The sequence below is a fragment of the Brachionichthys hirsutus genome, chromosome 11 (genome assembly GCF_040956055.1).
Source record: "Brachionichthys hirsutus isolate HB-005 chromosome 11, CSIRO-AGI_Bhir_v1, whole genome shotgun sequence".
Classification (NCBI taxonomy): Eukaryota; Metazoa; Chordata; class Actinopteri; order Lophiiformes; family Brachionichthyidae; genus Brachionichthys; species Brachionichthys hirsutus.
The window spans coordinates 7,157,772-7,229,860 of NC_090907.1; the positions used below are offsets into that span (position 1 = coordinate 7,157,772).

At 41.9% G+C, this 72,089-nt stretch overlaps 1 protein-coding gene across 1 annotated transcript; it reads right to left on the reverse strand.

Annotated features, from left to right (window-relative positions):
- Positions 1 to 9,380: 9,380 nt before the first annotated feature.
- dph1 (diphthamide biosynthesis 1) lies at positions 9,381 to 53,076 on the reverse strand. The gene is made up of 12 exons (XM_068745403.1): positions 53,000 to 53,076; positions 51,258 to 51,407; positions 45,150 to 45,213; positions 29,930 to 30,051; positions 24,336 to 24,490; positions 23,259 to 23,380; positions 20,224 to 20,292; positions 19,397 to 19,553; positions 17,802 to 17,902; positions 12,731 to 12,809; positions 10,404 to 10,532; positions 9,381 to 10,121 (listed from the first exon to the last, which is right to left on the reverse strand). The coding sequence occupies exons 1-12, from the start codon at positions 53,049 to 53,051 to the stop codon at positions 10,041 to 10,043; spliced, it is 1,281 nt and encodes a 426-aa protein (XP_068601504.1). The 5' UTR covers positions 53,052 to 53,076; the 3' UTR covers positions 9,381 to 10,040.
- Between the last annotated feature and the right edge of the window lie 19,013 nt (positions 53,077 to 72,089).

A 72,089-nucleotide genomic window follows, 5' to 3' on the forward strand; every position in this document is an offset into this window, starting at 1 on the left:
AGTTTTCATTCTTTCACAAGCAAACCCAGCAGAACTAGAAAAATGCAGGTATCTGGTGAGTCATGCACTTATTAAAGAATCAATGGTTAAAAAAAAAAACTGAGCAGTGAGTCATCATGAAGATTCAAGACACAATTTGCCTCTATGCTGATTACATTTTTGTGAGGATGTAGGGAATTTACGTATTTAGATGGGATTCCACAAAGTAATTACATGCCGACACCACTAGGAACGCACTACACTCAGTTTGTTATTGTAATGACTGATTTCAATTGAACGCATCACAACAGCGACGTCACACAACACAGATAAACATGGGATTAGATTGGCTGGGGCGGGACCCCCACCTGGAGGGGGCCGGACTCATGGACATTGAAAGACGCGGACGCAGAAGGCGGCCCTTTGTTCGGACCTGAGACTCACACACGGAGCAGGATCGAACCTCAGCGCTGATATCTGAACCAACTTGTATTGATCTGCATGTTATATAAATATCTTAATCATGACCCAAATCCTCTTTATTGACCACGCACCCACACGGAGAAGAAGAACCGGGGAGGGTTAAGTAAAACCCTAACAAGGATATATTCGCACGAGTCAAATAAAAGCGTAAAAAGTGGAGAAACTGCAAGTTATTCTGCTCAGTTCTCGTTGAGTTCAAAGTCTTATTTTGAGCCTTTGTAGGATTTGTCACAGACATTGGCTGAAGTTGAGTAAAAGGTTGTTGTCCGTTGCTGAACTGGTCAACCCTCTGCCTAAAGGTGGAACCCAAGCACGACTCAGTGGTTGCTTGCTCTCAGCAGGATTTAGGCCTGAGACTTCAGATCTACAGCCTGAAGAGTGCCTGAGTGAAAGAAGCTGGGGGGGGGGGGGGGAGGTGTGACTCATAATCTGAGCTGGATTGTCAGGTTGCATCTGTTGGTTTGGTGTCTGATTAGTCTCTACAATTGTCTTTCACGTGCACTCGAGATTTAAAAAGTAGGTAGAAACCCGAACAAATGTCTGGTTGATCCTCGTAATTATTTATTCCCTGACGAGGAGAGGAGGACAGATATTCTAAAACAGGTTCACTGAGGTGAGAATTTGATCATCTGTACTTCAGACGGACAGACAAGTTTAATGTGCCAAAAGCAACTTTTTCTGGGTCCTGTATCATCTCGACTCCTTGTCCACCCTCCACCCGCCGTCAGACTGTCCCCATCAGACGGTCCCCATCACCCTCCACCCGCCGTCAGACTGTCCCCATCAGACGGTCCCCATCACCCTCCACCCGCCGTCAGACTGTCCCCATCAGACGGTCCCCATCACCCTCCACACGCCTTCATACTGTCCCCATCAGACTGTCCCCATCAGACTGTCCCCATCGGACTGTCCCCATCGGACTGTCCCCTTCAGACTGTCCCCTTCAGACTGTCCCCATCACCCATCACCCTCCACCCGCCTTCAGACTGTCCCCATCAGACGGTCCCCTTCAGACTGTCCCCATCAGACGGTCCCCTTCAGACGGTCCCCTTCAGACTGGCCCCATCACCCTCCACCTGCCTCCGAGCTCCTTTCTCTTCCCTCTCGCCGGCTTCCTTCCCCTCCTCGCGGAACCCCTCCTGTTGACTAAACGTTCTCGATGACGTAAGAGTCCACGTACGTCGTGTCCATGTAGGTGATGCTTCTGAATGAATGAGTGTCCCCTCCCACCTCCATTGCTAGTACTACGGGATGTCTTATAAGAGCAGATCGCCGGGACAGCCCGCCGAACGTCATGAAGACACGGAGACGCCGGGCGAGAGAGAAAAAGGAAATCAAGTCGATCCACTTGTGCCGAAAATGACGCACCGGGACAGATGATGAGCGTAAACGGGACGAGGACAGCGTGAAATGTGAGCATTTACTGTCATCGAGTTGAAGTTTGAGGCGGAGAAAGATCAAACTGTGCTTTTCTTTGTAGTTTAATGTAAAGTGAGTAAATCTCCGCTGCAGCGAGGACCGGGAGGTACCGGTAAGTTGTTCCGTTCACCGGGACAGTTCTGGCTTCCTAAACGCTGCACGTCTCGCTCCGTGTCTCGATCCACGCGCGATAATAAATGACAACAGACGTGATCTGCGTTAAATCGTTCTGATATCCCACTTTTCGGTCTCTGTGCCCCCCCCGCCCGCCCTCCCCCGCCATGTCGTGAATCGACGGTAGATCACCGGGACTGGAAGTTACTGCAGTGTGAGTCACTTTGGCGCACATGGGCAGTGACAACCGAGAGGATGGAGGCTGCGCTGCCTGCATGTTAACCAGGCAGCCTCCCTGCAGACGGCCAGAGACTCACGACACGCACGCACGCGCCGTGGATGTGTTTGTCTTTCCACGCATGTCAGTCCGAGCTATTGGACTGCTGCCTGGGTTTAATGCCGCGGTGTTCGGGCACCATGGTGTGGCAACACGCACTCATGGATTGCTTTAACAAATTTGACATCGTGCAGAAATAAGCGGGAAATCCACCAATTCAGCCACGTGTTCGACACTTTATTTAAAGACACACTTCATACACTTATTCGACTAATAAAGGTTCTAATCCTACACTTCAACGTGACCGACTATAGCCCCCTGGTCAGTAAACATCCTCTCCGCTCCGTGGTTCTTCCCCACGGCCCCTCCTCCTTTTTTTAAATGTTGAAATGACATCGTGACGCGTTCTGGAGATGAAGTCAATTTTGCGTCATTCCTGCGCACACGCAGACGAGTCCCAATCACATGCCAGCGGGCTTTAAAGACACAGTGCGGGCCGCCATGCGTCCCACAAACGGCACTGCGATGCGTCTCTAGACGAGGGAGGTGAGGGGGTGGACAAACCCGGGGGGGGGGGGGGGGGGGGGGGGGTGTCTGATGAAAACCCCCCACGCTTACTCCTTGAGGTTCAATAGCCTCTCCCGGACTGGGCAGGGAATCATCCACGCGGTTGCGAGACGACCTGGTGACGCGCAGCCGGAGCTGCGCGGCGCTGGCCACGGTGCTGAACACGATCCAGATCCTCTCCGCGCGCGTTTCTCATCAGACGAAGTTTTAGAGCTCGACCTAACATTTTTATGTTGTAAAAATATAGGGAGGCGCGTCTTTGCAGGTATTTACGGCTCAGGCAGGCAGCAGCAGAAACTCGGCCAGCAGCGTTTTGTCGGGCAGGGGAGGATGGACAGGTCCAGAGTTCAAATCCTCTGTCATAGAACTAATAAATCTACTTCTCATCAACAAGGTGGCTTTTCTTTAACATTTTCGTCCACAGGGATTCGACCTTTGCCCATCTGATGTTGATATTAGGACACAGAAACAGACCCAGACGCGAGTCTGATGCCCGGTAACCCCTGGGACACGCAGGCTCTTTGCGTCCTGTCTTTTCAAGATGTTCACGCTAGAAAGAAAAATAGCAAACAACCTGTTGTTGTTGTTTGTGACTTCAGACATCAGATGAGTGCTTTTGATCAATTCCCTGACGTCAGTTCCAGAATCACTCAGTTGAGCTTGCGTAAGCCGCCGGTCCAACCTGCGCTCCCGTCCATCCATATCCTGTGGCTGACTCATGAAAATCAATAATACAAACACAACAAGTGGGCTCTTTAAGTCTGGCGACCCGCAGCCCAAGGGCTGTGATGTAAGCACCGCGTCATACTATAAGATCTGATTTGGCTCGTGGCTGATGGGCAAAAGAGGAAACTGTAAGGAACTTTTATTTCATTTTTCTTTCTTCTTTTTGCACTTCACGCCTAAATTTGTTCATGTAATGCAATAATAAATGAACTTTTTGGTTGAATAAAGGCCAGAACCATTTTGTTGTCATCCACCTGCATAATTTCTCATTCCCTGTGTTCTGATTTGTTCTTCTGCTCTGTCTTCTCAGTCAGTGCATCAATACCTTGGCTCTAGACTGCTTACTGCTAAAACCCCATCCAAAGTACAGTAACAGTCTACAGTCATGGCTACTGATGCCTGGCAAACCTCTGCCCTGTGTGTGATCAAATTCACCTTTGTGACACTAATCGTGCAGCTGAGTGGGAAGACGCCGCCTTACTGTAAGAAGTTTGCTTTTTTTCTTGGAGCCCAGCAAGGACTGAAGGCTGCATCGGCACCATCATCAAACAACAGAGGACGTCAGTGGCTACCACAGCCAATCATATTTCTTCTCTTGTCTCCATGGTGACCGTGGCATTAGATTGTTACTGTAGCAACAGCACCACTGGTAACAGTCTACAGCCATGGTCGCTAGGGGGCAAACACTTGTCTGAAACAGGGCGGTGTAGAAGAGGTGTTCAGAAAGTGAGTAAAGAGACGTTAAAAAAAATGTTTTTGAGAGAGATTCAGTTGATAGATTAAATTTTAAGCTTAAGATGCTGGTATGAAATATTTGATGCTACAGAAATCAAGCTGCTACACAGTACTATGCAAACAAACTCGATTAAACCGACCACAACTCAGTATCCGAAAGCAGAAGCCCTCGTTCTCTCCGGTACTAAATCATTTAGCATTATGTAAAAAGGCTTAACACATCTGCTGTCCATTTGGGAAGAAATAATACAGTAAATTCATATCCTTGAGGAGAGGGGATGCATTCACATGTAAATTAAAGTGTAGGGTTTTGAAGGCTTATCAAAGAAATGGGGTAGGGCTGAGGCGACCTGTCCTCTCCCTGAAAAACGAGCATTCCTGCCAGGAAAGGGGTTTGGGGGGGGGGGGGGGGGGGGCATCACGAAACTGCTGCAAATCCTGCTTTTTGTTCCATTTTAACATTTGGAGCAGCAAGTTAATGAGATGTTAATTTCCTATAAAAGCTGTAATTTGTTCTCCTGTGGTATGGACGGTGGAATATATTCCCTTGTAATGCACCATTTCCTTTCAATAAATTACAAAATGCTGACCACAGGACGCCTTGTACTTTTGTCAGTGATGCGTGAATATTGCTGAGAGAGAATTGTTTCGAAGATGATACATAAATAGGAAACGTTCACAATGGCGAGTGTTCTACTTATTACAAGGCCATCTTTAGATTGCAAACATCCTTAATGTGAGGTTCATATGTAACGGAAAATGTCCTGGAATGACACAGAGGTCCACATTTCAATCTCCAAAGCCTCGAATGTGTGTGTGTGCGTGTGTGTGTACATAAAATAGTCTAATTAAAAATCTTAAAGAATTGATAATAAGGAATCATCAATAGCATCATGATTAATTAATGGCTTCATGATAAACTGTTAATAAGAAAATTATTACAGATTAATCAATCAAAAACAATTATTTACAAATTAAGAAAAGCATTCTGAAACATAATCATCTTTTAAAGCAGATTATATAGTATGAGTTTATGTTCTGTTTTAATACAATATTTTATTCATATCCTACATTAATTATTAATTCATTTTCTTGCATAGGTTGGGGGTGGGGAGCTGGAGCCTATCCCAACTGACTTTGGGTGGGAAGCAGGGGTAGGTTAAATAAAATGCACTAATGAATCTATAAAAATAATAAAGATATAATGCAAATCATTTTGTGGTTGAATTAAGAGCAATAGGAGATTTTTTGGGTCTTTATTATGTGAATGTCTGCAGGACAAGTGTTGACTTACTGGATCGTCACCTACTTGGCTCTAAATAAGGTGGTAATGTCATAAAATCACTCAGGGATCATTACTCGTTGTGTTTAATGGGGAGAATATCATTTTCTCATGAACGGACAGAGGAAATTCATCTTATTCAAAGCACATCCAAATGAATCCCACTGACTGCATTAGCTACCACACAATATGATTATGGTGATAATTAAAATAAGAATAATAATTCCTGTCTAACATTATCTGTGGCTGCATCCAATTGCTACCAGCAGTAAATCGATGTTATTTTAATTCTATGTTCATCTATTACATGTTGTGGGTAAAAGTGTGCCAGCATGTAGAGTCAGATATCAGGAAACAGTCTGAACTGATTTAGAAGCAATAAATGTAAATCACACAATGCTGACTCTGAACATCTAAATATATTTTTTACATATTTTTTTTTGCTGTCTCTAAATTATATTACATATAATGTATCCAGACTCTTTTCTTTGACATACATTTTGAAAACTATTAAATGTTTTGTTCTTAATTTGAACTGTATTAATTAAGATTTATTCTTCTTCTTCCATAGATTTGAATATTTCTCTGGTCACTATTAAATAACAAAAATGGATCTTAAAGTAACGGATATAAGAAAATCAGCAACCCCAGATGTCTACAGGTATCTCACTTCGCCCACTCCCACGAGGCTGTACACGAGGAGGACTGTTTAAGGCGGGTGGATGAGCAGCTGACAATCAAACGCTCGTATAATCCACAGCAGGACAGAGTGGATTGAAGGAGAAGGCGACTTTTTGCTGGGGTGGCGGCTCTTGGCTGGATGGTGATGGACAGGCTGACCTCCCACGCAGGATTAGTCATCTCACAACACAACTTTTGCTTTTTTCAGTTGACTCTTACTCAACCTTCTAGCAACCTTCCTTCACATTGCGCTTTGGCCACCCAGGCTTCTTCTGTCTTACACAAGCATCTGCAGCCTCAGGGCATAGTCATTTATTGTGGAAATTACCACAAGGCTGCAAATCAAGTGTTCGTTAATACACACAGCAGCTGCTAATCTACAACATTACAGCAGTCTACTTTTAATTAGTTTAGTTTTAATTGAATGCAAAAAGTTTTGACACTGGTCTAATCCTTCCCCTGTGGGACTTGTCTTTGTGTAGTTGCAGATGTCGTTGTCAAAACGCAGGTAATAAGGCTCATAGTGTTATCTGTGAGTCAAGTCCACTAGAAAAGATGCTGCTGGGAGGTGTGCACGCTGTAAAAGATGTACGACAGTGTTGCACTCAAAGCAACATTACTAAACGATAAACTGTGCAAACTTGAGAAAAAAACCTGCTTTTGTGTTTTTACTGTGTTGCCACGAGTCCTAAAAAGGTATTCTAAAACGTGTTTTCCTGTCTACCCATCCCTGTCGGACAGAAAAGCTTAGAAACAGATGAATGCTAGATTATTCCAAACATTTGCAATCATGAATTTTGCTCTGTCAAAATGTAAACGTACAAAACGTTGGAGCCGGATGCTGTGACTCAAGCCTTTCCCGGAGGAAGTAGAGAAATACACAAATCAAGGTGGTGACGTATATTATCCGCTTGTAGACACAGAAAAAAGCACAGAGGCAGTCGGTTAATATTCACTGAAAATGTCAGTTCTTTCAGCCGCTCTTGGTGCATTATCTCATGGCCTCTGAGTCATATCCCCTCTCACTGCTGCAGGTTGCTGGGCAGCAGTGGCAACCAAGTGGCCATGCAGTCAGGGTATATCGATATCACTGTGAGCAGGACGTGACCCGTTGTGCTGAGGGCAGGCATAGACCTGGAGCCTCTGCAGACTCACAATAAACATGTCACAAATTCATTTGACATACATACATACGCAAGGCAGGCGTAGGATAGCAGGGAGACAAAGTTCTACCTCACCTGGAAAATGTTGTGGTTCATTTCCATCATATCTGCAGAGTTCAGTCAGTACTTCAAGTCTTCCCGGCACAGCGTCTCCATCCTCTTACAGGACTGCAAAAAAATAAACAGTGTAAACACTGCCACCTAGTGGCCAGTGAGCTGCTGACAAGGCTTGGACTGCACCTGCATCCAGAATTACTTACCTTGGCCTTCTCTCTGGCAAAGCAGACCTGAGGCTCATTAACTTCCTGGTTCGGCTCCACTAAATCCTCTCCCAAGGACATAAAAACAACTGGACAACACGAACCCTGCTGGAGGGGTTGGAATGTGGCGAACAAGTCTCCGTTAACATTTGGAGTTGATGTGGCTAATGATTAGTTGTTGTTTTTTTTAACAAAGATCAAACCCCTGAATTTTTGATGTGGGTCTGGGTAAGGCAGGTTTTTAATTGTTTTTATTTCACTTTCTAGAACACTGCAAGATAGTTTCTGTTTTTATTCAAAGGGAGATTGGGCCTTGGCCTTTTCATTTAGCTGGTGCTACTCAGCATTGGTTTCTTCTCTATGTTACAAAGGCAGAGTTAGCCACATAATAGTTTTAGATAACAAAACCAATACTTTGTAGTCTGGAGGAGCTTGGATAAATTGCGTAATTGTTCACTATCAGAAGGATGAGCTGCAGCAGATTGAAAAGAAAGCAAGGCTAAGCCGAAAAACCTTTTTTCCAGTTGTTTCACGGATAAAATAAAGAAATCCAGACAAAACAGTAAAAACAAAATCTAACTCTTGCACCCGCTCATAGAAAAGAAGAGAATTAGACCTATCATGAATGCAGGAGACAAAACAGTTTAGATCAGATAAATTAATTGTCACCATTTTTTCCTCATCTCAGGAAATATGAGTAACTAACATGTTTTTTGTGTGATTTTTTCACGATTAGCCATAGCCATTTTTTTGAATTCATAAATGGGGTTTTCACTGTTAAAATTTAATATTTCTTCCTGACCTCATTCTGGATCACTTCGAAATTTTCAGTAATTGCGGGCAATGGAGCTTTGAAATTTGATCCTCAATATCTCGGTTGATTATCGACAAATGTTTATGGAATTTGACACATTCATGTAGGGCGGGGATCTCTATCTCACCACCGAACTTCATCTGGATCGGATCCAGAATGATGTCAGAAAAAAAAAAAAGATTAACAGTGAAAACCCCACAAAAATCTGTTAAAAATACACATCAACTCTGATTCACTTTTACTTTTAATGGTTGGTGTATAAATATACGGTACCAAGAAAAATTTAGAACCTTTTGGTGATGATCCAGATCCCCATGTGGAGGGTGTGAATCCAATTACGAGGGGAATGAGCTGCTCGGTGGAGGTCTGTGCTCTCTGAGCGTTTTCTAGTTCATTACTGGTCCAGTCTCAAAATTGTAATTAGGACAAATTAAATCCATCTCAAATTTTAAATATCTCAAAGAAAGTATGTCTCACCAGCGAGGACACTTCTTGAAAGCCGTCCTCTTTCACTGATGTTGAAATAATAATGTAATAACAATAAATATTTAACACAAGTCTGCAGAATGCGAGATTAAAAACGGCACATTTTAGATGGGATAAAAAGAGGACTTATAAGACTTTTCCCTCCTTCCCCTGAGAGAGTGCGCCAGAAAAGATAAAAACATCTTCTGAAGAAGCTTTGCTGCCTGATAATTAATTCTTGACCATACACTTCAAACACTCCAATGTAGGAAATACCGAGATGCTCACTGGTGGGACACGCAATGAGGAGTCGTGACTAACGCTACACACATCTTGAAACTCATACTCAGCGTGCATTAAAAAGGGACTTTTATCCAAAGCACTCGTGAAGAAGCAGGGCCATGATTTATTGTTTCTCTTTATTTACCATTAATTTGCTTGATGGTCTCGACTAGAAAAGCACCACAGAGAAAGAAGTTCATGTTCAGCACATTTTTATTCTCTGCATTTCAGTGAAAAGCCACATAATGAACCTGAAATGAGGTGCTTTGTACAATATGCCTTTGTAAAAACATCATGGAGGGAAACTGAAGTGTCTGACAACATGCGGCGCTTCAACCAAGGGCAAATAAATAGTGATTGACTAAAGCCAAAGTAACAGGAACCTAATTTCCTCAAGGTTATCTTAAGCTTTCTGTGACAATTACAAAAGTCGAGTCTTAATCAAAGAAAGGCGAGCGCATCTCATCTGTGCAGCAATAACTCTGCTGTAACTTATTCCTCTGACAACCCGAATGTTGCAAATGTCCTGATCTCAGAAAAGACGCAGAGGACACGAGGAATAAATTTAGTTTGATCTGCTGTGCTGTAAAATGAAGGATTATTTATGGCTGGTAATCCATTTGAGAGGCGGCCGAGGGCTCCTCTGGATTTAGGTCTGCTCACTGGTGGACTGTCTGACAAAGTCCCAATCTCCCTCCGCTGGTTGCCCTCCCTCCCTCCCTTCCGTCCTTAGCAGAGGCAAAGAAGCACTGGCAGGCAGAAGACTATCAAAAATAGAGCTGGCCGGGACGCATCATTCTCCCTGGCAGCCACAGGGAGCGCACTTGTCCGGTCCGCACTGCTTGGGGGGATGGGCTGAGTCCGAGCCTGGTTTCTGCAGGTGGACAGTGGAATAGCGTTGAAGCGTGTGACTTTAGACTGATCAGGAATCATTTGGTGAAACACCCCTGATGTTCATGCTGTGACAATTAGCTGAATCTGTAATACAATTATTATTATTTAGTTTAATATATATATATATAAACAAACAAACTATGATGTACTTTTATAAAAGTACCACTAGATGTCAGTGTGGAGACATCCGCAAAAACTCATTGAACATGGTGGATTCACCATCCACTAAGCTTTTCACCCCCTCATCCCGCCCCTTGCTCACCTGTCTGCGAGTGGGCCGTGCAGGTTGGTTGTCGGGATGGTTGGGTGTCCATGGGCCCAGGCTCTGATTGGAGTAGAAGTCCATGGGGTAGACCTCCTTCCAGTCCACCTCCTTCAGAGCCACAGCCGCCTGAGCGACAGAGACAGATGCTCGCGAGAAACGCAACACTCAGAGATCAACCAGCTTGATAACTTGAAAGTTCTACGGGGACACGACTGTAGCCAGGAGTTTATTTGTTGCTTACAGCACGATGAGGAGACAACGAACGAGACAAGTGTCGGAATATTGAGTTTGAATAACAGGCGAGGTTGTCATGTGATCCCTCTGCAGCTGCACCGCATGAGATAACAGCTGTTAGCAGGGAGCGACAGCACTGGCATGACAGCGACTTGACATAAGTGCAAGCTTCTCCATATGGAAGCAAAGTGTCTGTGAATGCTAATTCTGAATGACAGGACAGATGAGCAAAGAGCAAACCAATCGCTTTTTCGTTTATTAATTCATCAAACTCTTCGATAATTGTTAGAACTAGTTTGAGGCCAGGGCTTGATTTCAGCTTCCTATATAGTCTGGGATGCTTGACATAATGTCAATAATTAGAATGATCATCACAAAAACATAGAAAATAACAAAGATGAATAAAATAAACTCAAGGATATAATTTGATCCGTTAGATTTCGCTCAAAGAAAACGTGAGAAATGCAGCAGCAAAGTGATGAAATCGCTTTTCTAGCGGGACGTAATTCATCCTTGTTGCACATTCTGCGTGCCGTTTACTTAGCGTGCATGGTGTGCACCGCCGCTGACACACTAAGAAAATATAGCCCTTGCAAGGTGATCTTCATACATTGATAAAGGGTTAAAATCACCAGCAGAGACAGGGATATCATTGTAAACGTACCACAGCCGCTGTGCTAACGCTATGTCTTAATGCTTAAATGTAAGGTAAAATATAACATTTATCTTCATTTGTTTTTTTGTCAAAACAAAATAATAACTAAATTTTCTTTCTTTCTATCCAGCTATCTAAAATAAAACATGTTGATGCGTACTGTTTCCGCCTAAACAAGCAAACAAACTGGACGCTTGGATGAATCTTTATTTGTCCTATCTTTTTCCCCACACACCTTTCACGAGACACTACATTTCCCCCCTCCCTCTCTCTCTCTCTCTCCCTCCCTCTCCCTCTTTCTCTCTGGAAGCTAGCTTCTCCTGCTAATCCATGCTCCGACAGCAGAGCCAAGTGCGTCTTATTGACTATAAATATAACATGAGGCACACTGAAAATAAATGTTGCCCCCCCCCCCCCCCCCCCTCCCTTCTCCTTGCTCACCCCACCCTCCCATCACGCTCCCCTTCATCTTCATTGTAAATGCCACAGTGAGAAGCACGGTGCTCCGAGACATACCGGTATAACGCTCATGAGTATTCGATGGGCTGAATTAAGCCTTATCGCAAACGCACACAAGCACACTTATAGGCACGGCTGCAAATGATTTAAACACACGGCCATCGCACGGAAACAGCTGGCAGGGAGACGCCAGCTCCAACACACTGATCTTACAGCGGGGCAAACGCCAGGCCTCATTCCAGACCTCAGCCAAAAACGTTTTCAAACTCATCATCACTTCTGCCTCTAAGATGCCATTAGCATTCTCTCTGAAGTACATGTGCAACGCAAGCCGTCCACAAAGATGCATGATCAGAAAAAAAACAGCAACCATTTCAAATCGCAATCCAATGCTAAAGACGAGCAATCCCCCTCGCATCCATTTACCAGGGATTCACATCAGTGGCGTATCTTCGGATGGATTCATATCCGACATCAAATGCTAAACAGCAGTCACACAATCACACGGGACCGCCAAACCCATCACAGCAACCGCTACACCAGCTGCAGCGCACGCAAACAAACACTTGCTCTAAATGGAGCTAAATGGGTTTCCGTCCGATCTATCTCCTCCCGGTGCAAAAAACAAGACAGCTGCAAAGGTAGAGGGGTGGGGGCCAGTAGGGGGGGCTAGACTATTTCTGATGTTTCGTGTGCGTGCGTGCGTGCGTGCGTGCGTGTGTGTGTGTGTGTGTGTGTGTTGGTGTGCTATATAGCAGGGATGGAGTGAGAGAAAGATGAAGGAGGAGGAGAAGGGTGAGTTGGCGCTCTACTCCATCAGTAGCACAATCAGGTCTGGACAAGTTCTACACAATTCACACACAGGCCTTCATTTACTTGGTCTGTGTGTGTCTCTGTGTGTGTGACTGTGTGTATATTGTATGTGCATTCTTTGAATATTATGAACATGCTAAGAGACTTTAAGGTGACCACTCACCTCGTATGGGGACAGTAAGGGTTTGGAGAAAGCTGTGCCCCAATCGATAGAGAGACGTGGACAAGCGATCTGGATCCACCTGGGGGGGTGGGAGAGAGAAACCACAAATTAAAGGTGCATCTGTAAGTGTATGCAAATGTGTGTGTAAAACAGAGGCGGTCAGAAAGGGCAAGAGATCAAGATCAATTTAGACAAGCAGGATGCATCTGCAGCTGAACGCTGTGTCTGGATACGTGACGTGACGCAACGGGGTGGGGGGGCATGGAGCCTCCCACCGCCTGATCTGCAGCATCTGTTGGGGAGATGTGTCCTGATTTGCAACAGCTCTAAGGACAGCCAGGCTGCACTGTCTGAATGCACAGGGGGGGGGGGGCAGACTGGTGGCTATAAGCATGAACAAAAATTGGAAAAGAAGTGAACAGAACAGAGGTGAAAAGAGAAGAAACAAAGTGACGGGTGAGGCGAGTGTGAATAAAAAAAAATAAAGACCCCCTCCCCAAATAAAAGAAAAAACCCAGAACCAGCCAGGTCTCCACGGAGGTAGCCTACATAGCTGGCAGACAGGGTGGTGAGGGAAGCTGTGTATGAGAAAGACTGGAGGGGGTGAGGGGGGGGGGGGGGGGGGGGGGCAGAGAGAAGGACAGATCTACAACGATAAGGAGAAAGAGTAGCAAGACTAAAACAAGGAGGGTTAAAGAGGCACACACAAGGAGACGAGAGAGAACACGGAGACTGGCAGGGAGGAAAGTGTTTACTCTGGAAAATGCATGAACGGGGGATGAGGGAGGATTCGGATGTAAACAGCTGGAGTGGGAAAAATGCACAATGGGAGAACAAAGAAGGAAAGAAGTGGCAGGGGTTAGCCTTCACAATATCCATGCAATCCATGGCTCCATCTCCTCTGAGGCAGCAGATGCTTCTCTGGCAGCAGCCTTAATGATGGAGCTCCACCAGGCAAACTGGCAAATTAAAAGGGCTTGAGTTCTCATAAAAGCCCAGGATGTGATATTAGGTCACGGTAAATGCCAATAAGAATACACCCGATTAAGCCTGAACATATAGGTGGGTACGGAAGCACGGACGAATGCTCTTATCCTGATCTCTCTTTTCTCCGTTACTCAACTTTCGCTCAATTCGTTGAACTGCAGGATCGATCGTGTCATTGAATTTCAGTCCACTCATTTTGTTCCGGAAATAATTCACTCCCTCTGGATGTGGCATTCTCATTTTCAAATGACATTTTTTTAATGCCTCCCCCTAAAAGAGGGAATTTTTTATTCATGAGTCAGGAATGTTTGCACTAAGCACCAATCTCCCAAGAGTTAGGTTTGCTGAGTCAAGACGGGGATAGGAAGACTGAAGTATGACCTTCAAGTCATCATCTGTTATTCTCACCCGGAGCCGTTTATGTCGCTAAAGACTGCAAATGTAAGCATTTGTGTGTGCATGTTTGTGAGCGTCGATGTACACGTATTCTGCATGTGTCCATCTATGTGTGCACTGAGCTGAAAACAACACTGGGAGTGGTTAAAAGAAAGGGTGACAAATAAGCAGCGAATCCTCAGGGGAGGGGGGGTAACAGAGGAAAGTAAGACAAAAAGCATGGAAGGCTAGTTAGAGAGGATCGCAGAGCAGTTTGACAGAAGGGGTTTTTCTAATATTAGCACAGAGACTGACTCAATGGTGCACTTCAGTAAAATCCATGGCGCCGAGCAACAACCCAGAATGAGGTCCAAAGTGTATTTTTAGGGCTTATCCAGCCTTCCAGACAGCAAAGTAGAGATCCTACATCACGCAGTGCATTGAAAGTAAGAGAGAGCAGAAGAAAAGACAAAGAAGCACGCAGAGACTCAGGTCTGCGTATCATGAGCTGCATTACCTGCTGTGGCCCCCGTGACATTCTGCCACCGTAGGGAGCCCCGCCTGCATAGCTTCACTTCAATTACACGAACATCACTGACATGCCAAACAGCAAAAAGTTACCTTTCAGCAATTAAAAAATAAATAAAAAGGAATTTGTTTACCCTTAAGGGCAATACACAATGGAATTAAAATAAGAAATTAATTTCAGAGAAGTAAGAAATTAAAATTCAAACACAAAGATAAAAGACTGCAATGCACTGGGTGGCATTTTGCAGTCAAGCAGATATGAGTGTGCAGCGAACAGATAAGTGTACAATAGTCGAGAACCTGCTTGGGGACAGCCTAATTACACACTTAAGAGCATATGCTGATAGGGTCTCTCTCTTTATATGTGCGACTGTGTGTATCTAACGTCGGAGAAAGCCTAGGGGCGGGCTCTTTACAGCGGCTTCTTGGCCAACGCGGCATACTAACGCGTCATCAACCATCCCACTCTCTCTACTTCTTTACGTTCCTCCTTCACCAAAGCTGGATTCACACATCATCAAATGCTGTTACCCACGGCAGCCGAGGTATTAAAATAGAGAGGAATAAATGCTTTTAAAAGCAAAATGTCAAAATATTAGCGTTAGAGAGGCACGGGAAGTTGCGCAACCTCATTCTGAAACCAAGTCATTTCCTTCCAAGGACACAGATTCCCTTGATCTGGGAAAACCCCAATTTGTGCTGATGTGAGCGGATCATGACCTCTATCACAGACGAGCAGGAGAAAAACCGACATGAACATGTTTACATGTGTTTAAAAGTATAAAAGCAACAACATTTTTTAAAAACCAATTACGAGATGCAAACTTTCAGGACCTTTACAAAGCACGAGTGAAGTTTTGACACATTCTATTCAGCGTCTTTACGTTCACCGTTTTGATGAATACATGGAATAAAAAACTGGATCTGGAAAATGACTTTGTAAGTTTTCTGGTAAAGAAAATATATTTTTTCCTTTAACTGGCTTCTTCACCTTCATCAGTTTATTCCCACCTTGTTATCACACGTGGCAGTCGACAATAACAGCTTTAACTTCAAGCAGGTTATGATTGTGAGTTTTTGTTGAAATTGTTGATGAAGTGGTGTCATTAAGTCTGTTATTACATTGTATTGGTTATATTGAGGGATGTTAACGTTGTTTACTACAAAGCAGTGAGAGAGAAGTACCAAATAAACTGGTGTATTCCCATCTGATGATCTTTATGCAGGTCTCATTTTTGCATTTAAATATGTTAATAATTGCCTCATTGAAAGCCTTTGGTCTATAATGAGGATTTGTTTTGGTGGGTGAATCCTGTCTAACATGCATCATTTTGGAGTTTTTAGGCATCAGTTGGAAGAAGAGACAAAATAACAAAGTAATATATATATATATATATCCCTGACTGCCCGTTTTTCAAACAAAGCCCCCTCAACTACCTCTGCATCTCTCTATCTCGCTCTCCAACTCATTCCCAATGTCACTCAGACTTTCTGTCCTTCCATCACCCACTCCTCCCTCACATCACACCTCTCATCACTCCACAGTGAGAGGCCAATGTGGAGGAGTGTGAGTGTGTGCGTCTGTGCCTATGCAAATGTAATTGGTGTTGGCTCACATCAGTGTCTCCTGAGCCAGTAGTCCACATTCACCTCTGTTCTTCTGGTTGGAGGTTAAACACATCAGAGAAACTACATTTTAAGTAGCAGTAGTTTTCTTGTTATTTTAACTTTGTAAATGTTATCTGTGTTTTCATTGATATTTTATTGTATTTGTGGTTTATTGTATCTGTATTTTATTGTTCTTTTGTGAAGCACTTTGTGACACATGCAGGAATGACAGTTAAATGTTGTACTCTAACTTCGCTGTATGTGAGGGAATGAGCAAATGCTCATAATATATGAGTTGTGTTCATACCTGTTTAAGAAAAAAGTCATTACACTAGAAAATACTGGAAATTAAGTATTTTAATAACTTACAATAAACTTTAAAACCCATCTCTCTCCCATGTGTCGAAGCTGAGGAAACTGTATCAAGTATCTGCAGTCATATCATTTGTGTTTTCTACGAAGACCTGAATGCCGGATTAGTCACGGAAGCCACACAGATCCTTGTTAGAATGTGGCCGAGCGATGCTCGCAGAATGCATGATGATTGCAGCTTTAAGGTTAAGTTCATAAATCTGCAGGATAGAGCTACAAAAATAGGAGATTTTGCTAGTCAGATTATTATTTTTACAATAACCATTTAAGAAAATTCAAACCAGCATCAAGGCAATATTATGTCCAGAAATGTCAATGTTCTAAAGGGGTATGTGCATCTCGTGATGCTGCCCCTGTGCCTTTGGGAACAATTTACCCCCATTTTGAGTTTCTCAAGGAAAATCCTACTATGGCAGGGGGTAGACTATGGGTGGATTGAAAACTATGTATGATTTGACTACAAAAGAGATGTAACGCCTCGCCCAGGATATGACTGGGTTCATGTGCTGAGCGTGCGGAGCCTTTGGCCAATCACCTGCAGCATGGCCACTGGGGTCAGGCACGCTGTATGCCAATGGCAGGGGGGGGGGGTCATGAGTTCTGAGCAGTGATGGAGGCCCAGGTGGATAATCGGACAAAAGGATGGGCATGCATGGCAATGCTTTAACTGACATTTCCATGCCACATTATGCCATGATATTACTGCTACAACTCTACTTCAAGGGTTCATGATGTGAAAGATAAATTACCTATTCTTTATGGCAGAGACAAAGTGGTAAAACAAAGAGCCAAAGGAATGTGTGGAAGATAGATGATCCAGAAAAAAAAACTGCAGTGAGTTATGGTGCGTGGACACGAGGAAAGCACCAAATACAGCATGTTATTTATGTTACAGATAAATCTCAGCCCGTACTGAGGTATGACTCAATAGACGTGAGAGCGTCACCAACAGGAAGAGGAAAATATAGATTTTGAAAGTTGAATCAACCTTAAATTAGCCACAGCCAGCACCTACATAAGGCACCTCCTTTGAGTTTTACATTCTTGCATGCAGTAAAAGTGTACATTAGATTGATTTCAGCAAGGAGAATATGGACCTTTGTTCCATCTGCCATCACAAGCAGCTCATCTGATCCAATGAATAGCCTATGTCCTGATTGGAGAGGACATTATGTATGTATAAGTACATCTTAATACTCACGCATCAACGTCTGAAAACAGATCCAACTTGCTGGGGAAAATCTCAGAGAGAAGCACTCGAGTGAAGGACTTGCCTGCTGACTGCAGCCTCGACTCCAGGTCCTAAAAACAGAAAGAAGTAGAATAGAAGGTCAACTGGAGAGGTCTGAAGTCCACACATTAAACAAGATTCTCTCCAGGGTTGTGAGACTCCTCTCTATAAAAGGCAGGCATGATCAGACGCATTTCCAGCAAGTTACCCAGATCCCGATGTCTTTTCCGGTTGGAGCTGAGCGAATGAATGGTCTTCTCAGGCCAGGAGGCATATTTTGGGCGTTATATTGGGTCCTCTTACATTTGGCTCTGTCATCCACAGAACAAATTGGAATGGCGGAGGCATAGCTATGCCAGGGCCAACAATGTCTTTCAATTCAATCACATCTTGTCCAATGTCAATCTCATTTCCCTGCAACTATAATTTACAGGACATCTGAAAACATGCCTAAACCTGGTGGTGGGTCCATATTCTTATATAGATCTGCACCAAATTGCAACAAATCATAGATATGAACATCCTAAACATGTCTGATTATTGTAAATGGGATAAGATATTATTCAAGTCACACTCTGGATCCACACCACAGACATAATGCGGTGTGTTCCAGCCCAAGACCCTTCCTCTCTAAATCAGTTCAGTAATTTAATCCTTCTGACAAACCAACAACCAACCATATCATTGCTTCGGCCAGCCTCTATTGTTTTTACATTCAATTTGTTAAAGTGTTGCTGATATCTACTGCTCTTTTGTGCATAATGATACATTTCACAGAGAATTATTCTCCATTATTTAAGAAATATTCTGACCTGTTCGTACCATAGAACTAATGTATGTTTTCTCTCACGTCCCACTTTGCAATGCATGTCCTCCTGACACCATGAAATTAGGGAGGATGTCAATACATTCCACCATATGGCAATGTACGCTAAATGCATACAACACAGACAGAAAGGGAATTTCATAAAGAAAGATGAAGGAACGGAATGTGAAGCCAAAGAAGATCAACACAACAGAGTGGAACGAGCAGCAGCATGAGCAACCAGGGATGGCTTCACAGTCCTACAATTAATACCAGAGTTGTGCTCATGCTAATGCAGTAATAGCTCACACTTGCGAAGAATGAGTTCCTCACTGATGTGTCTGCACTTAATGGACCAGCATGAGTGTGTACACACAACTCCACGAGTGAGGTTTCCAAGATTACTATAATTAGTCTTTATAATTTAGTTTGGCAATTTGCTGAATGAGCAACATTAGCATCAATAATTCAATTTTAGGAAATTGTGCTCTGCAAAAAAGCCAAAGCCAAACTGCAGAAATGGTTTAAGTGAAGGAAAAGAAAGGCTTTTTGTTTGTTGCAATTTTTAGGGTTTGATCAACTATAATTTTCACTTCGGAATTGATCAAAGAAAATAAAAATAACATTTACATTTCTAGCAGTAATACTCTTGAATAGCCATAATTAAGAACTACAGCAGACCAATGTCCCTGTTCAGACCAACTCTCAACGAGGAACATGGTATTACATTTAGACTGTTTAAATGAGGATACCGACTCACCTCTAGGACCTTTGGGCTGCCCTGTCGGCCAAGAGTGCCCAAAATCAGGCCCCATTTCTTGGCCAATCGAGCCTTGTCAATAGCCTGCAGTCTTAAGGCGCGCATGGCCTTGTGGTCATAGTACTCCCTGCTGAACACCTTGCTGTAGGGGTCGTATCTATGAACAAACACAAGCAGCAGGAAAGACAGACAGATCGGGAATATGTTCATAAACATAATCAAACTCTAAACACTATTTTCAAGGACAGACATGCAAGAAAGGAAAAAAAAAATCCAATCACAAAAAGCCATCAAGTATGAAGGGAGTAAACCAAAGTATTTCTGATGTTTTCTCCAGTACAAGAGGCTCACTTGAGATTAGAATCTTGTTTATGAGCGAGACCTGCAACCTGTGCAACAGTGCATGGCTTTAATGACACAATTTTACTTTGCACACAACCCAGACCTCATTAACACCCAACTCCATCCTCACATAGTCATCATGTCACTGCAAAAAGGTGAGTGCATGGGAGTCCTTGATTTGAATGGCCTTGAACAGCATTCAGAGACACCGTTTGTAGCAACGAAACAATCTTTTGAGTATCTTCATCCGTGTCAACGCATCCACGTAATTATTTAACTGATTAATCAATTCAAAATGTTTTTTTTTCTACTAATTTTGACAAATTTAAAATCACTTTATTCCACATTTAATAATTTGCTATAAAATTGTGTGATTACATTAAAGGTGTAATGTTAATTGGCAAAATTCTAAACTTTATAAATGCCGTCAATCTATAAATTATAGAGAAATGAAAACATTTATATGACGCGTATGGATACAATACCTGTAGGCAGGGATATCTGGGTTTGCTATCATGATCGACTCCAGGTGAAATCTTCCATCTCCCAGATAACTACGGAAAAATAGCAAGCAATATTAGAAGCAAAGGAAGGAACAATGGAAAAAACAGATACACCCTCTAGACCAGGGGAGTCCAAACCTTTTGCAAAGAGGGCCAGATTTGGTGAGGTGACAATGTATGGGGGCTAAATTAACATGTACATATCTAACTATATCAATTTGTACAGTTTGTTGTATACGTATTTATTTGTATTGCTTTTAATTTGCTTTGTTTTACTCCAGCTAGGTCGGCAATGCAAATGAGAATCTGTTGTCAATTGCCTTACCTGGATAAATAAAGGTTAACGTAATAAATCAATAAAATACAAACAAACCATTTGATTAAATTTGACTCATTACAGTAATCCACAGGGAAACGCGACAGCTCTTCGTGAGAAAACAGCCCAATAACAAAAATATATGATCGATTTACCAGGGAACTACAATAAAGGACAAACTCACCCAGATTCAAGAGCTTAACCCCTTAAGGAAAGCACCGCTCCTTTCGCCGCCCCTCGATGCACCCAATCCTCAGCCAAGCCCAACCAGGATAATGCTTACGGTTTTCACAGAAAACCGCTTACGTTTGACTGTTTCGCCTTTTTATTTAGTCAACTTGTACAAGCTTGCTACTTTATTTGACTTTCAGGCCCTAATTTCTGAGGTCCATCTGCTTCATTTTCCCTTTTACTGAGAGGTAACACATCGACATGTAACTTGTAATGTACGCACGCGCTTCTCTTCCTCTCCGTAGCTGGTTTATTGGAAATCATCAACAAATCATCAACAAAACAATGTGCAGCACATAGTCACACATAGACGCTCACGTGCGCACACACACACACACACACACACACACACACACACACAGCCACACATGCATGGCGGCGGCGTTCCGAGGTATAAATGTTCAGAAATCTTTTACTTTCAGATCTCAAAGGCTTCAGAAACCATAATAGACACAAATGTAGGAAAAGTCGTGGGATGAGAGGCTTGTAGTTTTTATTTAAACAGCGTAAGTTGCATTTTAAAAATGTCAGACCGTCCCGGCGGTTCGTGTATAAAATGTCAAGATGCCACAAAGAAAGGGACTGAGCTGAGCTGACGTGACGAAAAACCACTTGTCCTCAGTTGATTTCCCCCCTTTGAAATTAATAGCAAAAAGTCATAGCTGAGACAGTGTATATTTGTGCTGTATTAATCTGCTTAAGGTATTGCTCACTATAATTTTCACTTCGGAATTGATCAAATAAAATAAAAATAACATTTACATTTCTAGCAGTAATACTCTTGAATAGCCATAATTAAGAACTACAGCAGACTCACGAATGGTATTTTATTTTACTGTAGCTATATGACTGCGTCATCATAAATGTTCAACAAGTTCCAATGTCCAATGTCCCTGTTCAGAACAACTCTCAACGAGGAACATGCTATTACATTTAGATGGTTTAAATGGGGATACAGACTCACCTCTAGGACCTTTGGGCTGCCCTGTCGGCCAAGAGCCGCTTGGCCGACAGGGCCAAGCGGCTCTTGGCCCTGTCAAGAACATGGGCAGATAAAAAGAGCTGCTTTTATTTATCGTTTTATCCCAGTTTGATGGCAATCTTAGTTAAATAAAAACCATTAATTAGTAATAAACAATCCTTTGGTTTGCAGGATGTTTAGGGTCATAGAGGGAGGGAAATTCAGCGCAATACTAATGACATCTGAGCTTAGTGCATTGAATGAGTGTTAGAATCAGAGCGAGAGCGAAGGGGAAGAAAGAGGAGAATCGATTCTCTCTCCAGCCTCATCCCTACACAATTTAACTCACACATCAAAGACAAGGCACATTGAATTAGCAGGTGAAGCATACCCTAAACCTTCTGCTTCTTTCACACGCACAAAGCTCTGAGTACCACACACACACACACACACACCTTTCACTCCTGGAGGGACCGGATTATGCATATAGCAAAGCTTGACCTTATGTAGCTATTTAAATCTCATGCGATGAGCGGTTTTAATCTCATGGACTAACACTAGATGTGGGCAGATCAGACATAACCGGGTGATGCACCTAGACATTATTATACTTGGGGAATTGCTTTAATTCACGAGGTACTACAAGGCATGGGATTTACTCAAGTGCAGAACCACATGTAATGCACAGCAGGGCTTTTCTAGAATATATATATATGATGAGGTGAGGAGCTTTAGAACATTTGAAAATGGAGCATTCTGAGGCTACCTGAGGGAGAAATTGTTTCCTCTCGTATTCTTTGCCTGATCGATCCCTGCATGGTCCCGATCTCACTTTCAGTATCGTATTTATCAGCTCTGTGACAGCAGAAAAACTTAATCTTCTTTTACCATGGAGAATCCTTGGCTTTCTTTGTGCCGCAGGTGAAAAGGACCTGAGAAGATGGCACTCTGACTGCAAGTCAGAGGATTCTGTACATAAGCTTTATGGAATCTCATAACTGTCAGAGTTACTGTTTAATTTTCATTGTACATAGTAGAGTCTTTTAAAGATGGTGGACCCATGTGGGACAATAACACAGCGGCAACGGCCGATGAACAGCAGCAGGACAGCGGAGCTATTATATATATATATATATGCATGATTTTATATTTTAGGAGCATATTATGCAAAATGTATTACATAATATATAGAATAAAGCATTAGTTGAAGGAGGATTATTGTTTAAAGTAGTATAATGTACGGTATGTAAGGCTAGGCCAAAGGGAAGAGGGTGAGGCATCTGTGAGTGAGGGCTTGACATGCCTACTTGTCACAGGTATAATATCACACTAATTATTCCTCACGTCACATGGGTGACCTGGCAGGCCTAATTACGACAGCGAGGGCGAGGGGTCTGGACGAGTCAAAGCTGGATGTCTTTGGATGTCTACATATCTCTACTAATGAAGGGAGGACAGGGCTGGGGCTGAAACTGTGAGGAAGGAGACAGGAGGAAGGAGGGTTCTTACATTATGGCATTGACGTGGCGTTCCAAGCGAGGGGAGGTGCAGCCCAAAATTTCCCCTGGTGACAGAGGCCGACATTGTGGGACCAGCACATCGAAATCTGTCTTCAGCGCTGTGCTTATAGCCTGCATCATAGAGGGGGGGGGGGGGGGGGGGGGGTAGATGAGTACCGTAGTCGGACAATCTGATGTTTTGAAGAGCTCACCTTGAACACTTTCTATCGTTCAGGAGCCTTAAGTTGGAAAGGGCTCTTCAAAAAGACACATCAAACAACGTTCATGAATTGTACACGTCAATAGGAAATTACACTTCAAGAGGCCCTGGACTTACCGGTAGATCTACAAAGAGTTGATGGACACATCATTCTTCCGATGTTGTTTAACAGCAGATCAAATTTAGAGCGAGAGAGAGACAGATTTTTGTGGGGTTTTCAATGCTAAAATGTAATATTTGTTTCCTGACCTCATTCTGGATCTGATCCAGACGAAGTTCGGTGGTGAGATAGAGGCCCCCACCCTACATGACTGTGTCAAATTCCATAAATATCGTTCAATAATCAACCGAGATGTTGAGGAACAAATTTTCAAGCTCCATTTACTGCAATGTTACTGAAAATATCAAAATGATCCAGAATCCAGGATCTCTTCTGGATCATCACCAACATTTAATCAACTGTTCCTGGAAACATTTCCAACAGTTCCTGACAAAATCATCAAGATCCATCCAGACCTTTTTGCCGGCGATTACTTAATTACATTACCTCCGCCTCGCCTCGGCGGAGGTAATGACGGAACGGAGAGTAAAAAACTAAAACTTAATTTTATAGCTGCTGTCTATAACCCTAAGAACAGAGATGAGTGTGACGCTTAACGGGAAAGGCCTCCTGAGTTCATTCTCTCTTTCAAATCCAAAATAGCTGCTGCAAGGTTTCTCAAACCCACACTTGAACAGAACCAAAGTGCAGACTGTGAGTTTGTTCACCAAACCAAAGACGTATACTGTACAAAAGCACAGACGAGTTTGAGTATTTCTACACTCTACAGGCAAAAATAGCAACAGTAAAGCAGACTAATCTCTTACCTGCAGAGCGGACACAAACTGAATAGTGCTGACGAGAGCCAGGCATTGTCCAGCAGGGAAGTTGAACTTGACCGTGTCCAGGAAGTGTGCATTGTCCATCTGGATGTCTACAAACACATACAGCATCTTAATGCCTGCAGTGGAGTCCACAGGGACTGCAGAGAGACAAAGACAAAGGACAAGACAGATGAATAATTCAATCTGCCGTGTCAGATACGTCTGTGCTACACTATTGATGGGGGGCTCGCACATTAACACACAGTACATGTTCAGTGGTGCAGCTGTATGGGAGCGCCGTGCATGCACCTATACAGCTCGCAGTGGATGCCCATGCACTATAAGTGAAGCTCGTTCAGTGTGAATCTCCGGCACATGCAAGAACTGATGCCGAGACCTCAATTATTTAGGGAAGGGACACGTGCAATTACAATTAACGCCATTCATTTCACAGGCCATTTACTGTGCAGCCAGCCCTCGGAAACGGAGAGGTAGCCGGAGTTCCAGGTTACACGATGAAAAAGTCTCAGAGAGTTTAAGAAAACGAAGGAGGAGGAATCATCATTTGTGTCGATCATTCTTTTGCAACATTGGATTTTCAAACCGAGACCAAAGGGGATTCTTTTTTGTTATGAATCGGCAAATGGCCCATTATGGTACAAATGTTCTCTGAGCTAGTGCTGCTCACTTGACGGCCTAGATTAAAGCGAGAGCGCAAAAGCATAAGGAGGGAGGGGTGGGCTGGAAGAGACTGAAGATCTGTTCGATACACTTCTTTTCAAAGAATTAGAGGATTGAGAAATTCTTCTGAAAGCAGGCTGGGAAATTCAATATTGGGGATGGGGGGGGGGGGGGGGGGTGATTTAATAATGTTCTATTTAAATTCCAGGGCAAGGAAGAGAGGAGTGGAAAAAGTAATTGGATACTCCGTATGTGAGCTGAGAGGGAAGGGAAGTAGATGCAAGTGGATTTTGGCAACATGTTGAGTGGGAAACCAAGGAGTTAAAATGATCCGGAGGCTAAAAGGGAGAGCAGGAGTTAAAGCAAATGCAGACGGCGGCTCACAGCTGTCTGTTGCTTGTTTATGGGGACTCCCAAAACGTAAAAGAGCCAAGAAAAGTGACATCGATCTGCGATTGCATTAACATGGTCGCCGGAAAGCACTTGGGCACTGCAATTAGAGACACTGTCAAGGAGATGGACAGAACACACTTCAACCATCAGCTGGTTTATTCATCTGTTTGCTACCTCTCAGCGCAGCCGCTCGTGTAAACAAAAACACAAACAACGTATTTCACATAACTGGAAATTGGCCTGTTTACAATTGGCTCCATTATCAGGATGAGCAAACATGTTCCATTCCGCTTTGAGCGCGTGAGGATGGCGATGATTTGGCGCCGTTAGCATACAATCAGCGTCGTGGAGCACAGGCCAGCATGCAAGGTCAAAATAAACAACACAAGGCATATACTGGAACAGGAAGCGCTTCTGTGTGTCTAACAATGGAGGTTTTAAGTCAGTAATTAAATCACATCAAACATAGGACAGAGAGTAAAAGGGCCTCTTCAGTCGGCCAATGCTGCTTCATGGGACGAGTGGAAGACGAAGATGGTTTCGTTCTGCACAGATGAAGCTGCAGTCCGTGTCGCATGTGAACCACCCACATTATTCAAATGTGACTTCCATCAGATTCACATTTGAAGGGAAACTTATGTTTTGTTTTTAGAGTATATAAAGAGCATATCTGTGCATGGAAAACATTTGCAAAGTTAAAGGGAGTTCTTCCCTTCTCCAGATAACACTGCTCCTGAACCGCATGAAAAGCTTCTCCTCTACCTCAGAATAACACAGCATCACCTCCAGATCAGCTGTTCGAGTGCAAGTATCTGCATAAACATCTTTAACAATTTTAACCTGAGGAAGTCAAGCCGATGGAGGAGTAAATTTATGTGTGATGCAAACATCCTCAAGAAGACAACGTCAAGGATGTGTAAATACCACATGGACAAAAAGCGGAAGAATCAATCAGGGGGGGTCATAAGGAGGACTTGGGAGAGCAGAACTGTTTCAGACAGAGGGGTTACTATGGCACTGCAGCGGCTGGTGCTTGAACACTTAAATCGGGAAAATTTACTGTTGTAAATGCCAAAAATAAATATTTGAAACTGAAAATAAGCAGAATGTCCAATTTAAAGAGGATACTGTTTTTTCTTACTAAAGTTGTACTTAACATGGTATGAAAATAATTTGAGGAAATTCTGTTTGCTGGATTTTTTTTAACACTTAACAAGACAGGTGCAGAGGAAATGTTTTAAGTATTGCATTTATTAAAAGAAGTAAGGGATTCCGTGTCCTCGCTCTGCCTCTGCTCAATGTGCAGAATAAGCTCTAAGAACTAAGCAACAAAAACTTATTTCCCATTAGCTATCTGAATTTCTCAAAAATAGTGCATCACTGTGCAAACTCTGCCTATCAGGACATCGTGCCCGCTGTTTCCTAACAGAAGAAGCTAGCTGTCACATTGGAATCCAGTGCAGGATATGAAAACCATAGCTGTGTGTGACTGACAACTGCTGCAGCGACTCAGCAATGTTACACCGCTGCTGTTTTTGCAGCACTGTAGGTCTTGTTCATAATGCCTGCTAAATTCCAGACTATTCTGCATAATTATTTTCATGAGAAACATGTGGGAACTATTTATTATGGAGAGGAAAACATCACTCCATCTCTCCCCTCTCAGTTTCACTTATTTTAATCAGAATGGTGATAAAAGAGTGCATTATTACGGTAATACAGATTTAATTGACATTTGTGTTTCTTTTTTGTATTATTTTGAAAGGAAACTTCTCTATTTTAATTCCACTCATTTGAAGGCCACTAAAGTCTGTCTATCATCATCTACGTGTTGATTATGACATGATCACGACTCTGTTATAATGCCTCCCCTCTGCAGTATCCTATTCACATCCTGATGAATTTCTGATAGCTGTCTAATGGATATTGTATTCATTTGCTGATGTTTATTTATCACGCTGATGATTGTAATAGCTAATCTAATACAGGGGGACACAGCTTTCATCAATTTCTATGATTGCCTTCATGTCTGTGCAAGCAGTGGCATTGGTTGGCATGTAAATGTATCATAAATCAAAGAACAAGCAGAACGCAATTAATTAATATGCGTGAAACCATTTTGAGAGAAATATTCAGCCCCGGTGTTGCAGCACAAGCCAAGAAGCAGGCGTGGGATAATATAGTGGAGCAGATTAATGCCTCATTCCCTCAGTTTGAACACATCAGTGAAGAGTGTGAAAAGCAGTGGTATGTGTTGTATTCTACGTGAGAGGGGAGAGGGAGAGAGCACATTTGTATTTCTCCATGTCATTTTGTTACAATTATTCACTTCTCTGGTGTTCGACCTCGGAGCTAGAATTCTTGCTACTAGGAATTAATTTCTAAGATAATTCTTAGAGTCCTGACTTTTTTTACAAATTCCCAGTTCAAGTTAAACAAAGAAAACATGTTAAGACTCAGAGATTTAAGCAGGAAAAAAAAATGGATGGAAGAAAGACAAGCGCCGAAGGAGAAATCACATCCAAATCCTGAATTAAACATTACAGATTGTGCCGGATGTTCGTGATCATTCTCATTAGAGATGCGCCCACATCTCCCACCGTGATGCCGGATATGAAAGTGATCATAACAAGATGATATTGCGCAACTTGAAAAAATGCGACTGATGATTTGGGTCTGTCACAGCCTTCATCAACACAGCGATTATGCAAACGATGACAGTGCATTTGGGGTCCCCCTCTGCAGCACATACCATATCACATTTCACACTCCTTGCTGGTGTGAATAACTAGAGGGAATGAGACATACAGTATAAATGCTGGGTGATTCTTCACTGTCTATTGGTTTAAGCTGTAACTGGGCCAAAGCCTTCCTCTTGAAAAATATTTTGTTCAAAAAAAATAAAATATCGGTTGATTTAATTGTGTATATTATCACTAAGGATGCATTTTCAAACCTTCAATTTCATTCATTTCTTACTGTTGAAATTATTTATGGTCTCTTTAATCTCATAACACTCCCACCACTGTCTTTTTTTGGACATAGAAAAAAAAATAAGACTGCAGAAATTCCCAAATCCAGTATATGCATCATGTCTCGACACACTGATTCATTGGGGTCACCAACCTTCCGGTTGGTCCAGGTGGTGCCTGGTGAAGCGCAGGGGATGGTGCTAATGGAGTTCTGCTGATGCTGGTGACTCCAGCTCAAACCAAGCTCGATGACAGAACAAACCTTGCAAAGTCATGAGGATCTATAGCTGGCCTGCCATTATCCGAGCGCGGCTCTATCTATCTCTCCTTCCTCCTGCTTTCTCAAACATGAAAAAGTTGTTCGGGACAAACTGATTTATTTGTTTGGTAAAATGACATTTGGAAACAAAGCCGTAAACTGAATAATGAATGAGTGGCATGAAATGATTGCCTTACCATTTTGGAAAATAACCAAAATAAAAGACAGACAATAAAAAAAAGTGATTTTTCTCTCCCACTCTCCCTAAAGTACCTTTATATCTCGGCGCGTTTGAGACTCCACAAATCATGCACTCAGTTATAAAAATATTTAAATGTCACTAAGGTAAAATAAAAACCCACATCCCCTCATACAAAACGTTCAAATGTGCACAAACTTTATAATGGGGCTCATATTGCACGGCAGTAAATGACGGTGCTTTATGAAGACAGAATATGAGATGGCACCATCAGTCAAAAGCCAAAACAGGAGATTAATTCAAAGGAGAATAAAGGAGCACAGCACAAACAGTTTCTCCGATTCAGCTGGAACACAGTGTCATTCATGTCCCACAGGTGTCTGACAGCTTTGGAAAAGGGTTCAGAATATTGTGATGAAGATCCGGAACATAAAGTGCCAGGCTCGTTAAACAAAGATCTTCTCAGCATCCCGCCATAAATCTGATCCATGCAAGAATTCAATTATCTGGTTTCTTATGGGTATGAATGGAAGGAAATGCGTGTGCAATCTATCCTTGTTATAATTATACATACATGTTAGTGTTGCACGATTATCAAAGACTAAAACCTTTGTCAAGCCAAAACCAACAACGGGAGAGCCTTTCAATGTATTAAAATTCTGCTCATCATTTCTGGTATTTGGGAAAGGTGAGGTTGTTATAGCAGGGATATATCAAAACTATTGATTTAGCATTTCCTTACTTGCTCTGCAAGAGACAGACAGCGGGGGCAAGGGTGAAGGTCTCCGAGAGCTACATGAGGATTTCAAAGGATGGCTCTAATGCATGTTCCCTATTGATCTGCCTGGTAAATGTGATGGTCCAGGCTCCAAAGGTCTGGCAGTCCATTCCGTACGAGCACGGAGCATCCCGCACCAGCTAGTTCCGTTTTCTGCTGTTCGATAATTCCATCCGGTGGTCTCTGCTGGAACGTCTTTATTTTTTGTGAACTTCTTGTTAAAGTGGGCGTACTTGACATTTGGCCTCTTCCTTTGGGAGGAGTAATTTACAACAAAAATAATGGAGAGACACTCGGATGGATAAAGGCACTCACTGAGACAGCTGTGGCCGTAGTGCACCATGAAGTCGGCTCCCAGTGCTCGGGCGGTGAAGTCGTCTACGCAACATGCCCCGTATGTCACGTCCCCCATCACGATTGTATCTGCGTCTGTAAACCTGCAAGGCGAGAAACAGACACACAGTTAAGTTCAGTCATTGACAATAATAATTTAATCCACCACACACCACGTGAAACAATCTACGATACAAAAGCAGAGCACTGCAAAAGATCATTGCATATAATCAGCCATCTACCTGACAGAAGTACCATTATCGTGTTGTCTCCATTAGCTATGCAATGCATACAGAGTTATTTCCAGATTGAGCAGACTGAAATTTCCCCGTAATAAATGCATGGAATCTGATTAAGAGGCCCATCAGAGATGCAATGCTGCTGGGACATGGGCAGAGTGATTACTGGGTCGTACACAATCCAACACGCCACGGGAAGAGCGTAACGGACGAAATAGGAAATGGAATGTTGGTGGGAGGAAACGTATAGCAGTGTTAATCAAATCCTATTTATAACACATGGCACATTATAGGTCCAGTTAATTTATATAAAACACAAATTTAATCCAGCGTCTCCTTTCTAATTATTGCCGTCTCCTCCCTGCTTTAGCTCATCTCCAATATCAATCACCTCCCTGCTTCCCTCAGCGTATCAGCACAGATTTGGTCTCATCTTAGAGTACTCGGTTCAGTCATTCCCACTGAAAAGTCATTAAGATCCAATTAAGATGTCAGAGAAGTCTCTGAACTCCATAAAAGCCCTTGTTAATTAGCTCTATAGCATAGGGCTCTACGTGTGAGAAATAAGCAAATGATTTTAATCGTCGCTTAAACAACTGCACTGGTTCAAGTGGCAAACATGCCTGAGGAGATTTGTGTACTGCACTTAAACACATACTTCACAGTGCAGTAGTACTGCCATCGGTTGTCTCACTGTTATAAGTATTCATAAATATCTCACGCATCTCCATTATTCCACGTGTAATCTACGTAATATAAATACTTTCCTGACTATATTAGAATTTTCTCCTATTACTGGCATAAAAGAGTAACTAGGAGCAAAGATGCTGCAAGAGACAAAACCAAAAACTTCACTTGTCTGAAAATTGTCTGGTCAATCGTCAAAAAAGGCTCCTCTTTCATTGTTTGTTAAATTTTGTCTAACAATTTTCATCATCAAAGTCTGGTCATCCAGTATCTGTCTGAATAAATGCTGGTTTAAGTGCCTCTATGTGTGGGATATTCAATTTAATCTTCTTTGATGAAGCTCGCTATTTTAAAAGTTCAAATTCATTTCTACAAGTATATACAAATAGTTCTTTATTTGTATTAATTTATGTTGCCTGAATGATAGTTACATTTTATTACACTCTAAACATTTTTGGTGAATTTGTCTGCATGCATTTTTCATTTGTGCATAAGAACAAATGTTCTTTATATTGTGTTCCTTATTGTGCTCTTTATTCTGGAAAAACAAAAGCAATGGATTTCTTGCAACGGTTTTTCACAAACTGACATTACAAGCCCCTGGAGGCTAGGTGTGCTGTTGGGGTTTGGGCTCTTTACAGTGTAAGGTGGGTGAGAGAGAGAGCGAGAGCGTAGGCGTGGTTCAGGGCGGGTCTGGGAGAGACACACAATTACAACAAGTGTTCTGTGTTGTACCGACGACGCTCTCTCTTTCATCTGCAGCAGCTCTGGACCAGAGGGAGAGTCTGTGCTTCGGACTTCAGAGCTCAAACACGCTGGAACATTTTTAGAGCCGAGAATCTTTTTTTTTCTTTGTTTGTTTAGTGATCGCACATAAAATAAAAACTGTTATCAGCTGCCATCTGTGCATCACTGAGAACAGACACACATAGGCTGACATTTTAATCCTTAACTCCAACAGCTGGGGTGCACATACTCATCGAACCACACTGAAAGAAATTTGTCAAAAAGTGACAGAACTATTAAAAAAGAAGCAAGATTCTATTCTTTCACCTAATATACATTACCTTGTGCTTCCATTTACAGAAACAGAGAGGTCTTTTTAAGTGTATATAGAAAGGCCCAAACCCAATCTCCTTACCCCACGGTGCTAAACAAATAAACACAATCTGTAGAAATGTCTGATAAAAAATTCCCAAAATTCCAAAACCAAAATTCCCTGGTCAAAAACAGGATTTTCAATCCAGTTTCTGTATTTTGCTCTAAATGTAAATTGTAATTCTACTCTATGCTAGTTCTTTTTTTTAATGTATTTAATATTGCATGACGAATATTGTTTTCACAGTTTTCACTACCTCAACTGATATTTAAAGTGAGTAAAGGAAAATGGAACGTTATATTTATGCCGTGACATCAATCCTGCCAATACTGATGTACTGGATCAAGGTTAGGTTCTCTCACAAGCAGATGTTTTTGTGTCTCCCACTCTCAATGCAGCGCTGGAGAGGAAGCTGAGTGCCTTGCTCAAGGACAAACCAGAATGGAGCATGAAAGGACTGCTTCATCTCTCAACACCCCTAACGTAAAGGAGGCAGCAGCACAAACAATGATGAGTACTACAGAGTACATGTATGATTACTATCAACTCTCGAAAGCTGCATCAGCGCTGGTTGTTATGCATGCAAGGACTTACAAATGTGTGGACGATGAAGAAGCCTGTCAGGCAGAAATGCGGAGAAACATGACAAGAATGGAGCTCTTCAGTCATCTGCCTTCATTGTGTGGGATAATCCTATTTGTCACTTTGCATGTTTCCTTATTTCCCTGCTGAGGAAACAATGACTTTCTCCAAGATTTACAAGTCATGTTTTGTATATATGATATCAATGCTAACAAAAGTACTTTAATGTTACCCAATGATAATTTCCACAACACCGAATGAACATTTGTCATCTAATCAAGCCATTACATTTATGCAATGTTACAACAGGGAATACGAAAATAAAATCCACCCGACATTCTGGCAGCAGAGTAGATATGTAGAAAGGTTCGCCCTCCCAGCAAAAGACTTTTGATTTCAGTCCTTCAGTCAAAGACTTGGACTGCAGATTGACGTTGGATTGCTCTCCTCGTGGGCGAGTGATTATACTCCAGGGCCTGTGACATTTCTCTCACTCTCCAAACACATGCAAATGGTTTTATGACTCTAAATTGGCAAGAAGGATGTTGACACCACTGACTCTCACTCAGACTCGGCCTGCAGACAACCATCTCAGTGTGCTGGATTATCACTATGCGCTTCTTTGGCTAAGATGTATTCATTAACAGTAAATTTCCTTTTGCAAAAGATTCAATCCAGTAAGTAACTAAAATAAAAATCTTCTTAGAGTGAAAGTCAGCGAGATAAGTTCATCTGGAGTTGATTAAAGGTTGATTTTACGCTCACATATTAGCGCAGCATATGTGCAACAGTATGGGCTCATTAAACTTTCAATTTACATGAATAATATTAAAAATATTGGTGTCTTGGATGAGGGGAAATGCATTTAAAGTTATTATTCTAATCAAGGTAGTAATATTTAACACTTCTCTCTGTATTGTTTTTCTGTGGATCATGTATGCAAAAACAACAAAAACAAAACAGTACCAGCTATTTTAACAATAAGCCAGTAGAAAGTTGTTTTGGTGTCTCTGGTTTTTAGTACTGTCATTATGAATCATAATGTGCAATGCTATATTTTTATTTTTATTTATTTTAGCTGATCATGTGCCTATTTATTATAAAATGAGGATCATTAGAGGTTTTCCAGAATGCAGAGCTGCTCTGATCCAGTTGGCTCTTCTTCAAAGACGCTGTTTTGCCATTGCTTGGCGCTCACAATAAAACAGATGTCTCCATAAGATGATGTTCTAATTATATTCTTACTCAGAACAGGACACAGATTATATAACGTGTTTTAAGGAGAGTTTCACGAAGATCCGAGTTTTGACTGAACGTCTTTGGGGTGTAACACCTGCAGCTAGCTGTGGTTGGATGTTCACTCCAGCCCAGCTGCTGTTAGATAACCCTTTAGGTTCAGTGAATACATTTGCGTTGTTGTTGTCAATTTATGTTCCTAGATTAACTATATTTATAGACAAGGGTTTTCCAACATATGCATCTCAGTTCTTAAGGCAGCGCTGCCTGGTTTTCGTCATTGTCTCATAGAATCCTTGGCAATTGTACACCGAGAAATGTTTCTCAAATATAAGCCCATCTTTGATGGTCAGACTTTAATAACAGCCCTTCCATATTCTGGCATCTTACCAATTAACATGTTTGCCTTTATTTTCATCAGATGTTTAGACAACTGCCCTTCTAACTGACCGTGTCTGAGTTTGTTTGAAAAGTGGAATTAATCATGAATTACTTAGTTCATTCAGAATTAAAATGTATAACCAATACAATAAATCAAACATTAACCATATGTGTGTATTGATTTCAGCTCGATATATGTCAAAGGGATAAACACATCACATTCTGTACGTCTTACAGTCTCTCAACTTTGTTAGAATCAGGTTAACAGGTTTACTTAGTGTATTCGGAAAAAATATTTATGTGCAGAGTTAAGAATAATGTGAATCAACGCCTTATTTTGAAGAAAAAAGATGAAAGAATGGAGAGATTAAGTTTAAGAGATTAAGGTGAGAATAGGACCGGATCAGAACAGCTATTGCTATTGCAGTACACTTCACAGTACCTGTAGGTTGTTTGTCCATGTGACTGAGGTACTAGTGATATACGTTTTATATCTGAAGTCTAATAATAGCAGACCATTCTCATAGGAACCAAAGTGACAGTCAGGTCAGGAAGGTGGTTACAGGTGCAGCAGCACAGCTCAGCACAGATGCCCCTGAGGCACTGTGGACAGGCTGCTAAAATGAGCGTATGTGACACCCGGGCATAGAATGTCAAGAAATACACTTACACACACACAGAAACACACTTAGAAGATTGCCTTTTCCCTCTACACACATGCATATGGGAATTATTTCCCACATTTAGAAATAGCTCAACTTTCATTCTGCTACATTTCAGACATAAGCCCTATCATCCCATTGTGTGTCTGTGATTGGGTTTTGGCAAGAGGCAGAGAAGATTGTTCTGGCTGCAGACGCTTCTCCCAAAAATGACAGGCTAGCAAAATGGACATGACCTGTCCTTATTATGTCCTTTAATGACTTTCATTTAGGAAAAACAAATAGCTTTAGTAAATGAGTTGCGTAAATTGATTGTGATTTTATTGTTTTCTACATACACAAGATTAAGAGAGAAATATGGTAAAAAGATGGAAGTAAAGCGAGAGGAGAGGGAGGATGATGATGATGATGATGATAATAAGCGGAGGACCGACCATGTCAGACAGATGAGCCGTTTGTTGTCGGTTTTGTAATATTATTAAATCTGATATCGGCTTTCTGCACACGTCACATAATAAATATCCTGACAAAGTACTGCCCTCCAAACATTATTTTGGCCAGAGGTGCTGGATGGAAGGATTAAATGATCTCCTGTTCCATTTTCTCAGCACATCTCTTCCATTCCGTGTCTCTCCTTGCCTGTTGGTCAAAATGAGTACATAACAAAGATGTAGGGAGACTCCTATCCCAACTTCCCCAGATGAAATCTGGAGATGAAATCCCTTGAAAATCATGTCCCTTTTACTGCAATCCACTCGTGCAGAGGAACAGAGATGTGAGTCAGATTGATGTTCAGTATCTATGTTTTCACTAATGCCAATAGATAATCCTTTAACTCCCTGAAAAAACAAAATCATTACTGCTATTTCTGTGCGTGTGTCGCATCTATTTGTCATGGCATTTATTCAAAAGCTTGCTACATGGAGTATAGAAAAGCCTACCGCCTTATCAAGATAGGGCTGCAAAAGGCACTGAGTAGCAGAGTGTGCGTGCTCAAGAGAGCTGCAATCCAATCCCACACAGAAGGCCAGAAATGGCAGTTAAAATGCATGCTATTGTTCCTCCTTATATGCACGTAACTTAAGATGCGTGATCACCATATCACGTGAAAAAGATTAAAAGAGGATGTTCAGCTATTCGTCTTTATCAGTACAGTGTGTCTGGTTGATGTGTAGCTGGACGGACTGATGCTGGAGAAATAAAAACCCAACAACTGCCATTTACTCTCTGAGTCAAGTGTTCAACTCTCGTGCAAAGAAGTATGGGGTATAAGCTTTCCATTGCAGCCATGCAAACCTTCGACCTGAGAAAAACAAATACACAATGTCTGTTGTAAAATCTCAACTGTTCCGACTTTTGCAGAAAAAAAAAGTTTCATCAAGTGTGTTAGTGTCTTTGTATCAATCCTTTTGATAGAGCCAACCCTAGAAAGTAATGATTGAGCCTCTTTCTCTTGAATTGGGGCAGCCAAATTCATTAATCACCTCTTTCACCCATCCCTCTGTCTCCTGCCACGCTCTCTTCATTTTCTCAAGCTGCTCAGGTCCGTCCTCTTTTATGCTCCCTGTGATAATTTCCATCACTTAATTTTTTGACACCGCCTACTTATCAGGATTTTCTTGTTTGATGAATCGAACGAAGTTAGTCTTGGAGATTAAGTTGTCCTTCCTTTCTAGCAACAAAAAAAAAGTATTTTCACCTTAGAACCTGATTTTGATTTTCCTCATCACCATCAAAACAAAATAATTCTAGTCAGGCATTATGTTCACTTTATAGCATCTAATGATGTGTGACAGGATAGCGTGAAATACCATATTGCCATTCTCTGTGTTCCTATGAAGTAAACCTCCTAATTCTATTAACTCATCTTTACTCTTTCCCATTTCTACATTGTACAAGGCCAATTTGTGTCTTTGCACAGGCATATGCCTGCGACCATGTCATTAAAAATGAGAATGAGTCCGGCTCGATTTTACTGGTTGTGCTGGAGACTGAACAGAGGAAGAAGAAGAAAAGAACCATGACCTTCAGGACTCAGCATTGATTATCTCATCACCACAATGTGGAGAAGAGGGAATGCGTTTGTATCATTACTTTATAAATGATCAGCTTCTTCTGCGTTTCCCCAGTTTATCTCAATAATTCACATTTCATCTGGGAGTCATTAAGAAGCGACACAACTTGGATGTGTACCAGTTGTGTGCAAATTACAGCCAAAGCTACAACTATTGCTTTCTGCATCTCAAGAGGGAATCCATTGCATTTCTGTGGCAGCCTGAGCAATTACCAAGGTGTTATCTGCCAAGATATTGTATTACACAGTCTCAGCATGTATCAGAATTTCCCGTATGCCTCGACATGATGCCCACTAGATGATATGTGATTAGCAAAGACAGAACCAGCGGATACTTCTGGTCCTCTGAGCCAGTTGTGGCGGATTCACTTTACACTCCTGTCACCAAAATCAGATTCACCTGAGAAGGCACTGATGTCAGGTCAAAGGTTTAATCCTACACCATATCTAAACACGTAAGCTTTCTTTGTAGAAATATAGATATGCGTGTTGTATTTCAATATTCAAAGTCAGGAAGATAAAACTGTCTCCTCTGTCATTTAGCCTTCAAGCTTTTCTCCGTGTCTTTCCTTCTGTCTGGGTGGACAGCAGGAGACAGGCTACCACAGGGCTTACATGTGGTTGCAAGAAGATGAGATACTGTTGACGTGACTGGGTGCACAAGAACCCTCTGCCTGGCAGCAGAGATAATTAGGCAGCACAGCTCTGCGTGAGAGCTGGGACCTTATATATGGGTGCCTCTTATATGAGAACCTATTACAGCTCGAGAGGAGAAGGGATGTTGGAGTCAGCACACAGAGATCCATGGTGCTCATATGTGGGGAAAAGTGCATGCATATGGACATGCATATTGCGGACAGACACATTCCCTTGCTTAGTTAGACTGAATAGGTGAGGGCGAGAAGGCGTTGGAGGCTTCTACAAGGATCCTTCCTAAAGGCAGAGGTGACATTTGCCACCGGAGGCTGTGGCTACTGTTCTCACAGAAATGATTCAGTCTGCCATGTGGAATATATCGGCAATTTAATTCTGATTTATAAAAAAAAAAAGCTACAGTGAAGGCCCTGGAGGTTCACAATGCCTGCACCTTAATTTAACAGCAAACTGCATCTAAAATGACGGTTACTTGAGGCGTTGAGGGGCCATGCTGCCAATGGGAGCAGCAAGTGACTGTCTTCCATCATGCGTTTTGTTGAATCACACATGCAGCCAAAGAACTCCTCCAGAAGGCTGAACAAAGAGCTTCTCAAAATCAACAGCCTCCATGGCAGCAGTCCAGCTCAGAGTGGACTGAATCCTGCTCTTGTTCTGGCAGTCATGTTGTTGGTGGTCACAAATCTTTCTAACATTTGTCTTTACACATTTTCACTATTGCAGAGAGTGTTGAACACATGCATTTTTAGAATTAGACCAGTCAAAATTTCATAAGTTTCAGAAACAGCAACTGTTTGAGGCTACACATAGATACAGTATTAGTATTGTGTTACCCCCCCCACTTTCTTCATCTTTGCTTAAGACGCTGTTTTTCCCCTTGTTATGTAAAAAGTACAAAATTGATTTCCACAAAACGTTAAGTGGTCTGGCGAGCGAAATAGTTTGGACTCTAGAGATGTGCCCTCAGCAGCGTGCCATTTTTGTTTATTACATTTCAATAAAGGATCATTGGAATTTGCTTTGGTTGATGCATGTCGACAAGAGACTGCAAAGGCAATACAATGAGAATCAAACTGCTAGTATATCAAAATCTCAATCCTAATAAATAAGCACAGGCAGCATTAACATGTCAGACACTAAAAGTGATTCATTAAGAACATGGCAGGTCTCTTGGATTAAAGTGATGAGGGATTACGGGCCCTCAATGCCTGTTCAGTGTTTTAGAATGAGAATGTTGATTTAAGGATTAAGCACTTAGAATCCTTTGGAGTACGATGGCAGAGAGAGGCCGACATTAAACAAAGACATTGCATCGAGATCAGTGCATTTGTCTTCTTTTCTTTTAGATGTCAATAAAGACTTGACATCGCTAAGAGCTTCTTCGTGTACTCAATGTGATTTGTGGTACTACAAAATACACAGAGAATAACATAAATTGATTTATGCTTCTTTTTTGCTAAACAATGGATATTGTCACATTTACGCAGCTCAACCGCCTCAGGACAACTGATGTTTGGTTCGTCTCTACATTTAATACGAGTCTGTTCCAGAATGGAGGGCACTAATGTGCCTTGGATGGATGAGAAGGGTCTCTGATTGACACCCATTCTCAGCATGTACAGTATGTTTTAAATATCCCAAAAACTAGGCAAGTCTTGAACAATGGTTTTAATGTAGTCGCCGTACAACACTGGCCGAGAATGAGTGTTACAGGACTGTAAAAAGTCATAATCAACATGCCTTTAATACCTGACTCTTCCTGAATTGTTCCAGAATAAAAAACAATTGTTTCGATCTCTGCACAACATGACATGGGTCAGAGTGAGAACAATCAGACAGGAGCACCAATGCAAATGGACCCTGATAACGTATCAATTTCAACTATTTACATCTAAATAAAAAAACTCTAAAAGATCCAAGAACACATGGTCTCTTTTAGGGCGTGTCCAATGTTTTCTTCCATATGCATGGTTTATAAACCATGGGCACAAAATAAGGTGTAAGATGCAATGATCTATTCATTCCCTTAATTACTTAAAACACCCAGACTTTTAATATATTTTAAAGGACCACCTTCCTTTCCTTTTTCCTGTTGATCACATGAATGAATTTGTTGCCTAAAGCACCTCTTTAAATCAATTGTGACGAGATTGGAAGAATATATTGTTTCATAATAAGTTCAACTTCTATTTCTGTTTCATTTACTTTATTATAATTATTTTGCATGCCATTTTAGCTGGTTTACATAGGTACTGTATATTAGAAAAAAAACCCACTAAAACAATAGAGCATTTCATACATCGACACAGTCTTGTTTGAATATTTAAAAGTCAAAGCACTGTCTTTCTCTCAGAGACGGGAACATTTCATTTTTCACTACTGTTTTATGGTTGATCCAAAAGGGAACCTTGGACAAGGTGTGCTCAGCAAATTTGTAAATCAGCATCCACACATCAGAGTGTGAAACATCTGATTAAGTTGCAGCCTATATCTCCATGACAATGCCAAAGGATGTTTTTGGATCGCGAACATTAAATGCTACTGCTGTCCTCAGGATTAGGACATGCCTTCTGACAGTCTGATCATATTTCTTCACTGTCACAAAAGTAGTAGCCGTAAATACTGAAGTAAGTTCATAAAAGTGTTTTTTCAAAGCTAGAAGAAGACAGCTGGCTTACCATCAAAGGCAATAAAGCATATGGTACGGTGACAGCACATCCATCATTTCCTGCCTGCACCAAGTTACCACTTTGTTTTATTCTCAAAAGCCTTTTCTCTTTTGAGAATAAAGTTCATAAGTCTTTTCATTCCGATGACAACATGATAAAAGTAAGGGAATAAGGCAAAAAGACAATGAGATAAAGGAGGATGTGCGTCATACTAAATGGAATGTTGTTTTACACAAGGCGACGCGCGATTTAAGCAGCACACACCATTCTCCTTCAAAGCATCGTGGGCTCACATCGGAAAGCACTCGGGTTTCTGTAATCTGTATTGCGTGATGGATGACCCGAATTATGATGGATAGGGGCATTTGTATGTTAAGAAAAAAAGAATTATAGAAAAAATATGTAGTGGTCTAGTAAATGCATATACTGTATCTAAGTTATCCATCAAATAAAACCCACCTTATTGGAGCACCTGAACTCGTATTTTCCCAGGGTTCTGTGTCAGGGTAGAGGGGGTAAGATTGATATAGTTGTGGGGAGGGGAGGGAATACATTAGCTGCATTTCTGTACATTGATATAATAATAAAAAAATGCTTCTGGTATTAATGGTAATAAAAAAAAATTAAACCGATTAAAAATGTAATATTAACCAACATAAAATATAGTGCCCAGTTTATTCTTGTTGGGTGGGAAAACTACAGCACAATTCCAACACGTAGAAATGCAGACTGCGGGGGCAATGCTGCACCTAATTTAAAGTGGGGATTGTGCCGGTCAAATCAATGTTGATATAAAAAAGGTGAGATGACAGAACAAGAGAACGCCATTATAGCGGCTGTTGAGTTACACTGTCACTGCACTTTTTCTTCTGAAATGCCAGACTCTAAAAATAAAATACCGGAATATTATGGCCTTGTTTCATTTTGTTTTGTTCCGTTATAATGGGTTCTTTGCTGCAGCACTGCAGGATCTCTGTTCAAAAAGTGGTTTGAAATTTAAAACCCTTTAACCCTGGAGAACCCAAGAACCCATTTCTTACCCTTTGGATAGCAGCAATCAACAGCAGCAAAATTTGACCCCGTGGGTTATCCATGGTTAAAATCAGTTTAATTTGTTCGATTTTAATTTGTCTAATTCATCTTATTGCTCACTCTGATTTGTACAGTCAATGACATTTTTAAGGAGCTTTGAAATGAAAATGTATTTGATAGTTTTGAGATATGAGTCCCGAAATATGCATTTCCACTGTTTGTTGGGATGAAACACACTAGAAAGACAGCTAATGCTTAAAAGAGCAATGCTGTGCCCGTCACATTGCATACTGTATATGTTTTTAAACGTACAAGTAAAGGCTCTGTTGCAAGGCCATAATCTAAAGTGGCTTGTCCCCATTAAGACTCGGCAGCCACTCCCATGAACGCTCCTTACTCTGACGCCAGCTTAGCCTTTTCATCCCGAGCTGGATATGGAGTTCAGCCCCGTCTCCTGTCCGATGATAGACCCATAGTCGGACCAGTGCGTCCTTTGGCTACGTTTTCAACAATTAATCTGCTACGCCATCAATATAATCTGCTGTACACCATACATTTGGAAACCTGTTCAATTTTAAGAACTGAGAATGCAACAGTTTCAGAAACAGCGTCCGTTTGAGGCTGCATATAGATACATCTATCATCTTATTTCCCCCCACTTTCTTCAAAACAGTGTTTTTCCCTTGTTATGTAAACATTGTGAAGGCAAGCTCTTTACTCTGACGCCAGCTTAGCCTTTTCAGCCCCAGAACTTTGGATATGGAGCTCGGACCTGTCTCCTGCGTGGGAGGGACCGAGTTTAGTGATAGATGAAACCTCTGGTGTCCAACAGTCAGACGTGTGACACAAAGTCAGCTGCCTTCTGAACCAGTCTCAAGCCTGCGGTCCTATGATAGACCCATAGTCGGACCTGTACGTACTTTGGCCACGTTTTCATCAGTTTAGCTACTTTACCTTCAGGTGAACTGGGTAGTAGAGTATGTTTGTTTCATTACCTCCGCTGATGACGTTATGCTTTCGTCAGTGTTGGTTGGTTGGATGGTTCATTTGTCTGTTATTGACTGAATTTTATGGACTCTGACATAGTCATGTAGGGTGGGGGAGGTCAATTTTACCACATAATTTCAACCGGATCAGATCCGGAATGCCGATACTGTCGCGATCTGAATTTTCCCATTTACTGATCATTCTATTTTAACATTGAAAATTTGCTAAAAAATACACATGAACTTTTCATGGTTGGTGTATAAAAAAGCCAAGAAAAATTTTGAACCTTTTGGTAATGACCCAGATCAGCACCATGTGGACGGTGTAAGTCCAATTATGAGGGGAATGAGCTGCTCGGCGGTGCTTTTCTAGTTTTAAACTAGAAATGACATGTTTCTCAGTAGGACAAACAGGCTTCTCTTGAACAAGCAATTTAATCTAGGGGAAGATTAACCATCCAGAACCTGGTTGTTTCACGCGGGTCAAGCCCCTGAATGAATAAGTCCAACTCTGAGGTGGTGCAATGGAGCACCTTTAGTGGAGTAACATGCCGGCTTTTTTGGGCTTCGATGCACAATGCAGCTTCCAAACCTATGGATATAATTTAGATTTTTAAAAACAACCTCTACAGTATGGTCTGTGGACACACACACAGCAAGCCTGTACTAATGAGTGTATTGTCTAGCACCGTCTCTGATCGTCTGAAGCAAATTAGACCAAAAAATGAATCATTTATTGAAATATGTATCCCATTATTACTATAGATGTCCTGAGTCGATCCCAATTCTCACATCAGTGCTGATACAGCCATATTTTACTGGATCAGAGCTGCTCCAACAAAGATGATGAAAAACATGTAATTGCTTTGTTTCACTCTTCTGTGTTTCTCTGCTTCAGCCTGTGTTGCAGCTACGCTGGTCTTAATGACAGCTACGCTGGTATTGCATCGTAAAGCTCTCTGGGCTCTGCTTGTATGCAGACAAAGATTGTATTGTATGGGAAAATGGAGTATCATTTCAAAAGCACTGCACAATGATGAGTGTTTTGTAGATCAACAAATCCCAGCAGAGTGGTTTCCTATTTAGTTCACTGCATGAGTTGCTTTCTCCCGCTTTAATTGTCCTTAATATCACTGCTAAATTTAATACTTTAGAATATAGAACTTCATTATTTGTATGATGTAGTTTGTGCAAAATGAGGCTACAGACGTTATTTCTGTGTGAGATCTATATATTTGATAAAGGCAAATTTAAGTCTGAGGTTGGGCTTCAAAGGAGCTTTCAAATGTTAAGGGAAATTAATCAAGACGTGATCGGGACGTCCCCGACTGTTGTCATCATCTCTTGCTGTTTGCAGACTGACTGTGTGACATCACAGCTTTAGATGTGTACATACACTTCTCCTCTGCAAATAGGGATTACTGGTGACATTACAGTTTGTCTTGTATTTTGTATACCGTCAAAGTAAATATGGATTAGATAATCTGTGTGAAATCTCATCTGCTTCACAAGCCCTTGTTTTACTCTTCGACAGCGGTATTCTGTGCCTCATCTGACTCCATCATTTCTATATGCCAAAGATCTTCGCAGTTACATTTGTCACCAAAATGTTAGAGCCGCCAGCAATTGCAAATTTCCAATAAACCATCACTGAGATATTTTACACAGGCTGACTTACTGAAGCTTAGCTGGTGCCATTCAAATGATATACTCTGTGCACAAGACTCACGATGTTCAGCATGTTCATCCGGGATTCAAGGATATGTTAAATCTAGAAAAAACTGCAAATAAATGTCATTAGACGGCACAGAAATAAGTAGCATAGCTTCTGGGAAAATGTATATGAAGGAGGTACAGAAGGGAAAGTGTCAGAACCATCTTCTCAGCGAGTCAGGGTGGGAAGTGTGAGCAAGGATGAAGGGTGAAAGATGATGAGGGATGAGCGATGTATAGAGACAGTGAGCAAAGCTATTAGGATCTCCTAATTGCTCTCATTATAAGAGATGGGGGCCAGATTCCACAATGCTCAGTGAGAATTCAAACATATAAATGTGAACTGAATGGGCGAGCAGTTTAAAAGCCACGTAGCTGGGTAGCTCTGATAGCGGCAGGAACGATACGACCAGACCACATCATCAAAACGGCACTCGATCCGCTTTCTTGAGATGAGAAAAGAGAAGCAGCATGAGAGGAAAAACAGAGCGATATGAAGCAAAAATAGCTGGAGAAAAGAGGAACAAAACACTGAGACGGGGGGGGGGCAGAAAACACAAAAATAATTGTCGTTTCAGGAGAAACAACCTCTCAAGAAAGAGCGGTAGTTTGTGAATTTGATTGGCAAATAAATGTGTATGCGTGTGAATAGCACAATGCGACAGACAACAATCATGTCATTCAAGATTGCTGTCTGAAATAAAACATCCGCTGAGCTTGAAGCGCTTACGGCAGCGCCAAGCGCTCCATTCTTCAACGTCTCCGTCTTCTTATCAGGTTACTGTTGACTAAACACATTTGAAAAGACACTACTCTGGGAGTTAAATGATAGCAGGCCATTTGCTTTGAGAAAACACTTGGCAGAGCGTTCCTTAAAAGCAGAGGCCGGCTGAAGGTGAAGTAAAAATAGGAAAACAGACCCGTTCTTTTTCTTGTAGTTCACAGCAGCCTTTATTTTATATATTTATGCGTGTTTCTGTTCAACAACCACAAAATTGCATTTTATTTAATGCGGTATCGGCCAAACCACAGTGTAGTGTGAAAGACGAACCATTATGCGTGAAGCAAATTAAATCTGCAGCGCAGAGGGAAGGAGGGAGGGAAACATTGCAGAGGCTGTCATTGAGCGCAGATGCACAACAAATGCAGACATAATGACTTGAATTAAAAACATTTCCTCCACCTCACCTCTCAACGATATCAGCGATGATGCAGGCAAACATCTGCAGGCCCTCCGGAAGCTGCAGAGCCACTGGGCAGATTGGAAGAAAACAAAGAGCAAAGATAAGTGCGCTAGAGATAGAAACACGTTATTTAATAAACCCTGGACAGCACGGCTATAAATAGCCTCCGTTGCTGCTTCAGAGCTGACAGCAAAAAGTGACTTTTCAGTGAAATTTCCCCTCCGCCGTGGTTGTACTGTTGGTTTATTTTAGCGAGTGACAGGCGGTTGGAAATATAGTCAAAACCAATCACTACAGGTTTATCTCCAGAGCACGTGGGCTGCAGAGAGGCATTCAACTCTCCCTTTCTCCTGTCATGCCTGCCACTGGCTCTGAGTCACACTTTCCCTCTCTTCAGAAGTCGAATGCACACAAACACTCTCCTTCCACAGCTTACCACAAGATCATGTCTAATACGTCCGTCTCGTCGAATGTGGACGAAGTGAAGGGGCTGCTATGAAGCTGAAATCAATTAACACGCAGACGTCCCGCTGCTGATGCTGCGTGTTGGCAACACGGGGCCCCGGTGATGTGCTGATGCGTGACACCAGCTGGGACAAACCGATGAGAAGAACTTGGGACAGAATTTTTACGAAGTTGTTCATTCGTGCCTTCAGACTCGATCTGCATCAATAAACAGACGTGTTTTCGCAACAGGCCTGGAAACTCTCTTTGCCTCTTGTTTAAACTGCACCCCGACTGCAATTAATGACGCGTGGATCTTTTTAAGAGAATAAGGCAAAAGACAACTGTAGAATTTATGTAGAGCTGTATGCTCTGCTGGATTTGATTCATGAATGAGCAAGATTTTTTTTTTCTCAAGTGGGTAACGAGTATTCCGTCCTCTTTCTTTGGATCAAAATATTCTTTATACCTCCGCGATAGAGGTTATGTTTTTGCCGGCGTTGGTTTGTTTAGCAACATAACTCAAAAGGCTGCGGTCCGATCTTGATTAAGTTGTCAGGAACCTTTGGGAATGTTACCAGGAGCAGTTGATTACATGTTGGTGATGATTCACAAGAGATCCTGCATTCTGGATCACTTTGAAATTTTTGCTAACATTGCAGTCAATAGTGCTTCAAAATGTGTTCCTCAATATCTCAGTTGATTATTGACTGATGATTTGAAAACTCCATTTACAGATTAAAAAATCACATCAACTCCGATTCCGTTTTACTTTTCATGGTTGGTGTATAAAGATACCAAGAACAATTTAGAACCTTTTGATGAAGATCCAGATCACCATGTGGACGGTGTAAATCTAATTAGGGTGGGATTGAGCTGCTTGACGGAAGTTTGCGCTCTCTGCGTGCTTTTCTCATTACAAATGTTGCTCAAAAATTAAATGGACCATCAAATAGACTTAAACAGTTTTGATTATAAATTTATGAATAAAACCTGATTTAGGATGAGCTCCTTGCTCTTGACCTCTCACAGCCGAACAAAGCACAAGAAAGTCAAAAATTCTCCAAATGCATATATGTTGTTGTTATTGTACTATAATTTCGATTTTGTCCATAAAGCTGATTAAGACCATCGAACGATCAATCGAGCAGGATTACAAGAAGAATCAATAAATTCCCCACGGGTAGCCTCGCATTATGAATCCCTCTCTTTTGTTATAAGTTAAATAAACCACATTCACTACAACTAGATATCACACTATTGGACAACCGATGGACAAGTCCACACTTTTTCATTCAGTAAAATAGGACAGAAAAGAAATGGCAGCATCTGAGCACGCAGGATTCACATAACTTGAGTGGTAAAACTGGGAGGATGATAAACGAATCTCAATTCGGTTCTGCACTGTCTATTAATGTTACATTTTTCATTTTACACTGTGTTCATAACCCTTTTCCATTGAACTGTTTGGCAGTAATCTGAGAAGGTTTATGACCGGACAGATGCAATTTTGTGTCCTGCTTTGAAATGCAGGGTCACAGAACTCAGATTAAACTGTAAAATGAGGCAGTGCCAACCGAATAAAAATCAAGATTGTGTTACTGCCTCGCCTATTCCTCACATTGAATGCTCCCTGAAATGCATTTAAGTGCACTGTTAGGCATAATATGAGAAAACCAAGCCGACATGTTGAAAGCGGTCCCAGTGAGGACAGACAGAGATGGACTCTCATACATTCACACTCTGCACTCTACGAGGAATCTTTATTAATTTAAACTACTGTAACGTTTTGACAATGCGGAGAGCTTCATTCACTTTTTGATGAGTTGTACATGTTTTCACCGACTTGTCTTAGCTTTTTCACTTAAGTTTCATATAATCATTGAAACAGAGTTGTTGTAGCAATAATTTCAAAACCAGAACGAGTGTGGATTGTTTTCCTTGAGTGCAGGAAATGTTTGGAAATTTAGATTCTGTGAATTTTAATTTCAGTTTCTACCAAACTGTAAATATCTAATATATATAATTCAATAAGTATGAGACATATGAACACTGTTTAACTCACATCAAGATCATTTGGCCGTTTGAAAAGGTGTTTATCAAGACTGGTGATGGAGGATTTCTTTTACATATTGTATTCATGGTGACTTTAGGGCAAAAAAACAATGTAAATCAAATCCTTTTTTGTAAATACAGATAAATATATTTACAATGTACAAGACTAAAACATGAAATTTCAATAGAAATATTTTACTCCCAACAGATTACTTCAATGATTAGTTTTTTTTCATGAGCAGTTGCATTACATTTGCTTCAAATAGAGGGGTTCTGCTGCTCAGTGTTGACCGTTTGGGATTAATGGAGACAACATAGTGACCCCTAGAAACATTTTCAGAAAGATCAACTTTCAAGGCTGTGTAGCCAACCAATCAAGATCTGGGATGCCATACCCCTGCAGGTGAGTGAGGACAATGGAGGGTTAGGGCTAGGAGGTGATAAAGGTAATGAGTGGATTGGGATTGGGCCTGTGTATCAACCTGGAAGAATGGTCTATGTATTATTTCCCATGTAGATCTGAGGCGATCTCAAACGTGGCGTTATTAGATGTCTCCAAATTCGATATGAAGTCAAAGCCATGGAGTCAGATGCATGGTATGACATTTTATCTGAAACTCTGCAATGACCTGCTTCAATAAATAATAAAACCAATCAGAAGACACTTCGGATTTGAAGGTTTGATTTTGATTTGTCAAGGTTTGAAACAATTACAGGGATGCTGGTGATAAAATGGAATCATAGATGGGGCAGCCTGAAGAGGAGGAGCACAAGCATTTCTCATGGATGAAAGGTTAAGGGTTCGACAAGCCCTCAGACAGGTAAGAGACAGGTAATTAGGTAGAAAAGGGCAAGTTTATTAATGGAGAAATGTTTCGGTACACACCTCTGCCACATCTGACAGAAGCAAAGAGCTTTCTCCATCTGACGCCCTCAGTAAAAAGATGAGTCAGATGCTGGAGGTGGGAAGTGTTGTTCTGATTGCATGTTTGCACACGAGGATGAGAAGCCTCGTCAACTTTGGAGGTGCACTCTGTATCTAAGTAGGACCAATACCACCATTTCTCAAAATGGGATTTGGAGGATGTCAGGGGTTTCTGGAGTGATGCAGGGTTAATGCAGGGTTGATCCAGTATTAGATTAAACGTGTGAAGGCATCGCACCTGAAGTTAGATGTGACAAAATCACAAAAGTGGTATGAAGGCGCTAATGCTTCTCTTGCATTCTCTGAGATGAGCAATGGGGATGGTGAACGTAAAATAAAAATCACTGAGTAGATTTAATCGAACCCAGATGCCATTTCATCAGTTTCAAATAAATATATGTATATTATACTTTTTGTTTTCTTTTTTCAACTGCTTTTAAAAGTGATGAATCCACTAACTGTGATCTGTAAGGACCAAATATTGATGGTCAGCTCTCTCACTACAGCCCTGGTCTCTTTCAAAGGAACACAGTGTTCAGACAAATGAAAATGAGCCAATCTTTGACTGCTTACTGGAGGGGTCATTTTGTATTTATTAATGAAGAAAAAATGATTATTATTTGGCATAACAACAAACTATTTTTGACTATTTTTAAAACTGAGGAAAAGAAAGTGTGGGGGCAGCTCAAATTCAGCTCAAATTGTTTTCCATGTACTTTAGTCTTCTACTTTAAAAGCACATCACGCAAGACTGAAGAGCAGTTGGCTGAAAAAGAAACAGATGGACACGAAGAAGAACAGAGAAAGACAGGTAGTAAGGTGAGCGATGCCCTCTGAGTTCAAAGAGATGGCAAGCTCTAATAAAGAAAAAAAACAACATCACACAATGAAAAAGCAAAGCCAGAAAGCTTTGTGTAAACCACACATCTCCACGGGGACATTGTGATTCCAATCATCACGGCACCCCATCTGCATATTTCCATTCAAGGCAGGAACAACTGACCTATTGCACTTTTTGTCATTTACATTGGAGAAGGACTTTTTAAACGTGTCTGATGGAACATGATTCCATGGCACATTTTACAGGGAATACCAAACACGAGAAAAAGTCAAACTATGCATGGATGAAATGAAAAGAAGAGTTCACTTGATATGAGGTTGGGCATGGTGCACAGAGGAACTCTAAAATGTTGGCATAGATTCAGATAAATGGGCGTACCCAAAAATTGCCCTCTGCACGAGAAGCCCGCACTTCTGATCGATTGCATGCTTAATTCTGGCAGTTTTAAGCCGAATGCCATTCCTGCTGTGACATTTATCACACCTAAAGGACTTCAAATATGATTCTCATTGGAGGAGAAGTTTAAGCCCGTCGCCCCCTCTTACATCAGAGGGAATGGTTTCAATTATTATCGCTGTAAGTGTCGTAGGATTTTCATGACCTTTTTCCTTGTGATGTTTAACCATTGAGTCGTCGATATTTTGCATCCTGATTGCATATTTATACTCAGCCAATCTGAATTTGCATTTAATTTTCCCCACATAAATGACCCACATTCACACTCAAGACAATAATGCATTGATTTTATATAGATTTCTAGATACTCAAAGACGCTTTACATTGTATGTGCATTGTTCATTCACTCCATACTTCAAACAATAGTATGTATTACAGTACAAGTACAGTCAAACACCCTGTCTAAGAGGAGCATTTTAAAAAAGCCCTTGTGTCCTGCATAGGTAAAAGTTAAAGACATTAGTGAAACTTGGTCTTAACATTTCCACAGTGGTTTACAGTTGCCGCATTTATAGAAAATAAGATGTTTTTCTAGAATTCATGAACACAGATGCACCAAAACCTCAAAAAGTAAAGATTTCTACACAGGTCTTGAATCTGTGGTCTTTTGTGGTCTTTCCTGAAGTGATTCTGTTTTCAATTTTTCATAACAATGGACGAACCTTGTGTGAACTTTGAAAATTACTGTTCCCAAAATTGCATCATCAAAGTCGATCAAAACACTAACGAACTGATATTTTGGATGAATCCTTGTACATCTCATCTGTTGTCTTATTAAAGACTTGATGAAAGACGTCTGAGATGTTGTGCCTCCATTGTGCTTATACATTCAAGTTGGAGTAATCTTATTTAAACATGCAAACTAAATGTGTTAATGATTTGTGCAACAGAGCATTAAGATGCATTAAATGCAAAACATACTTTTGGATCACGATAGGGCATGTTGCACTATGTAATGTCATGGTTAGATTTTGGGACAGCGTAATCTGTGATCCATCCTTGGGTTTTAGGATGAATAGAAATTGGAACTATGCCCTTTGTGTAAAACCAGGGTGCGCAAAAGATAGAGAGATTAATGGAGATCCTTTAATCCCAAGTAACTTCAGCCAGCATCTTTTCCAGTTCACCATAATGCTATTCGGCTGTGCAATTTAAAATCTCTGGCACAAACACTGTGCAGAATTATATGTGCTTTGCATTGTGCCAGTCTGAGCTCTGCGGCTCCCAACTCTAGCCATTACCTCTAATAATAGAAAGCGGTCAATGCCGGATAAATACCTTCACCAAACAATTATACATATAGCTTGATCACTCTGATTAACTTGGCATAAACTGACTGTTATGCATTCTAATCCATGTACAACTAGATGATAAAAATGAATGGCACTCACCTCTCTTAGAATTTGCTTGTCTCACCCTCCAAACTGTCTTGTGTATCTCAAAGTTGTAATTTGCAGGAAGAGCTTTGATTGCCTCCTGTAAATCAGGGTCTTGGAGGATTTCATCTGGAATTTGATTGGCTACCCGCCGTGGTCCCCGGACTAAAGAAGAAGAAACAACTGAGATGTAAACAATGCAATGACAATTTCATGCAATTACATATTTAATAATCCAACCAGTTCTCAAGTACAGGCAAACTATTTGATTGACGAATACATGCTGAAAATGTCATCATTTATATCAGATTCTACTTTTTGAGTGCCGAGTGGTGCCAGTTTCACTTTGTTTTATAATTCAATTTAAATCAATATGATTATTTTCCAAAATTAAAATGTTCACAGAAGTACAAACTTTATATTTATTGTTGGTATTCCTTTCAGACGTTTTGTAGAGAAACAGCATTGGCCAGATTAAAACAATTGCGAACATGACGCAATCGTGTCAAATCATGGCGGATTAAGTCCTGTGTTAATGGAAGTTGTGTTATATATGGCTATATAATGTCATATTTTTTGAAAACACCGCTTCATCATCAAAGATGCGCATCGACAGAGAACCAAAACAATCCAGTAACAGTATGTCCCCGCATTAATTTTCCAGTTTCGTCATCAGGTGACAAATGATCAATTAACAAGAAGAAAACATTCTTTTCATTCATTACAGGATAAACATACACTGTAAAATCGATTAAAATGACTCCATCACCGAAAATTTTAACTTTTCTGTAATGACTACAACTTTTCACCTTTCAGGGGGGCAGAAATGGAGATAGTCATCACGACACTATCCGGATCAATCCCCCCTTTTTTGTCCACCTACGTTGTACATATTATGTGTCTTTTTAATTTATTGTTATTTTGCATCTGTGGAGTAATTTATTTTTATTTTATTGGTATTGTTAAATGTTGATTTATGTACTGTAATGATCCTTAGGAAGGACTTTCAACGGAAGCAAGACCGCAAGGGCTTTTTTGAAATGCTCCTCTTAGACAGGATGTTTGACTGTACTTAATTAACTGTAATACATGCGACTGTTTGACTGTATTGTAGCGATCACGAGGGCCGGTCACTGTGTGTGTGTGAGGCGCAATGCATCATGGGAGTGACTGGGTTGTGCTTTTGGCACCATGAGTGAGAGGGGTGTTGCGTTGACTGTCCTCAGCGCAGCATTCATGCGCAGTCGAGTCGTCCTGTGTCACAATAAAGGCGCTTGTTGGCACAAGCTCAATTCCAGTGTGGTTCTTCTCCTTGAGCTCGCTACAGTATTTTTACGCTAACATTCTATCTAATAAATATATTCATCATCATCATGATGTCACCAGAGGGGAGCTATTGTGTTTTTACAACTGCGGTGATGTTCCAGTCCAAACCTTTCCCTAAAAACGAATCAGACGTGCCAGATTAGTCATTTTAAATAATCCGTGAGATCAACTAGCCCTTCATTCACATCGACCTCCTGTCTGCGTGGGGAACCGCCACACTAATTTAGATTTAACGTACGTGGCGAGGGAAAAATGCGTTTTGTCACTTAAATGTCTCATGTCATGTAAACATCACTTTGATCCACAAATAGCTGCGCCGAACGCAGAAGATCGTGAATGAATCGCGCAACGACGACACTCTTCGGTAGTTTTGAAGTGTAGATACGTATTTCGATTATTCTAAATATTGCTCAGTCAACTCAATTATTTACCTGTCGGCTTTTTGGCAGGAACGAGTCGAACTTCACTCGACGGCGCAGCCATATTTTCTCAACAAAACACAAAACATGTGAGGGAATACAAAGGCAAAACCAATCGATTGAAGACGCCAGTCGAGAGAAGTCGAATACCAATGTAATCGATGTCTCGAATGGCGCAGGGTCGGATGAGCTGGCGGGACTGTTCTGCGGACACAGACTGTTCATTCTGGTACTCGTCCATGACTGTTGTATTCCAGTTAAACCAAAGTTACTAAAAACATTGTATTTATACACGGTGGCTACGTCACAGTGCCTCACACAGCCCGACATGTAGACTAAATACTGCAAGTTTTATAAAACTTAGAATAATGTATTCATTCAGAAGGTCGATTTAACACAGTCGATTTAATACATTATAATTTAATAGATTTAAAAAATACTGTAAATTGAAATTCTCCTTCAATAAAAAAAAATAAAAAATAAAAAAGACAGTATCGTGAGAGAGAGAGAGAGAGAGCGATGCAGTAGCCCATCACCTATAACTTATTGATTTATGTGGAAACTGTTGTGTGAGTGTGTGCGTTAATGGTTGTCGGTCAAGCTGGGATGGGCTCCAGTAACTCCCGTGGAAGTGGAAGAAAATGGATGGATGGTATATTTTCAGCACCAGAGGTTAAACGACAGCTGTCCCCTAAAGCAGAAAAGGGACCCCCCCCCCATGCTCTGTCAACTGTTTCGGGTATTGGTGTTACATTTAAGCCCCGTCCTGTTGTGTCATGTCATATTCATCATAAAGACCTCTGGTGTCGGGGAGCAGTGTGCGCCAGACAGGGACACAGGCTGGGGGGGGGGGGGCTGAACAGTTCGGCACACTTTCTCCCTCCTTGTGCGCATCAGCGAGATCTGATCCAGGTGAAATTTTCACAGACAAGATCAGAGAAATGTGACAATTACGAGTGGAGCTGAGAGCTAAATAAAGGAGGGGATTCTAAGGAAGCCGAAAGCTTCAAAGTCTTCATTATTAAGGAGGATTTGAGGACTCTGCGTTCATAATCCGACATCAGAAGCGGAATTTGAAACAAAATAATTTACGTTAATTAGATATTTTAACGAACATGATGGGGTATGATTGAACGCCTCTGAAGCAGACAGGAGATTTCCAGATCGGGCACTTGAATTTAGACTAAAGAGTTGATTTTGCAGGCTCCACATTCATGCGACTATCAGCGGTTGTATCGCTGTGCGTTTGCGCTCACCACACACACACACACACACGCACGCACGCTAGAGTTCTCGTCACATCGGACAGAGGGGATGCTCTTAGCGCGCCTGCCTCGCAGTGATTGCTGCTTCATTGCGCCGGTCCAGCCGGAGTCTGTCAGACTTTGTGGCGACGGAGATTATTGTTTGCTTTCAGCGTCCATCACGTCCACGGCGGTCTGCGGCGCAACTCAACGCGGTGGACCCGCAAGACAATCCCGAGGAGTGAACGGACACCTGCCATTCACACGACGGAACCGCGCAAGCTGTGGATCAACTTCAAAAACTGAAGCGCGCAAGTTTTAAGTCTGGAATACAGGAATAGATGATTCTCAGAGGACAGAAGACGAAGCGCAATTAAGCCTGCAAAAATGTTCAAAAGGGGTGAGTAAGTCTCAATTTCCCCTGAATTCATTCAAGGACGCGATTGCGCGCCTTTGCCTTTCTCATCATTTAGCAGTGGGATGGATTCAGCCTATTAATCCAGTACTTTTTTTTTTTATCCTATGTGAAACCTATATTAAAATATTTCATTCATAATGCAGCACGATGACCAGCGGGTGTAATACGACGGACGATGCGCCGGTTGGAACCTTTAATCCGCACCGAAGGCTTCTGTGTGAATTAAATATTCATCAATTTAAGGAAACATGGGAACGACTATGTGATATTAATGCAGCTGATGCCGCAGTGCAGTTTATGAGTTGTACCCGGGTCACAAAGCCTCCCCGAGTGTTACACTCTGCTCAAGCATCATTATTAGCTGTGCGTCTGTGCGTCATCTCGATGCGATGGATCGAAACAGTTCACAAGGTTATTCCCCCCCCCGACCAACGCACTATATGAATGCTTGATATACTTCAGACCCTCATATGAAAGGGAAGGCTGCAAGCCCTAAACTTTTGCTCAGATAGATGGATTCACACAGGACCACAGACCATTATCTTTTCCCGAGAGAAAGTGTCATTATCCTGGCTGCCATACAACTGCATAACTGTCTGAACGGGATGTCTGACAGCAGCAGGGAGGGCGAGACCTCTAATGAGAACACATTTCAACAATAAATGCTCCTATATTGAGCGATTACAAGCAGTGAAATAAGTCAAATTAAATCCATTCGTAGCCCCTCGGGGACCTGTTGGAAGCCCACAGGACCCCCTTTCTGGATGGAGCACTGCATTTGCCCCGTGCCCTGCAACCTGACATTTCAATGGGTCGTCCATACAAATTAGGCAAAAGCAGATACTCAAATCTGTATTAAATAACCCCCCACTCCAGCAGAGATATACAAGATTGCTAGACTGTCACCATCAAGCCCTCACTGCTTGTGTCATTTTGTATTTATGTAGTCTGGGTTGTGTGTTTGCAGTGTTGGTGTGTGCGTGTGTGTGTGTGTGTGTGTGTGTGTGCTTCTGCTGCCTCAGGGGCAGAGAAAAACAACATGTTTTCCTTTCTTCCATCAAATTGATTATTGCTGTTCCAACAGGCAAGATAAAACACATCGGCATGATTTTATTTTTTATTTTTTTACAGCTAACAGCTTTGAGATAATATTGTCTATAGCCAGCATCCTGCCAGTTTCTCTTACCAGAATTTATTCTGATTATAATTTCATTCATGGGCAGTGATATGTTTGGATTGTTATTTTTATTTTTATTTTTTGGAGAACTATGAGTCACACTGTACACTCCCAAAGCAGGTCTCTATTTTTAATGTATATGAATAAACGTGTCTGGCTATGGTTTGTGTCAAATTAATGAGCATGCTGGTGAGTTCTATTACTCCCTATAATGCATCATTATCAACAGCAAGGACGGGATTTTCATATTCCCCATCATTCCAAGGTTTTAATGGAGAGCTCAAACTAGATGTGATGGACATTTGGACATGCCCCATCCCTGCTTCGGTGAAGAGTGAGGGGCAGAACACCATTTAATGCAAGACAAATGACTTTAAAGTAGATATTGTGTGATAAACGTGCTCATTATCTCAGCACGTCTCCATCTGCAGAATTCATCTTGTGAGTTTGATTTTATTCTCACCTAAAATAACGCTTTGAGACAGCCTGGCCGATTCATCATTTGCTGTGACAGAGCCACCATTCACAAACACACAGAAGTAAATCATCTCAGTTGACACCGCTCGCCGTCTTGGTTACTTGCTTGCCATGTTAATGTGGCGCACACGCAGGTTTTACGATGCCCTTTTGGTTCACGTTTGTTCCGACAGTCGGTTCTGTGGATCTCTTCATCTGTGGACCGTGAGCGTGTGCCAGTTGGTTATTGCTGTGGTCATTATGTCCAGTCCTTCCACGCATATGTCTATACATTCATTTGGTTGTGTATTCAACTGCAGGTGAGGCAACAGAGTCCTCATATCTTTGTTTGAACAGCCAGACTGGTGTTTGGGATTCGACTTGTGTGTGTCTTTTTCTATGACTTATTAAACTAGCAGGTGTGTGAGTCCATGTGTGCATTTATGTATCAATGCAAGCACAGCCGTTCATCCATCTCTGCCTCAGATTGTCTGTTTATATCTCTGTCATAGATCGGCCACACACAATGATGTGGCTGAACCGCGCTGAGAGTGAAGGTACCATGTTATAACTCTGTATACCGTACTGTGCCATGCACGATGACTGAAAGGGGTTCAGTTCAGGATTTCTTTTCTACTTGATTCTATCTTTTGGATTATACGTAACAAATGCAAATCCATACAGGTGAGCATTAGCAGATATGCAACAACAAAAAATATGCTTGCACTAAGGTGCATCCCCCAGGTTATTAAAGGTCCCATATTATACCCTTTTTCCACAAGTTAATGCAGTTCCTGAACACTTTTCTGTGCCAGTCTTTGGTCAAAATAGCAAACAGATGCTGCAGGACAGCGTCCGTCATTTCTGTCTCAACCCGCTCTGCCAGAAACGCTCTAAACCCGGAAGCAAAAGTACGTTCATAGCGAGCACGGGCTCATGCACGCTGCCATGGTAACCCGTGAGGCGACGTTTCAGCACACACAAAAACTTTGAAATACATAATAAAAAATATTTTGAATCATGAAGGCTTTATTTTACACTTCTCCCTCATCTTCTTGTCACACCAAGACGAAGATCTTACAGATCTGAACTAATACAGCGTGTGTGGTTTCAGCTCGATCTGCCAATGAACCCACGCACACACGGCGCGATGATCCGCGAATAAACTCAGGACGGAATAAAAATGCTTTGAATCATCCATCCATCCATCCATCCAGGGAGGCGACCCCCGGACGCCTAAATAAGATGCCTGAGCCACCTCATCTGGCTCGACTCCGCGCTTTTCGCGGATGACCGAGCGTCTCACCCCGTCTCTAATGGAGAGCCCAGCCGAAGCTCATTTCAGCCGCTCGTACCCGCAACCTTGTACTTTTGGTCACTACCCAAAGCTTGTAACCGCAGGTGAGGGTAGGAATGGAGATCGACCGGTAAATGGAGAGCGTGGCCTTTCGGCTCAGCTTCTTGGTCACCATGACGGTGAAGAGAGCGCAGAAACAGGGACGCACGCACGTGCACGTTCCCCCGGCTTGACGTCAAGCCGAGAGGGATTTCTTCCAGACGCATTTCAGTAGGTGATTACAGACCTGCGCAAAATACGAAGGATTGACTGGATGGTTTATTTAGCTGTTTTTGGGTTGATAAGGACCCATTCTCACCATAATAGTGTAGAAACATGGGAATAATATCATATGGGACCTTTAACACACATCTTTGAACTTCTAGATTGACGAGGCTGCTCTTCTAATTCCATTTAATGCATACTCTTATTTTAATTTTTTTTTGTAGCTGTTCCATTTCATCCCATTTCAGCACAGCATGAAAAATAGCAATGACTTCGACAATGACACATACATTTGATCTTTATTTTAAATTCCTTACATCATTGTGGTATATTAACGCTATCGCAGACAGAAGCTATTGTTGGTGTGCTCAGGTGCATCTCAAAGTGCATGCCATGTTTGAGAGGAATGCCGAGGCTTCAGAGCGTTGTTTTAAATTCCAAAGCAAAACTCTTATTGTGCTCACCTTCGCAACACGCCAACAATGCAGAGTTTCATAGCAATGTGAAGATCTAGCTTTGATTTCTTCAAGTCTCAAAATGTAGATGCACATATTGCGTTGGCATGAATTGAAGCTCATGGCTGCACTGGAGCAAGGACAGTTTTTTTTTTTACCTATTGTGTCATTCTCTGGATTATTTAGCATGTTTGAGTCATCTTCAGCACACATCATGACATTATTAAAGTAGGAGCCGAGCACAGTGTACATAAGAAAAGTGGAAAATCTAAAGGTTCTTATTGAATGAATACAAAATTTAAAACAACAATGATAATACAATTGCATGAATGCAACAATACATATATTGAAGGACTGCAAATATTTAAAATGTCATACACAACGTGTGCTTAACAGACTAAAACACAAGACACCACTGATTAGGAGGTTCAAGCTGCACGAGACTCTTCAACCTGAGGATTAGGCTAATCCTTCATCAAACATGATTGTGAAGGGCTGACACACACACACACACACACACACACTCGAACAAATACAGCTAAAGTAAATGTCAAACTTATAAGAAAATATTTTGTAATTAATTTGCATTGGCTTAACATTATGACTGTTGTTTTTCGAATAGACTCAATGATGACATTGTGCAGGCTTTATGGACACATCAGCTATATAAATACTACCGGTACTTAACTGACATTGTGAACATCCTGTCAATAACTCATCATCTAATGCACAACAGTGTGTCTGTTCCTTAAACTTCTATCTCCGACAAAAGCCAATATGCAGAAATAATTAATCCTGTAGCATTTAGCAATCATAATTTGTAAATTGTAACAGCTGTCTTTATTCCTTGTGATATTTTCAGCTGTAGCAGGGGAGGAGGATTTGCCATTAATGAGTTTGGCTCAGTAAAAACAGCAGCACCTGTGCAGCCTCTGCTCTTCAACTTTACAGCCATGCTCATCTGTGCGAGCTGCGTCTCTCCGTAGACGCGTGTTGGTGGCGTCAGAGCTGCTCTTCAGCCAATGCGGCTCCAGATCTGCTACTCGCAATATCTAAAAGCCGGAGAAATCAAGGATCTCCTATTGGAGGAATGCTTTTGAACACAGAATGACATGGCTCACAGTCATCAAGGACTATGCTCGTGATTATAAAGCAGAAATGCTGAAGTCATATATTGCACAAGAGCAATAACAGTTCATCCGTCACAGTAATGTGCATCAAACCTTCAGCCATTGTCAAGGCCCAGAGAGAGGGCCATTAGAGGAGAATAGATTTCCTGCTCATACGTTTCTCCCCTCCCTCTCTGTGCCAGCCTTGTGTTATTGCTCCCTGTCAACGTTGCATTGTCGTGCTTTTCAGTCCGGTGTGTGTTTCTGTGCCGGAGAGAGACAACAGGAGGAGGGGAGTTCTGATGAGAAGTGAAGAGGATAATGTGCAGAGGAGCAAAAATATAAAACCCCAACCTGATCCCATAAGTCTTTCTAAGCCACCTGAAAAACAGAGGAGAGGACAACATTTCTGTTCCTGAGGCTTGCTTGAGAATGGTGCCTTTTTTCTGCATGTCTCCTGCTTAAGACTATGGAATAAGCATATCAATATGGAAATTAGATCAGAACAATAAATTGCGAAACCCTTGTCCTTGGCTCTTTCCGCTCAGCCTTTGTTGTTGCAGCCAACAGATAAAGAAACCGAAACACTTCAGTGAATTGAGCCATTGGTAGTCTGCAGATCCAGCCCAGAATACACAGTGTCAAGAGTAATTGACAGAGGTACACTGAGTCGCATTTATTATATGGCTGCATTATACACCTCTGACACTGTCAATATTTCAAAGCACTAATTATCTGGAAGGCATTTATTTAGCTATTTAAGCGGATCTGGACCTGCTTCCATGGACCGCTGTGGCACACCTTCACCAACATTAACAGAGCATGACAAATAATTAACGAGTGTGTGCGCTTGTGTGTTTGCAGGTGGTGGGGTGGGGCTCTGCTTGTCACTTCTCTGCCATGATCTCTCTTTTTCACCCTGGGTGCCATTTACACACTTCTCTGTCAACCATTTCACACGGAATCAGGGCAACGAGTGCTTCGAGTTCAGATGCAATGCTCTTATGTCGCTGAGGGCCATCTTATTAATTCAGTCTGAAGAGGCATCTGATTGATGACATTCAGTGCATTCCAGCTTGGATGAGGAGTCAAAGGTGAAAATGCCAGAACAAGCGCAGAAAAGTCTGCTCGTCTGGGTGAAAAATAAAACGACCACGTGACGCTGGTGCATGCGCCATCTCCTCGGGTTTTGTTGTGAAAATGAGATGCAAGGATGCTCATTAGCAGATGATGATGAGGTGAAAATACAAATAACCTAAGCCCTGTTGGTTTTTTGTTAATATTATAATTAATTTCTGATTAAGTGGCTAATTGGAGTTTAAAGGTCAATGTCAATGGGAATGCGAAGGATCTTGGAAGACAGGAGGGATGTGTGTGTGTGTGTGTGTGTGTGTGTGTGGGGGGGGGGGGGGTGATAGTCCACAAGAATGTTGACAGTAATCCTGGGTGCCCTCCTGTTACTCTGACAGCTCTCCCCCTTCTTGAGCCATGCTCCCCAGGTGACATTGGCTTTGTGTGCTGAGGACAGCACTTCAGCTACATAAGCACCTGGGCAGCTGCCCTTTTGGCATTGAGAGTTAGCAAGTCCTAAAGACGGAGTGGCATATCATCACAGGATAGAGCAGAGGTGAAGGGTGAGTCTGTCAGGCAAGTTTATCCGACTGATTATCGTGTCATCATCAGAAGGGGGCAGCTTTGCATTGTGGTTGGTTCCTGAGCTCATATGCTGTCAGTCTGCAGAGATCTGACTCCTAGCATTGGATCAACTTGTCTGTTATTCCTCACACTCCATCCATGTCACAGCTACAGCTCATGTCAAGAGTTTGCGGATGTAAGAAAGGAAAGCATTTGCTCCGAGTGCCGAGTGAAATTAAGACATTTAGTGGATATGTGATGAGAGAAAGGAAGCAGCAATCAACTATCTATTTTTCAAAGCTCCTTTCATTGGCTCTACCACCCGACTCACCTCCTTCCCCACAGCTCCAGGAGAGCTGGCCTCCTCATCTCTGACTTTAATGAGACAGGCTACTGTGAGAGTCACATCTGAGCTGCGAGTGTGTAATATCTGCCGTTTCTGTATGCTGGCAAATGTTATCTGTGCTCGTGTGTCTGTCATGGCTCAGACCGAGTTCTGAAAACAGGCCTGATTCAGCATGCTTTAGCCTGTGATATTTTAACTGCACAATCACTAAAAACTCAATTCCTCTCCTGCCCACTGCAGGAGGATTAGGCTTATTGTGTGGGGTCATTCAAAGCTTCTTGTAAAATCCTCTGAATCAATATTAGACAATTATGCCAAGAATTGCTGTATATTTAGTTATTAATTGAAAGCAACACGATTTACTTGTATTCAATATTTCACTTAAATTATATTTTTAATTGTATAAGATGTTTTCACCTATAGTAGCTGAGAAGGAAAACCGGTTTTACATTAATGGAAAGAAGAATGAATGAGGAATTCATAAATGGCAGGAATGTAGTGCAAGCGCTTGTTGAAAATACTCCCCACTCAAACACAGCAGCATCACATCCCATGGCCAGCAGCTAAAATGACCTGCACTCAATATGAAGCCATGTTAGCAAATCAAAAAGCATAGCTTTTCATAAAATCTAGTCGTTCTTAACAGAAAGCAGAGGAAGTAATGGAGGTCCAATCAGAAACTGTTGTGAGATAACAGACACCCAATCACATAGCCACTGCAGAAAGGAGCCACACTCCCACTCTCTCTTATGTATCTCACCATTCGAGATGACATTTAGGTCCTTGGCATTTGGCTGTTTCCATCACTTCAGCATATAGTCCTCATTCTGAAAACTCATTTGAGCTATTATGACCTTGGATCAAAAATACTGGACACTATACCTGACATGGTATTTTGTGTGACAGAGGTAAGGGTTTGAATCATTACAGAACTTTGTAAAGAGCACAGCACCTTAGCTAGACTCAGTTGATTTGCTGAGCTGGATTCTGCATACGGGAAAACTTGAAGAACGTTGGTATTGTGTTGCATCCTTGTTTTTTTTTTTAGCAAGGTTTGTGCCCACAGAGACTTTATGATGGAGAAGTAGAGAGTACTGAAAAGTAATGAAACTGGTAGCGAGTCATTTTACATGCCAATCACCTTGAGGCTGCAGCATCACAAAATGAAGCGCTATCGTTTGCACAATGCTCAGTTTAAAATCCAGATGCCTTTCGGTTTAAAAACAAAGTGCCTGGAAAGGAAACTAGTCCCAGAATCTTTTGTCATCTTGTTCCTGGTCTTCATTTTGGAGCAGCATGGGGATAGATGTCACAACAATGCGGTCAGAAGGTGGAGTGAGGCCAGAAAACACGGTAAAATATGGATTTTCTTCCCCTGACAACGCAGAAATAGTTCTTTGTTGGGATTTTAAGGGCGAGAAAAAGAGAAAAGCTCTGAGCAGTTTTTTTATTCTGAAGAGAGGCCCATATGCTGTGGCTGGCAAGGGACCTTGAAGAGAACGCTGCATCCTGCCTTGCCTGCAGTGATGAAAAGAGCAAAGAAGCAAAAGAGAAGAAAAGGAAAGTTGTCATGCTAATAGAGCGGCACTATGTGCCTTCTCCCAGTCCCTGTCATGATCTCAATCGTGCAACGGGTCAACTACAGTGAGTCCGAAGAATGTACACTGAACACCGCCACGTGTGTCTGACGCAGCGCCTCTGCATAAGATCACTGTCTCGCCAAGTTTGCACCCCTGACAGTTCCAACGCTTAAGAAAAACAAGTTTCTCTATTCCCCAGATGGCTGGGAACAGCCCAAAGTTTGCCCTCAGCAATCACGCTAATATGTCTCCAGCCCCAACACAGAGAGCTGCCCGAGTTGTTTGGAAATGGAATGTAATCTGGAGGGTAAATATAGCACATGTCATCCGCTGCCAGCGTTCCGGCAAAAACAATAAACTGAACATGCTGGTGCAATATTGACTTATTATATAGCTGTGCTGGGGTTGCATAAGATTTATGAACTGCCATGGTGGTGGCAATTCTGTGTATGGCTGGATTGATAGCATTTGATGCTAAAACTCCTTTGGCTGGAACGTTAACTTAGTAGATTTGTCCCTGTCTCCACAAGCCTTGTCAATTATTTAAAAGAACAAACCAACAGCCCAGAAAAGACACCACTTGGTGTTTGGAGCTCATTTACAAATCGCTATTCCCGCAAGTGTGCTCATGCATTCAGGCCGTAATATAAGATGGTCTTTTATCCCTACGTGTCTATGTGCCAATTCACTATTCAATATTGTCAGCGTGAGCTCCCTGATACCTCAAAGACCAAGGCATCAAGGGAAAACAAAGCAGCATGGAAGAGAAGGTTAAAAAAATCTGTCATTAAAACGTCATCGCTGAAATGGAGACATACGGCAGCAGGAGTCTAAAGACGGACATTAGGCTCTGTCAGGGCTCTAATGGAAGAAGCAGGTTTCTTCCGTCTTGGCTGCTCTCTCCACTGATAGAATGGAGGATAACAGTCACTCTGAGTCAGGCATCCATGGAGTCTGGATACACTGCAGTATCTGATCAGTCAGTCAGCCAGTATGACACGTTGCAGGGATAGTATGTTTGTATTTTTACAACCCACATTATTTACTCATCTTACATTCCTTTACGTATCCATCTAGCAGTCTCTGGGGAGTGCAAGACAGCCGCTTTGAGAGACCACAAAGTATTATTTGTAACATAATGATATGGAGGGCAGCACGGTGGCACAGCAGGGGCATTGTTGCCACACAGGTTCAAATCTAACTTGGGGCATTTCTCTGAGGCCTGTCAGTGCATTTATCTTTCCTTAAAAGAAGATGAGTTGCATTTATGTCCAAACATCACACCTTTTTTTGATGTAAAATGAGAAATATATGATATAAACGTCATTAAAGTCTCCGACACAGTACCATCATATGATGTGGCTTTGAGATGCCAACAGCCCTTGTGTGTTAGAAAGGGCGTAGAGGTAAAGGGTAATTTTTAAAAATATGATTTCCTGCTCATTTTTACAGATTTCAGTGAGTATTTAATATAGAACCAAATGAGATTTAATTTGCAGGAATTATTCCCAAAATCATATTTCAGAAACAAACAGTGCAGTGGTAATCTGGGATGGGCCCCAGCCCCCTCTTGGACCCACAAAGGATAGCCTTTATAGAAAATGGATGAAAAAAATATGACTTTTTTTTATAATATACTTTTTTTCAGCTATGGATATTATTATATAGCTACATTAACTGGTTTTCTCCCATCCCTTGGTTGCGCGAAGTAACAAGTATGCAAATGGGTCTGGATTGATGCTGATCCACCACCGGGTCTCAGCCTGCAATCAAGCTCCATCCTGCTGTGTGCATTCAGATGCTCATCCTTACCTTTAAATTATGATAAACAAGACAGAGCTAAACATGTGTGCCTGTGTGTGTGTGTGTGTGTGTGTATGTTTAGACTTATGGATGAATAAAGCACTGCTCTCTGGAGAGTATGTCAGAACAGAAAAGCTTTGACCTCTCAGCACCAGGCCTCTGATTCTGCAGCTCAGCTTGCTCAACCCCTGCAGCCTAGTAAACTCACAATGCGCCGGCATATCTCCAGTCACAACAGTAAATAAGGCATTGTTAGAAGGAGATTGAGACGTGCACGAGGAGCCAAAGGTGTGTTCTATCTGGTTCGCGCTTCTTGCAGAAGCTGCAGGATGACTGTCATAGTTTCATTCTGAAAGCTAATGCATAGCAATTGGCTTAACAAGCAACAAAGGTCACAGAGGAGTATTATCCCAAAAAGCACCAGTAGCACATAGACATAAATACATTATGTTCTATACAACCATGTTCTATACATATTGAATTGCCCCGGTGTAGGTGAGAACGCAAATAGTACATTTATTCCAACACAATGCTTTGAGAGCATTACAGTACAGACATGCTAAGTGGAGGTATTTGAAAAACAAAAGCATCAACACAGGCGATTAGTGCTCACCACAAGACTTCCTCTCTCAAGCCCTGCTGACAACCTCAAAATGAATAATTAATGGTACAGGAATTGTTAGCGAACGTGGCAAAATCACAGGGACTCTGACTAATTGGCAAGTGCTTTTCTTTTTCATTCACCGAGTTGTAGCCATTGGTAATAAATTAAAAAGAGCGGAGCATAATGAGATATGAATTGGATGAGGGTTGGGAGAAGTAGAACCGCATTGGAGAGACTAAATTAATTAAAGTTCAACTCTGTGATGAACGACAGTTATTGTTGGACCCATGCAGGTGTAGCAAAGTGACCAATCAGCCCTTTAACTTAGAATGTGTACTCAGGTACATGCAGAGCATCAATCACCCACAAAGAGTATTTTCGGCTAATTTCTTATGTGTGATAGTGGCAGCTAAATTTCACTCAACAATTTAATCTTGCAATTCACTCATTCTTCAACATAGCTGGGGAGCCAAGGTCATAGATGACAAGAAATGCAGCTAACATATACTGTATCTCTGCATGCTGATGCATAGTGCAGCCCTACAGACTTAACATTTTCTACAGTGTTGCTGCATTCTTCTCTTCCCTGTCATTCCATTGGCTTCCTTGCTTGCTGCAGAATTTATTCCTCTCTATTCATCCTGAATTATTAAGAAGTGTTGTGATTCCCAGTATGACTGTGAATCTGGGGCTTCAAGATTCAACAGCAGTCATATTTGCTTGTTTTTCTCACTCCTTGCAGCATTCTCCCTCTCTTTTCTCATGCTTCCATACCCGATTCACATCGGGACGTATTTTTGTGGTCCTTGCGGCACAGAATCTTACCTTGAATGGGCAAGAGGGGAGATTTTGGATGATGAATACTCAAAAAGTCATGTCTGCCCTCATCGACAGGGCGAGTATTATTCATCTGAATTTGTATTCAGGTCAGGTTACTTTTCACAAGGGAGGGAAAAGGGAGGAAGGGATGTTTTTCTTTCCCATCATGCATCAGCACCAGGGCCCAAATTGGCACAGAGGGTTGGGCAGTTTCTGCAGGGATAAGTATCCTCTCTCTTGCCTGATTCATTCTAAGGGAAACCTGCTAGGGGCGTCCAATCACCGCATGACTCATGCCTGTATTCTTCAACATAACCAAAGCCCTAAAGTAGCGTTGCATTTGTCCAGCAGCAGCTGACCTGTCACCCCGGCCAATGCCCCCCCACCTCTTCATGTTTTCCGCGTTCCTTTGGATTTTTATGGCTGCCAAGCTTGATGTGCCAATGACTTTCTGGCAGTGCAGAAACCAGAGTGGCTGCCTAAAAAAAAGGTTATGAAAACACCTGCTGGTGGATGAAAAATTCATGCAGTGTTACCATAAATTTGCGTAACCCCACCTCATCGTCTCCCTTAATCTGTCTCTTTTCTTCTCTCTTTATGGATGATGCGCGAGTGACGCACAAGTCAGCACAGTGCTCGGATCTGGGGTTCTTTTGTCTCTGATCCGTGGGAGAATATTCACGTAGCACACTGTCTGATGTGGATAAATCGATTTGGCCAAAGGAAAGATCCTCATTTCAGTCCACAGGCCCTGAGTTGTGAGGATTTAATGTGGCGCCGGCTTAGTGCAGAAAACACAAGATGGATCCAAACAGAGCACAGTAAGAGTAAGAGAGGGCATGGAGAGACGGATGCGGATGGCTAAACATGCTCTTTGTAGAGTCAAGAGGAGCCCATAGTTGAGCAGCTGTGGCTGTTTTTTTTAGTCTCACTTGCTTAGATACTTCCACTGGACTGCACCTATTTTTCCTGCCGTTTTCTTTTTTTCTTTTTTGGGGCGGGGGGGGGGTTCAGCCCCATGACAGATTTGCAGTGCCTTACCCATTTAATGAGCTTAATGACTGGTATTCTCTGTAGAATGTGGAGTGGAAACACAAGCACAAAATCTCTGAAATGCCCCCAAACCAAAGAATTATATTAAATAAACATTCAGAAATTCTTTTTTTTTCAGCCAGATGATAATGATTAAACTTTAGGTTTCAGAATTGTGATGGAAGTCTAGATGTTGGCTTGAACTTCAATCATTCAAGGCTTTACTCATGAGTGCCATTCCCCCGTCCTCTGAAGTATTTCTTTTAAATATTTTAAATGCAGATGCTTCTTTTAAAGTACAGATAGTTCAGCACGACTCCTTGAATCGTGCCTGTTCTCCGTGCAGCGCACACATTTATATGTGCATGAGAGTAACCACACACATGCACATAAACTCACAGCAGGTACAATTACACACTGTGATGACTGTATGCCGTCTGCAGGTTTCCATGAAATGAGTGCTCAAGATTTGATCACAAACGTTGTTTTTCTTTGTCACTATTTTAAAACGCATGTCTTCCGGATCTGTCTGAAATTAATTAATTGTGCCTAGGAGAATTTGTAAGCATTTCTTATTATGAATGAATATTCTTGTTTCATACTCATATATAATATCTACCGTACCCGTGCATCTAAATGCAGACAGTCCAAATCCACATAATACTTCTTCACAGATTCAAAGAGATTCAAGCTCTGTTTATGTTTCAGGTTTAAGTGGAAACCGAGCAAAATGTTGCTTTGCAGTGCGGGAAAAAGTAAAAGCCATTCTTAAAATGATTAGCACAACAATTACATGTCGTGATGGAATCAGATGCCCCTCCTAGATGTTCTTTGCTTTGAAACCTCTTCTAAACTGATTTCCAGCAACAAGCATGCATAAGCTTAAAAAGAAGAAGTAGGGAGTTTTAAGAATAATAGATGCATCGTCTTCTCCACTGTTTTAATATATGCTTTTTTTTTTCTTCCATTCCCGTAAACATGCAGCTCAGCTAACATCAAAAGAAACTGTGCCATTATGTTCACTGTTATCAGTTGGAAATCTAATGTTCTTAGAGTATTAAGTTGTTCAAATGGGCAGTAATAGGATTTATTTAGGGAAGAAAGAGGAACAAACACAATGGGGATAAATGTATCATTAAATACCTAAGGGATTGTGAATTGTAGTTTAATGAGGCAGTGGATGTCATGGGACTGTGCAGCCCAGAGCGAGTCCTTTATTTTGACCAATGTATGCTAATGAGGGAGCAATAGTGGAAAATACTGGAAAATTGATATTGTGTTACAGGTTGTTAAGAAAGCTACAGTCAGGAAGCGGCAGCGTAAATTATAAGGGATTGAACTGAAATACTCCTACTTCCTGCAGTTCTTAAATGAGTCCACCTGTGCTTTTAGTCACGATGCAGTAGTGGAGGATCAAAAACACAAAATGATAAGGCCGGCATTATGAGCCGTTTCCTGTCATTAAATACTTCCATCCTGCTCGGAGGATCGCCTGTGGCTTCGTTACTCTGAGTGACAGCCAACATTCATCTTGAGCACCGCCCCACATTTACTGTAGTCTTTCAAAGCAAAGTCAGATAGTGTCTATCCACGCTGGCTGCCTGCACCAGATTATTAAAGAAGAAGCTGTCTGCATGCTTATCTAGATCATCAGATGACCTGCAAAATCCAGGCTCTACAATGGACTCCAGTGGCTTTTCCTTCCCGAGGCATTCCTCCAGGGCTAGATGTGTCCACAGTGAGGCAGTCTGCGCTCAGCCTCGGGTCAGAGAGGACGAACGGTGCAGTCATCATGATCTGATTGGAGTGGAGGGAACTTTAGATGGGTGTGGTAGACTATAGCGGCAGTTTCTGCATCATGCTGCTCTCTCAGATGATTTAAATACAGGCTTAATCTTCTGTTTATGCCAGTTTGGTTATCTTTCAAGCTTTCCTCCCTCCCCCCCCCATAAATCAACACTCTGAGCTCATCTTCTTTTCCACCTGACTTGTCGCCCCCTCCCGTCCTCCGCTGTTGGTTGTCTCCCACACCAACACCTGCTGTGCTTTGCAGACAGGAGAATACACTTGTTTTGACAGCTATGCTATCTGAGTAAATGTCATACGTCTGGAAGAAAAGGGATCTACAATGGCACATTGGAATTCTTTGCACTCTCTTACTCCCTCTCCTTCCTCTCATCTACTTTTTGTGTGCATGCGTTGTGCATGTAAAACAACAAGGAGAGGGCTTCTTAACGTGCTGGCTCAGTGAACTTGTGTGTCATTCTCCATGTTTGTCTATGACTTCTTCAGAAAGAGCGAGTGTATGGACAATCATGTGCATGTTTGATTTTGCAGCAATCAGAGTTCAGCGAGCTCAGCCACAATTGGCATCTCATTGAGGGAGATAAATGAGGTCTCTGCGCAGCCGCCTGTGCAGTCCCTCGTTTTGACTGTTTACGCTCATGCAAATGTACACTTCCCTTCAACATAATAAAATAACGCAATCAAAAAGCGCTCCATCGTGAGAGTCATAAACCCCGGCTTAATACAAGGGGTAAGAGCCATTTCGAGTACACCCTCTCATGAAAGACATGTTTAATGTGAACGGCAGCTGCACATAACTTAATAAACGTGCTCCCTCCTCGCATTTAAACCTGTCTCACACCTGTCATTCATGGAAGCAGCGGAGACACATTCACTGACGAGGAAAGGCCCGTGTGTTGATAATTGCCTCATCCTTTCAGTGTGTTGTGATATGCATGTGTACCTAAATATAACGGCACAGGGGGCATCATGGAGTGAGAGGAGCTGTGTATGGCTCCTGTGCAGAGCTGTGCTGTTAACTGTTTTTAGATGCTTCCCTAATGTACACTGAAAGGCATCCTGGTGGTCAGAGAAGCAGGGAAGCACGTTCACTCTTTGTACTAATTGCCGTGTTGGGCTCTGTTTTGACTCTACAATATCCTCATACTATTTGTTTATATGCTACGGCTATTAATTCAAGACCACACCTAAAGTTCCCATTTATGGAGTTTGTTTGAAATATACGTTTTTAGATATATTTACTTGTGGACGGAGGTTTGCTCTCAAACTGAACCTGACAACTACCTCAAATAAACTAAATTGTACAACATATCATCCTATCGGCGTGATGTTGTACCCAGCTGTGCATTTGAGTGACGGAAGGAATTATGTGCTGCATGAATGAATGAATGACTCCGGCTTCTTTTCCCTCTCTACACATCTGTCCACCAGAGGGATTCACCTTAATCAGAGCATAATTCCTACATTAGCCTTGATCCCAAAATTAATGGTAAATCTAGAGACCAGCTTTTATTTCCAAACTGAAGTTGAGTTTCCTAATATACAATTATGCAATTGTTTATTTCCTCCAAACCAAGATTCACGGTTATCAGCATGCCGGGTGGAAGCAGGTACCTTTAGAGTCTCGCAGGTTTGAGACCCCGCCATGATAAGTCATGAGCTCCGCTTGACAACTTTATCTAATCTGATCCCTGAAGAAATCTTTTTAAACTACCCTCTCCCCAGTTCACACATAACTTTTGACAGGTGTTGGAAAGAATTCCTGCGAGGTGACATTTCATCATCCATTTACAAAAGCACTTCTTATTTTTTATTTTTTTTGGCAGCACTATCTATTTTTAAAATGTGCCCCTTTGCTAAATACATAAATAGAGGCGTTGCAAAACAAGACGACTGGAGAGCTTCTCCAGAGAGGGAAACCAAGCATAACCGTCTTCAGCACAGCGCTGGGAAGGAATATTAAAAACATGCAGGTCTGTCAGAAGATTTGGGAGTATCTGACCTGCTCGATTGCTCACTGCCACAGGCTACTATGTGCCACTTGAGTTCAAAGTACAGTCAGCTTTTTCTGGACCACTCTCCTCCTTATATATTTTACGTACAGCTGTTCATGTTCCGCCTAAACATGAATTTGAAGTAGCCGGTCCTTATGCGATATCAAAACGCATTGGGAAGTCATTGCGTAGCTATTGTATCATTGAGAGACGTGACTGCAAAATGGGCGAGGCAAAAAAGTACGTGCTATCAAAAACTGTGCATGGTCATGTTGCACGTGAGAGACTCCACTGTCAAGTGGCCTTATGATGGTCAGTTGACACCGACTGTTTACTGGCAGATATGAGATCAAGTAAAATAAGCCAATGCTATGACATCAGATCCCAAAGGATGATCTCTTGATGAAAGAAGAACTAGCACTGGCCGTTGCCATGACAACAAACATCCAGAACAGTATCAGATGCATGTCTTGCACAGTGAAATGCTGTGTAGTTGAGTGTCATCAAGATGCTGTTAACAGAATGTAGGACAGCGTGTTTGGGATTACAGTTCGGACTTGTGTTCTGCCTGCGCTACAGAGAGGATGGCTCAAATGTGGCCTTTGTAGTTTGAAGGGCTGAAATAATGTGTGGCTGTTACATTGGGCACCATCTTTTAGTCCTTATGTTTTTATTACTATTTAATCAAGACAATATTTAATTTCTGCTGCAAAACCTTACTAGTTCCAGCTGTAGCAATGTTTTATAAACACACCTTAATTGAATAAATTCATTCGTTTTCCAACCGCTTTTTTCGTCATCGGGTCGCGGGCCAAGCTGGAGCCAATCCCAGCAGTCAATGGGCGAGAGGCGGGGTACACCCTGGACAAGCCGCCAGTCCATCGCAGGGCAACACAGAGACAGACAACCAGCCACACACACACTCACACCTACGGGAGGAAGCCGGAGAACCCGGAGAGAACCCACGCAAGCACGGGGAGAACATGCAAACATGCACATAGAAAGGCCACAAGTCGGACTCCAACCTGCGACCTTCTTGCTGTGAGGCAACAGCGCTTACCAC

Excerpts from the sequence above, each read along its gene's own strand:
- dph1 (XM_068745403.1), bottom strand. The coding sequence starts at position 53,051 with ATGGCTGCGCCGTCGAGTGAAGTTCGACTCGTTCCTGCCAAAAAGCCG. Across the intron at positions 30,052-45,149 it reads ATCGCTGATATCGTTGAGAG|GTTTACAGACGCAGATACAA; the intron begins GTGAGGTGGAGG and ends CTCGCCTTGCAG. Across the intron at positions 10,533-12,730 it reads CCTTACTGTCCCCATACGAG|GCGGCTGTGGCTCTGAAGGA; the intron begins GTGAGTGGTCAC and ends TCTGTCGCTCAG.